Raw genomic sequence first — 68007 nt, 5'->3', positions numbered from 1 at the left:
TACTGAATTCATGTTTTCATTATATAGTATTCAAACTAAGAACAAATCAGAAGGTCATGTATCATTGGTTGGCACAGTATGAAAGCTTCTTTCAGTCACATCAGCAATATTTAAGAAAAGTATATTATCAGGAACAGGTGTTAGACATAAAGCATCCTTAGAAGAGGAAATCTTGTCCTTGGGAACGTAAACCTCAGACAAGTGGTTTCATCTTATGAATAGAAAGTTTCTGTCTCATTATCGCTATCATGGCCCTTCCTCTTCCTAACCCTTTATTTCATCTAGTGACCAAATATACCTAATCAGTTCTCTGCACCTGTTGAAATATACTTTTTAGTACCTTCTTATGCAGCAGACACTATGGGGGTTGGGATCTAGCAAGCCTAATCATAAAGTTTAGAGTATAATATAACAGTCTTTGTCCATCAACATTAACCCATCTAGTCCCTTGCTCATCATACACCCTGTGTATGACAAAGGTTCTGTTGTAGTCTTATACATTCCCATAGTGTGCTTCCCTATCTCAAAGCTGTTTCTGAAGAGAATGATCCTTGTCTTGTATATATAAAGACTACCATTATTATGAAAGAAATTGTGCAAAACTCATATCCCACATAGCCAGCTACTCGAGAATCCTGTCTGTGCCCCAAGGGCAGCTAATACCAGGCTATCTGCCATTGACCTCCAGGAAGCATAGTCCCATGGGACATGTAGCTCTCGTCCAGCATAATGACATATGTCATGTCACACAGACGACATTGGAGTTGGTGTGGCACCAGGTCAAGAAACGTCAGGGGTAAACACACCAAGATACTCTCTGAGATGAGTCATGACACGGGAACAGAGTTCTGTCTTGCCAGGACTGGCCAGGCAGCATCACTGGTAGCAGAAGCTAGTACTCTCACGTATGCTATGTAAGGACCTAAGCAATTGGCAGTGGAATCCTGGGGACCATTCTGTCCCCGGCTCCCACTCTGCCCTCCTGAGTCGCTGCCGAAGCTCAGTGCATTGGCATCCCTCAGCTTCAGGTACGGGGCTGTCTTGCTGGGCCTCTTGCCCGCCAGAGCTTCATGTGGGCCCTCACATCTCTTTCTCACGGGGCTTGGGTCACTTCCTGCTGACCTGGAGGCACCACTTCCTAACAACAGATCCAGAGGACTAGCCAGGCACGTACATTGGCTGGAGGCCAGGATCAAGTTCAGTGCCTTTAGTCTTCAGGGCCCAGAGGGTCTCAAGATGGCTGGGATCCAGGCTGTTCAGAACATACAGTTCCAGCTCTGGTGGGAAGTGCACTGGAATGGCAAGTGCAGAGAATTGTCTGGCTTTAAGACAGCCCGGGCGGTGGTGGCACACACCTTTAACCCCAGCCTTCACAAGGCAAAGGCAAGTGGACCTCTGTGAGTTCAAGGCTAGCCTGGTCTACAGAGTGAGTTCCAGGGCTACACAGAGAAAGAAACCACGACTCAAAAAACCAAGTGGGGAGTGGGGACAGCAATGTCATGGCCCCTCCCTCTGCCATAGTGCATGTCACCTGGGGCAGAAGAATCCTGAATCACAAAAGGGGTATGGCAGAAGAGGACAATGTCTAGTGACCCTGAGTTCACTGGGACCTGGGGCCACACAACAGGGGCCTTGAGGTGATGCCAGGGAGTATAGGGCTCAGGTATAGAGTTGCCATTGAAGGGATGAGAGCTTCTCTTTGGACCCCTACTTTTCAGCTATAAAGTCTGGGTGTCTGAGCCACAGTGGCACAGGGCTGGTAGATATGAGCTGGCAGATTCTGGGGGTGGAATGTCTCGAGACTCCAACTCTTTTGACAAAAGCACTGTGGCTCACATCTCCCAGCGCCTGTAAAACAGAGATACATCCAAGGCAGGGCTGCTCCACTCTACCTGAGTCCTGGTACAGGAGTCTGCCCACAGATTTCCCACCCCTAGGTCTCCGCTGAGGCCACTGTTACTGCCAGCCTCGGTATCACCCAGGCTCACCTCGTCTTGCTCCCCTGCCCTCCTCATGTTGCCTGCCCAACACCAGCCCTCCAGCCCTGGCCGCAGCTCCACCTGCAGCTTGGAGAGCAAATCTCGACAGGGATGGAGGCCAGGCTGAGATGGGGGCGGGACCGAGGATTTGTGGGCAGTGCCAGGTGGAGGATGCCACTAGTAATAGAGCTGAAGCCCAGACCTCAAGGCCACAGTGTTCATGCCAGACTGACTGCGCAGGGAGGGTGACAGAAAATCACGGAGATAAGTGGCAGAAGGTCCCAGAAAAGCAAGGGCACAGAAACCAGAGAGACCTCTTGGGGTTACTCTGCCTGACAGACACTCCTTGATTGACTCCAGAGAAGCCAGGGGGAGGGACAGGTGTTGTCTCCTTCCCAAGGACACTGTTTGCTTTCAGAGAATTTGCTCCAGCCACACATCTCCTCCCCTAGTACTTCTAGGAGTCTGCCTGGCCCTGGAAGCCCCAGCCGAAGACCTGTACCCTCACCCAAGACGGTCTTCAAAGACCAGCTGTCCCGCCTCTCATTTTACACTGGGGAAACTGAGTCCCCCATCAGCAGTGGCATCTCCTGTCTGCCTTTCTGTATGCTTGGAGACTAGCTGCACCCAGAGGACAAGGGGTGGGGAAGGGAGCAGGGAGGACCAGGACCAGGGCCATTGCCCTCAGTGTGCTGCTGTTGACCCTGGGTCCCTAGCCAGTGATGCACCCACGTGGTCACTTGGGTAGGTAAAGCTATGTACTCCTGCTGTCTAGAAGGGCTGACTCCCAGGTTGCTGTAAATCCTTCCTCACAGGGATCGACAGTCGGTAGCTGCAAATACGTGACCAGCAGACAACTACCATTGACCGATGTCTTCTGACAGCTCACACTCGCCCTCTTCCCACGGGCTTTGCTTGGAAGGGGCTGCCCTGGAGAATGCCTTTCTGTGTGGTGTACTTCTGGTCCCAGCGCCGCTGTTCTCATGTGAAGCCCCTTGTGGGAGGCATTGCATCCCTCCTCGTGCCTGTAACTGAGCGCTCTTTGCAAGGGGGTACGGGGGAAGGGCGCTCTCTGTACCTCACCTTATTCTCATTCCTCCCCTCCCCCGTGCCTGTACAGTCTGAATTCTGGACCTAGAAATGGCTGTGTTCAGGCACCCCTGTGGCTGGCGACAGCAGGCCGGTCTAAACAAACGCTCCTCCCCAAGAGCCTCTGTAGAGGCTCCTGAGGATGAGAGGCCTGGACAAGGAGGACGAACCAATAGGAGACCAGGGAATTCCCACAGAAAGGTGCTGACTCCCTTGGGGCGGAGTGCAGCAACCCGTACCTGGGGGTGCATCAGCAGTCGTCAAATTCAAGAAGGTCGGGTCACTGAGTGCCTCTAGGCGGATGCTTCCCCAGGTGCGCTCACATCAATAAGAGGCATGCGGACCAGCTGTGAGGCAGAATGAGTCAGAAACCGCAATCGCCTTTCTTCTCTCTGCCCCGAAACTCTTAGCATTTTTTTTTTCTCTCAAGATTGTGTGTGTGTGTGTGTGTGTATGCGCGCGCGCATGTTGAGGGGGCAACAACAAATCCGATAGTTGTGGTTCAGACGCCTGTCCGCGCGCGCCCCCTGCCGATCACACCTTTACCAGCGTCAGGCCGAGACCTGAAAGGCTGTCAAGGGTCTAATTCTAAGTCTCTTGTACATCTTTGGTGGTGGTGGTGGTGGTGGGGCACTCATTTCATCGCTGGATCTGAAAAGCCTCCTCACCCTGAAAGTCAGAAAGGAGACCCTTTACAGATAGAAACCCTAATCATGCCTCAGGGAGGGCTATGTGCCCTTACTCGGGTGACTCTGGCTTACGTGGGACACAGGGAAGGAAAAGGCCCTCTGCATTTAAAGTAGGCAAGCACCCATTTGCACCGCGCTGCTCCTGTGTCCTGCCAGCTTTCCCCTTCTTCCTCCTCTTCCAACAGTGCTCAGGTGGGTGGAGGCCTGCACTGAGAGCTCCAGTGCCCAGGAACCTGCTAGGCCGAGGTGCTGTCTAGACACCAGCCCTCAGTCACATGGGCACCTTTCAGCAAGTGGTGGGGTGGGTGTGGTGCCATGTTCAGATGCTATAGTTTAGTGATGCAGGACCACACTCTGATAGGTGGGGTATTGAGGAGACATCTTGAAACCTTGAATATGGGCCTTCTGGGTCCCAGGAGGCTTTGCTGCCAGTGTTTTAAATAGCCGTCATCAAACCCACCATGAGGAGGGGAGCAGGGGAGACAAAACACAATACCTAGAAGATTGGTAGGGGTTACACTGACTTCCATTCATGCTTTTGTCCAGACCCGGGGGCCCAGGTCAGTATACTTGAGGGTTCCCAGGATGCTGGCCGCTGACCTTACACCCTTCAAGTCTCTCCAAAGGATCTGTCTTAGTCAGTGTTCTATTGCTGTGAAGAGACACCATGGCCTAGAGAGAAAGAGAAAGCATTTAACTGGAGCTTGCTTACTGTTAAAGAGGTCTAATCCATGGCCCTGGGCTTCCAGTGCAAAGATAAGCCCCTGGCTCCTGATCCACACCTCCCCCACAATTGGGAACTTACTTTAGTCCAGTACTGTGCCTCCCCACCAAGGTGACCCGAGCTCATGAGCCCATGTCAGCAGCACCGCTGACTCCCTCTCCATCCTGCAGCCCTGGCTGGGCCAACCAAGCATGAAGAGAGGGACGAGACTGTTCCTCCTACTGCTCCAAGAATCACCTTTCTCCAGCGGATCCCCACTCCCATCACCCAGGACTCCAACGGGAAGCAGAGGTAAGAGGTTCTGCTATGTGGCATGGTCCTTTCCATTCTTTGCAGGCCACCGGGAAAGGTTCAGCGATCTGCACCAACCATCCCCAGGAGAACTCCCGCTGGAATGCCCGCACGGCTAACACCCATCTGTCAGTACTACACATCCCTTCAGGTCTCTCTCCACTTTCCCACTCCACCCCACCACGCCCGTCTCCAGTCATCCAATATTTGCTGAGGGCTCTTGCTGGCTAGGATGGAGCTTTTGAGGACGACTCCGCATGGGGGTCTCCAAACCTTGGTACTGGCTGAGACCGAGAAGAATGGTGGCTCACGTGTCTGGCTGAGGGATCAAGACCCGGGGCTCATGTGGCTTAAATGACAGCATCTCTGACATTTGCTGGTAAGTAGAGCCAGTCACGTTAGGTAGCGGGTGAGTCAGGAGAGGGCAGACACTGCTTGGCTCTGGTGATCCTGTAGCGTCGGGGATAACTGAGCACTTGGGAAGAACACCTTCTAGAAGAACAGTCTGGGAGGGCAAGCCTAGACACCCTATAGACTTCCTAAGACTGGGCAGGATCCTATAGGTGTCACCTACACAGTGGACCAGCCTCCCTCTCCCAACTAAATTGTGAGGTTCTTGAGGGTGGGGCTGGACTCCAAAGAGTCCTGGACGCAATGCCAAAGAGCTGTAGGCACAGAGTCACCTCGGGTGGGAAGGAACCAACGCTTGGCAAAAGTGCAAGAGAAGGCCTGGGCACCTGGCAGGCCACGCCCCTAGTAATTTGCTAGAGACCTGATGGGTGGAACCATTTTGCTACTTTCTAGCAAAGTGGCTAGAACCCGGGCTGTAAGCCCTCACGTGGACTGCAGTCAGGTCACGTGGCCTGAAGGCCAGCACGTGAAGCAGCCAGCCAAACACGAGGAGGGGCGGAGCAAGCCCAGCACGAGGTGGGCAGGCGTGAGGGGTGGGCGTGGCGAGGTGCTTGCGTGAGAGTGGGCCTCTGGGTGCTGGTTGGATGCAGCGCTCCCGGGGGTAGGCAGAGTGTGGGTGAGGACAGGCTGGCGAGCAGAGCTGGGGGCTATCCGTGGCTTCCGGTTGTTGCTTTTTCCCTCCAGCTTCGTGCCCATGGCGTCCAGAGGCCACGAGCGGACCGAGCGGACCACTGAAGCTTATGGAGTCTCCGGCTTCACCGGATGCAGGTAAACCGTGGATTGACGGGGTTTGAGAGAGTCGGGTCCCCAGGCTTTTCTTTGCCCAGGGTCTAATTTTTGTCTTCGCCTTGCCTGGCACAGCCGGGCAGAGCGCCCCATCTTGGCGTGGAGAGGTGGGGGAGGGGTTACGAGCTGGACAGGTGGTCTGCCTGGATGACCCAGGCCTGTCCGCCACTGCCTTCCAGACGTCCACTCCAAATGCCTTGGTTCTCCAGGTGGGGCGCTGGTGGCTTTTCTGGTGTTCACAAGTGGTCTTGGCTTTGTTCTCTGTAGTAAGACTCCTCAGCCTGAGACTCGGGACAACTTACAGACTCCCTCACAGGGCTCAGGCCCCCGTGCAGTTCCTGCGGCTGCCGCAAATTGTGGCTCCTGCCTTCGGAGAAACGTGGTCAGCGAGAGAGAACGCAGGTGAGAGCAGCTTCAGGATGGACAGTGCGTCAGAGAAATGGGGGTGGAGGAGTCTGTGGCTTAGCCAGGTTCTACCAATTTGGACCAATCAGAATTAACACCAGATCCCCAAGTAAACTCAGCCTTGTAAAAGGAGGGCAGGGGCCCTGGTGGTCCACAGACTAGTGTGTTAGGTTCCTCTAGCGGCTAGACGCCTGACTTGGATTCATTCTTACACATACCAGAACAGAGCTGCCTCAGGGCTGTACCTTCAGTCTCGAGTTACTGTGTGCCACAGCCCCAGAGGTTCAGGCTGCTGGTGGGCTGACTTTGCTGCTCAGGAGGTCTTGGGGGCTGCTTGGTGATGGGTTCTGGAGACTCTTTTCCCTTCTCTTGTCTGGAAGCAGGAGGCGGATCTCCTTGAGCTGTGAACGCCTGCGGGGTCTGCTGCCTCACTTTGATGGCCGGCGGGAGGACATGGCATCGGTCCTGGAGATGGCTGTGCACTTCCTCCAGCTTGCCCACAGTATGGCTCCTGGCTGGGAGCAGCTCTCTGTGAGTTGTAAGCATGTGAGCCCTGTCAAGCCTCTGTAGTGGATCTGCTGTGTAATAGCCTTGTTTAGGGGCAGCATCCTCGGGCCCCATCCTTCAGCGCAAATTGGCCACATCTTCTGCACCCTCATGATGCATTCAAACCTACCGGTTGGTGTTCTCTGGAGGGGGCACGCATCCACTGTCTCTCCCCAATACTGTAGCTTGATTAGTTGCCCGTATGTGATGCCACTGTTGGGGGTGTCAGGGTCTCCATGTGCCCAATTCTGGCCAAGAACATTTATGCTTAGACTTCCCCTACCCGCTGATTCCAAGACACCTGCCTGATTCTCAGTCCCATGTGTGTTTGTCATGCCTGTGCTTGAGGAGAACTCTGTTCTGATGACTTGAGGCCCTGTGGTCAAGCCCCTGGGTGGATACAGGCTGACTCAAGAACAGGGAGGTGTTGGAGGGGTGAAATGTCAGTGCTTACACATCCTTTCCCTGTTCTGGGCCCACGCCAACTCAAGGGACTCCCTGGGTGTCCTTGGGTGTCTGATGGGGAGGCTGGGCGGAGGGCAACAGCCTGATGACTGCTTTCCCCACCCTGAGCTGCTGCCGCCTGGTATGTGTGCCTTTAAACTGCAGGTTGCTCAGCCTTCCCAGGAGATGTGGCACATGTGGCAGGGGGATGTTGTGCAGGTAACCCTGGCGGATCAGATGGAGGACAGCAAGCCGGAGCCCGGGATCGCGAAAGCATCTGGTGCAGCTCGGTCAGTGTCCCCGCGGCCCATCCCTGGGCCCTGGGCTCTGTCTGAGCGATAGTATTCAGAGGCATAGTCGTACTTGACCCCTCACACACCTTAAACAACACTGCTCATGCTCTCGGGCTTTGCCATAGTCCTTTGAGAGCCTGCTGTGACAGTCTCGCCCAGATGTTGTCAGCAGGCTCACTTGACTCTTCTGCTCTGTGGGTCTCTTGAGTTCCTTTTTAATGTCTTATACTCTCTCAGGGCGCAGGACCCCCCGTGCTGCGGGACGCTGGGTATGGACCAGAAACCTGACACAGAGAGAATGTCAGAGCTGCTGGAGAGATCCTCCTCCCCTGATGGTAAACCCCAGAGCACACTGTCATTCAGTGCCTGGGCTGGGTGACCTCTGACCCTGAAATGGTTGGCACTATTGCTTTAGTGCTACCTTTCCTGTGCCCAGAGTCTAGCAACAGCCGGCTGTCTCACCTCTGCCTGTGCTGAAATTGGGGTGACTCTGAGGCCTGAAGCCTTTCTAGCTTTAGCTCCAGGCCATGGGGTATTGTTCCCGATGCCAAGCCCTGGTCAATAGGTGCCTGATGGCAGCTTACACTTGCCCTTTCTGGCTGTTTCGTCTCCCATCGACTGTATTTTCCTTGTCTAGACGTCTCAGCTGGCTGGACAGGACTTCTAAGCAGCCACGTGTATGGGGATCATGGGGATAGGCAGCTGTTCTGAGGGAGGAGCTCAGGGTCACAGGAGCAGTGCTGATGGGCACTCCTGATTTGAGCCCATGGGGTTGGACACCTGGTTTTGGACACTCCTCTGCTTGGGTCCCTGTTAAATACTTCTGGGGTTCACATGTGCATAGCGTAGGACAGTAGCTAACCTTTCTGCTTTCCACTCAGAGCCTTCCAGCTTGAGCCCAGAGCCTTCCAGCTTGAGTCCTGGGCTCTCACCCTGGCTTCCTCACTCATGGCAATTAGCCAGCCCCCAGACAAGTGACATCATTTCTGGTGGGCTGCACCCCGTGGGATCCTTGGCCAGGGACACTGAATCTCCAGGCATACTGGCTGAGGAGACCAACTTGGTCCTGACATCTGTGCCTGATGCCAGGTGCATACTTGTGTGTGTGTGTCTTTCTGTCCATCCATCCATCCGTCTGTCTGTCTGTCAGTGGCAGCATCACTTGCCTGCCTTCAGTCCAGCGCTAGCCTGTGCCTTTCTCCACTTCTGGATGCTTCCAGTCCTGACTTTTATCCACCCCACATTGAGAGGAGGCCCAGGCAACAGGCCCAAGCCAGACTCACCATGTGGCTTTCTGATATGTGTTTCTAAAACATTTTTGTCTCCTAATTGTCTTTTGTTTGGGCTGATGATGAAATAAATTTGTGTTTGGGGAGCACACACCAGCTGGAGTGTGGGAGGCAGAGGGGAGGGATGGGGATGAAGCCGTGGCTGGAGAAGCCAGCATAGATCTCTGTTCAGCAGAGCCCTGTGGCTAGGGCCTGCACCCTGGGACTTGGACTTCCATACTTGGTGCTGGCGATCTGAGCCTCTGTGGAGCCTTTGTATGATTGGGATTGGTTTCTGCTGAGTTTCTGTTGCCTAGATGCACTTGTCCACTAAGGGATCTTCTCATCTCCAGGTACGCCACAGGAGCAGGGTCTGACGTGATGGATGGAACACCCTTTCTGCTGGCCACCAACCCTGATTGGTGGTTGGGTGAGTGGGGCTGTGAGCCCAGGCTCCCTTTCCCCACACTGACCCTGGCTCGAGGGCATGTGTCCAACCTGACAGGACCAGGGAGACTGCCCAGGCCCAGCTTGCTCTCTGACCCAGAGTCCCCAGGTCGTCTCCCCCTCCTTGTCTGGTGATGGTAAAATGTGACCGTGTGTGGCTGCATGAGCGTGTGTGGAAATGGCTGTGTGGAGTCCTGGATGTTTTCAGTAATGCTCCCAGGTCAGCTCCATGGGGCCACCAGGACGTGTGGTAGACAAAGCATATGCTGTATGTCTTCACTGCCTCTCGGGTCCAGTGTTGAAGGAACACTGCTGTGGTTCTTCCACGAGTAGATCTCCTATGTAGGGTCAGCAGAGCTGGGCTCATCCCACTTACAGGGAGGAGTCAGGTTCACATTCCCTTCTCAGACAGAGGGACAAAGGGCTTGCAGAATGGCCAGGGTGGTAGCAGCGTGGGAAGCCCCTTATGCCGTGACCAGCCTATGGCTGGTGTCGGGGTATGTGCCTGCCATACTGATGTTCCCTTTTCTTCCAGGGTCGGTGGAGGGCAGAGGAGGCCCAACCCTGAGCATGAGCAGCCCTATGGAGAGGGCAGAGGCAAGCTTTGTGGGAGATCCTGAGCCCAGCTCCCAGGAGCTCCATGCTGGCCCGGTAGAGCTGTGGGGCTTGGATTTTGGCAGCCCTGGCCTGGCCCTGAAGGATGAAGCAGACAGCATCTTCCCTGACTTTTTCCCCTGCTAGTTGGGTTATGTCAGCTTGGGGGCAGGGCAGCACGGAGCATGTGGTTAGACTGTGCCCCTGACCCTTGCCTGGGCGTTGTATTTGGGGTTTGGTTTGCAGCTGTGGTCTAATTTGAGGGGGACTGGCAGAGCTGCTAGTGGAGTTTGTATTAAAGAGGAAAGTGGTTTTCCTGGCAGAAGCACAATTTCTCTGACTTTTGAGTAATTAATCCAATTCATTGGGCATATTGCCCCAACTCCATTCAGAGCACAGGCAGCTGTCTGGATGCTTTCTGAGAGGCTCTCAGCTTGGTGGGATCCCTAAATAACCCAGTTCTGTGCCTTTCTCCCAGAGAGGTGCTAGAGACCAGGTGCCGTTCTCCTCCTTGGGGTCAGGTATTTGAGATGGGTGGGGCCTTTCAAGGGGGTCCTGTGTCTTTTCTCCCAGTACACTATGTCCTGGGGGAAGGGATGGTTCCCCTTTTACTGCCAGTCACCTCTGTACTTGCTGTACATGGGCTCCTGGCGACCCTCCGTGTCTGCCCACACATTCCACGCTGGGCTGCTGTGGGCAGACTGAAGATTGGCATTGGTCGTCTGTTCTGGGCAGGCTGCAGGCTTGTCCTGTTCTCTGCATTTGGAGACAGCTCCAGGTCCCTGGGACTTCCTCCCCCATATCAGTCCCTGTTCTGGGGCCAGAGCAGCCCAGCCCAATTCTTCCAAGAACCTTGAATGTGAGATCAGAGCTCCCACAAGGCTGCCCCCACAGCCAGTGGAATGTTCCATTCATTCCCATGAGTCACTGCAGACAAAAGCTCGGAGCAGGTGGTGTGGGATGAAGCACTTGGGGGCTGTGAGCGCTGAGATCATCACACATCCCAGGAGCTGAGAGGGCCACGTGATGGTCCAGGAGGGTCTGAGCGCTCGTACCACTGTGGTCCAGGTGGGCGCTGAGCTGAGCTGTCCACCCCCAGGACCTCACCATCACCAGCTCCCATGATTTACAGGGCTGAAGACTGGTCAGAAGAGGGAGTGGCTTCCAGGTTCCTGGCTGCTAGTGTGCCAGAACCACATCAGATCTCTTGAGCACAGGGATTGGGGCCTCACTTTGCTTGTCGGCTGTTTGAGCCTATTAACTCCGGTTGTCTGAATTCGCTTGTCTTCTAGAAGACTCCATGGGTGTGCTTGTGTGCATATTATGTATGCTAAGGCCAACAGCAAGTGTGTTTGTGTACCCATATAGATGTGTATGTATTTTTGTCTGTCTGGCATTTGTGTATCTGTGTGCGCATGAATGTTGTATTTATGTTAGGGTATGCATGTATGCTTATGCCCATATGTTGGGCATAATGTGTGCACGTCACAGCCACAGGAGGGTGAGCATCCATACCTGCCCTGCTGTGTGACTGCTCCCCTGTCCTTGGACATGGCCCACCATTCACAAGCACGTGGCCTTAGGCGGAGCCAGGGTCCCGGCCTGCTGCTCTTTCTGGTTTTGTAGCCCTAAGGCAGGACATGGAAGGTTAGCTGTCTGAGTCCTACTCGACCCTCCCTGCAGATAGACTGGATGTGCTCAACCATCTCTGCAGCCAACCCTCTTTTGGACCTTTTAAACCTTGGGTACCACTGTGGTTGGTGTGCAGCCTTACCTGTGGCACCTGAGAGAGGCGGGGAGCCTGGGTTGATATGTTCAGAGTCATGGCTTAGGTCTGAGGGGAGGGAAGAAATTTCCACAGGAGTAGACCCCACTGCAGGAGGCAGGTGGTCTCTCCTTCCTGAACCAGAGACAAGAATGAACCTGAGGCCCAGCTAGGTTCTTGTGGGTAAGAGCAGTAATGGGTCACAGACCCTGCTCAGGTAGTGGGGGACCACAGCCTCAGGGTCCTGGGACTGAGGGCAGACTTTGAGTAGTACTTGATTCCAGGAGAGTTGGGGACTTCAGACCCTACCCCACAGAGGAGCATAGGAAAGGGGCTTCCTGGATCAGGGGCCTGGCCATGGTGTCTACGCCTGTAAGGCTCTGTGGACACAGGTGTGGTTCCTTGTGCAACCATACCTCACCTTTTTTAAAAAATATTATTGATACAGCTAGCTGAGATTGCAGAATGTTCTCGTCCGGCTGGGTTTAGGAGGCTGCGAGCAGCCACCCTGGTTAGTCTTGCTGGCGGTTCTGTACCCCGGTCCACATGGACTGCTCCAACACTGCTCCATTTCCCTCTGCAGAACCCTGCCGCTCCTACGCAGCTCATCCTAGGCCCCAGTGCATGGATCTGACCATCCTCCCTGAGAATCAGCTCCGCCCATCCTCAATCCCCGGCCCTGTGCAGTGATCACCCTGCTTGGGGAAAAGCGCCCACTGAAAGCTGGATTCCGGGGTGTCACAGCCCTGTTTTCATTTCTACCAACATCCTCTCCCAATGCCCTGCGTCTGCAGGTCGCCCAAAGCTTGGGGCATGCAGTCTGGTGGCATAACAGGCACACAGCAGTGCTGCCTGCTCTGTGGGCTTTCCTCAGAGCAGGAATCCCAGTGGGGTAGGCAAGGGGCTCGCATTAGAATCATACTTCATAGGGGAGCCACGTGTCGTCAGCAGGTGCTGCTATGATCTCCCTTCAGACTGCTGTGAGACTATTTCTGGAACCCTTCAGACTGCTGGGTTCCTCTGGAACCCCCAGTGCTCGGGCTGTGGTTTGGACAACAGGGCCTATGTGTGTCCTCAGCCTATTTGGGGGACTTACTGCCTAGAGACTCCGTGACAGAGACCTGCGGGGGGAGGAGGTGTTGGCATTTCTCTGTCCATGGGGCCTCAGAACCTTTGAAGAGAGCCCGTGTGCTTTGTGTTAGGTGAGGGGAGCTGGGTCACGTGCCAGCATTCGGAGTATCAGAGGCCCTTCTGCAGGGTCTTGGCAAGTCATGGCCTTCAAGGATGGCTGCGGGAAGGGGATTTGGGGCAGTTAGAAGTGTGTCTCACCCCACTTCTTACCTCTCCAGCAAGCACACAGTTCTGTGAAACTATACACCCCTGCTTTCACGAGGCCCATATTCTCCTTGTGCATAAGAGCTGAGTTCTTATCTGGAGCTCAGAAAGGGTGAGGTAGGACCCAGGTTTGCCTATGTTCCTTACACAACAGGGAGATCCCCACAGGAACAGACAGCTGAACCTTTAGAAGATTGGGGTGTTTCCTTTGACAGAGGAGTGAATGTGTAGAAATGTGTGGGGCGTGTGGAGGCATGTGTACGAGTTTGTTGCGGGGCACACCATGGATGCATGCATGTGTGTACATGTGTGTACATGTGTGTGCGTGTGGGCCTTGCTTTCCCTTCGTGTAGGTTCTCTTGTCTTGGCTGCTGCATTGGGATGCAGGCATCTGATAACCACAGATGGAGTAAATGCCACATCCTGGTTCCTGGGCCCCAGTTGTTTCTGACTTCAGACCATCCCCCACCCCCATCCCCCATCCTCCCCATCCCCTCCTGGTCATCCTCCTGTGTCCATGCCCCAGTGCTCCCCCCCACTCTGTTTGCAGATCCTCTCACAGCCTTCAGCCAGCCAGGTGGGCCCCGGGGGTTGCTTGAAAAATAATCTCTGGGTTTGTGGCATTCGCAGCAATTTTCAGGGGGCTCAAGTGACACTCCTGATTGAAGGATGATCTCCAGTAGACAGTGGTCACACCTGCTCCTGAAGCAGTGGTCAGCCAGGGGCACCTGCTCCTGAGGCCGTGATCAGCCAGGGGTACCTGTCCCTGAGGCCGTGGTCAGCCAGGGGTACCCACTCCTGAGGCAGGTGGTCAACTGGGGTCCAATCCACATCCTCATTAGCTCCTACTCAAGACAGGTGATTGTTCCAGTGGCCTACAGTCTCCCCTCAAAGCTCTTGTCTCCAAGCAAGCTCCAACCTGGGCTCTTCCGGACATGACCTCAGCTCGCGCCAGCCTGCAGCACTGTGCTCAGAAGTAGGTGTGTCAGTCTTGTGCTACCTGTGAGGCTGTGTCTCAGGCTGACTGGGGCCTGCAGATGGCTCTTGTGAAAAACTCCAGAAGTGTTCTCCCTCTCCCCACCCTCCTGTGTGTGTGTGTGTGTGTATGTGCGTGTGTGTGTGATGTGCACTAGTGACTGTGGACGCATGTTCTAGGCAGCTGCTCAACTGGGAGAGCAGTGTGCGAGCTGCAGCTGAGCACCTGCTGGTGGCAGCCACACTCACTGACACTGCAGTATCTACACCCAGGACAGACCCCAGACCTGCCTAGGGCCTCAGCATCACTCGGTGCTTGCTGAAGTCATCTGCTGCCAAGTGCAGCCCAGTGGTTTCTGCCCCCCTCTAGGTCTCACCCCTCCTCCCCAGTGGGACCCCAGTAGATGCCACCTCGCTGCTCCTTACAATTTTACATAATTTGCGTTCCTGAGCACTTTTGTTCTGTTTTTTGAATTTATATAAACATCATGCAGGGCACTTTCTCCTGATACTTGGTTTCCAGGGCATTTTCTTGTTTGTCAGACTCCCCCCTTTCTCCTTCCCAAATGCCTTTTTCTTTTTGAGAGTATGTTATTATCCTGGGGTGGCCTCAGACTCATTCTGCAGCCAAGGACAACTTTTGCTGGCCTTTCGCACCCCCTTCTCCAGTGCTGAGTTACAGGCACTCTGCACCACATCCAGTCCACGCAATATTGGGGTTCAAACCCAGGGTCTTGAGAACGCTAATCAAGCAGTTTGTCAACTGAGCCATCTCCCCGACTAACCCACACTTTTTGTTTTGTTTTGATTTTTGAGACAGGTTTTCTCTGTGTTCTGGTTGTCCTGGAACTTGCTCTGTAGACCAGGCTAGCCTCAGATTCACAGAGATCCACCTTCTTCTTCCTCTGGACTGCTGAGATTAAAGGTGTGTTTCACCATGGCCTGGTCCAACCCACACTTTTAACTTTTACTTTTTCTGAATTTGTGTTCTGTGATTAGTATAGTAATGTCGTCAGGCTTCATTCGTGTTAAAGCATGTGTCAGAATTTTGTTGTTTTTTAGATTTATTTTATTTTATTTTATTTTATTTTATTTTATTTTATTTTATGTGTATGAGTGTTTTGCATGCATGTGTGTCTGTGCGCCACATGCATGCAGTGGCCACAGAGGCCAGAAGGCCTGGATCTAGGACTGTAGTTAGGGATGTTTGGTTTGTGAGTGGCCATGTGGGTGAGTCTGGATGGCAATGCTTATCAGACACGATTCAAAAATAGTCTTTTCCATGATCTCCAGAGTAGATTGGGAGCGTGGGGACCATGGGAGAGGGTAGGAGAGGAGAGGAAGGGAGGGGAGCGGAGAAAAATATACAGCTTAATAAAAACGATTTAAATAAAAGAAAATAGTCTTTCCTCTTCTGTGGGTTGTCTTTTTAATTAATTAATGTGTGTGTGTGTGTGTGTGTGTGTGTGTGTGTGATACCACATGTGTGGAGGTCAGAAGAACTCACAGAAGTTGGTTCTCTCCTTTCACCCATGGGTCCCAGGGATGGAATTCAAGTTGTCAGGCTTGGCAGCAAAGCTCCCTTACCCAGTGAGTCATCGTGTGGTCCCAGGCTGTGGCCTCTTTGCTCTGCCTTCAGGATCTTTGAGGCCTCACGCTTCCAGTTGTGTGACTTCTGATGTCTTTCCTATTGCCTGTGCTTCTGCTGTCCATTTGAAACCTCTTACAGACTCAGCACCTCAAATCTCCCTCCCTTGTTGTCCTAGCATTTGATAGCTGATTTGATAGGGTGTAGTGGGAAAAACTGTTTCCTTCATTCCTGTGTAGTGTGTTTTGTGTCACCCCCCCCACCGTGTTTGTAGATTTTCCCCTGACTTACCACTTTTGTTGGCTTATGCTGGGCTCCCTGCTCTGCCCCTAAGATCCAGGCATCTGTCCATCAGTGTGGTCCAGCATCACACTGCTTTGATCACTGTAGCTTTGTAATATGTTCTTTTTGTTTATATGGCTTTGGTTTTGGTTTTGAGACAGGGTCTCTATATCGGGCCGGCTTAGAACTCAGAGATATGCCTGCGCAGCACCACGCCCAGCTTGCAGTATACTTTGAAGTCAGGGTGTTTTCCTTTTTCAAATTTTTATTTTTTTAAGGAATTTTATGATCAGGGCCCCTTGGGATTTCATGGGAATACTGAGATGAAATGATAAAACCCTCCATTTGAATTTTGACAAGGACTGCAGTAAAGCTGCCTGTCACTGTGGTGTCAGTTGTCAACAGCACCGAGTCCCCAGTCAGTAAAGGGACTTCTGTTTAGTTCCACCTTTCTGTTCTGTTCACAGAATTTTGTGGCTTCAGTGTCTAAAACTGCCTTCTTGGTTAAGTTTGCTCCTCACCACTTCCGCTGCCGTTGTCTCTAACGTTGAATTCTAATTTCCGTTCGGGGTATTCTCTGTTAATACTCAGTGAGCTCCGAATGCTGGCTATGTGTCTGCAGGAGTCCTCGCCTAGCCAGCTTCAGCAGTTCCCGTGACAAAGACCAGAGTTAGCTGAGGGAGTCACGGGGGATGGCCTCAATCAGGATGGACTGTTGGAGGTCTGTGGGCCGTTTTCTTGATTGCCCATTGATGTAGGAGGGCACAGCCTACTGTGGACCGTGACATTTCTGGATAGGTGAACATAGGTTGTATACGGATGCTGGCTAAGCAGGAGCCATCATGGCCAAGCCAGTGTGCACTGTCCCTCCATGGTTTCTGCTTCAAGCTCATGCCTCAAATTCCTGACTTCTCTCAGTGATGCACTATAATGCTGCATGTGCTGCTGTGTGCTGGAGAGATGACTTCCCTCTGTGATGGACTTTGATGTTGCATGTGCTGCGTTGTGCTGGAGAGATGACTTCCCTCGGTGATGGACAGCGATGTTGCAGGTGCTGCGGTGTGCTGGAGAGATGACTTCCCTCGGCAATCGACTGCGATGCTGCGGGTGCTGCAGTATGCTGGAGAGATGCATGCTCACTCTCAGCTGGCCCCAGATCTGGTCTGAAGAGGATAATGGGAGCTGCTCAGGGTGTGTATTCTCTCTCAGCTGAACAGGCTTAGATGTGTGGAGCACCTGCACCTTGTGTTCCATGTACTTGTTCATATTTCATCTATGGATGTTTTATCTGATTATTCTACCATTGTCTAAATAATGGAGCCAAGTCATGGTGGATAGCACTCTGAAAATGTGACTTTGTGTGCAAAAATGTTGATCAAAACAGAACCTTGAGATGACCCCCAGATGGCCTACATAGGTCCTAGATCTAAGGTGTGCTTGCAGGAAGAGGCAGGAAGGGTGTGTGTGTGTGTGTGTGTGTGTGTGTGTGTGTGTGTGTGTGAGCATTAATTCCCAGCAGCATGTACAGAGAGCCACATTGGCAGCTCACCTGTTATCAACACCCCACTAGGATGGCCCATTTCTTAAAGTCTCTGAGCCTACATTGGCATGTCATTGTCACCCACAGTTGCGGTCTGTCTTGCACTCCCTGTAGGTTTCCACAGATATGTAACAATGACATGCCTGCCATTTTGGTATGGGGGGGGCAGTGTTACTGCTGCCACGGTCACCTGTGCTCCATTTGTTTGTCCTTCCCTCTCCCCAGCCCACGGGAGCCACATCTTTTCCTTGTCTCCACAGTTGGGGGCAGGAGAGATTTGGCAGCCAGAGAAGCAGTTGCTCGGGACATGAACCCGGAAAGTTTGATATCTTAACAGCTGGGAGAATGATGCACCTACCACCGGATGGACGCCTAGGCCAGGGAAACTGGCAGAGGAGGGTGGCCCTGCCTGCACCTGAGTTTCCCCAGGTGACTGACCAGGACGCCTCCCCCCGCCCCCCCAGAGCTGTGCAAAACCACATTCCCATTGTTTTCAGAAGCCAGTGTGTGGTCAAGGCCAAGGTGCTTACAAGAGAGAAGCGTTAGGGTTGGAGTGACCATGAATCGCTCTGGTCCTCTCTGGGGACCTTTGATTTCTTCTTCCGCCCGACACTCATTTAAAGCCACAAATGATGGAAACCTCCCTGACTTCTCTCAGGCCTGCCCACCTTGATGACCCCTGTCTGAGAGCCTGTTTCCATGGCTGCCCCACTTCTTATCACCTGTCTGTTGTGGCCAACTGGCAGCGACCCCAAAGATACCCATATCTTAGACTCTGGAGCCCGTGAAATCGTTCATGTGGTAGAGGCGTGTGCCGACATGACGCTGTAGGATCTTGAGGTGAGGAGGGTAGTGAAGCTGTGCACCTCTGTTCCTGGACGTCTCTAGCAGACCCCTTGGGTGGAGAAAATGGCTAGCCTTCTCCATAACCTGTCCAGCAGCACCCCTCAACCCTGAGACTTTTCAGGGTCTCCACAATTTCAGGTCAGGTCCAGCATGCTGCAGGTTCCCCGGTACTACCAGCAAGTGGTTTCCAACCGATTCTCTCCAGGGATTCACGGCTAGTGCTCCAGTCCCTGTACTGGCTCACTAGGCTGGGCTTCTCAAAGCTACCAGATCAGCCATCTCTGCCCTCTGAGGGCCAAGAACACCACTGCAGTCACTGTGATACTCATGCTGGCAGCCTTGGCCCGGGCCTGCTAGCTGTGCTGGGAACAGAGGTGGAGCTCTTCTGCATCTCCCACTTGCCCCATGGAACATTATTGGGGTCTTGGGTGGGTGGTGGGCTGCAAGGGCTAGAAAAGGTCCTCAGAGGACCATGGTATTGGCATCAGAGAAGGGAGGGGGCCAAGCTCATTGCAGACAGGCAGCAGACAGAAAGCTCAGTGAGACCTGAGAGTGCTTGGGCCTGGGCCAGACATCTATCCATCCTGAACCTTGGGTCAACTGTCTTTTCAATGCCATCTGCCAGGTCCTCTTAATGGGCTCACAGGAGCCCCTTCCGCCCAGTTAATTACTTTGAAGCTGGGCATATCATACTGGCTCTAACTGGGTAAACTTCTCTGAGCCTGTCTTTGTATGCGATTCTGCGCCTGCTGGAGTGGTCTGCCTATTGTGCTGACACTTTTTGCCCACCTCTGAGTTCTTGTGCATCTGGATGGCCCCTCCTGACTTCTGTCTTTCGTCCATTGCAAGGAGGAGAGTCACATAGAGGTGCTCCCAGCTGGATCTGTCCTCATGTCCCTGCTGTTTTAAAATGTTCTTGGAATTTGGAATTTGAGTTTAGTTGATTACTGGTTATTCAGATCTCTTTCTGGCCTGGGTTTGGTCTTGACCCATTGGGAAAAAAGTTCCTAGAACTCAAAGTCAAGATAGACCCCACCAGTGCTGAATTCATAGCTTGTTATGGCCTTACCTCCTGGATGTAGCTCCTCAGCCCAGTGGGTCTGGCTATAGTAACTGCACAGGGCACGGGTGTGGCTGAGAGATGGTGAGGCATGGGTTGGGATTCCGAGCTTCTTACTAACCTTACACTGCTCCTTACACTGGACTCATGCTACAAGGAAGCTGGTTACCAGTCTTCCCACTCATGGACTCGGTAAAACTCAAGTGTCCACCGGGCCTGGTTAGGCTAAGTGAGCTGCTGGAGGCCAATGCCACCTTGTGGCAATTCCCTGAGCTGCAGGTGTCTAAAGGGATCCTGGCCTTTTGGCAGGCCCTGCTCCACATCTCCTCCTATACCCGTTTGCTGCCTAGGTTGTGACCAGGGGCATCCAAGGTGCTGGCAGACTGGTGGTTCCTGGATTTCAGGCTGGGCTCTTCACTGGCTAAAACTCTGGTTGGCCATCCTTGGCCCCTTGGGTGGCAGTGTGAGTACATAGGAGAGGAAGGGGTCTGGGTCCCAAGCTCTTCTGATGCCATTGTACAGACCACCAAACTCTGTGACTGATCCTTAGGGAGGTGCAGCTTTTTCTAAGAACACAACAAATGCTGCACTCCATGTCTGCTGGCTGCATTTGGAGTTCTTCCTTCAGCCTTTGCGAAGGCTGTATTCTAGGCTTACGCCCCATGGCCTGGCCTGGGGTGCCTGAAGTCTGGCTCTAGTCTGCCAGAGCTGGGGTGTCTATGATGACCTAACATGTCCAACCAGAGATCATGCTAATACCTAAGAGACTCATCTCCGCTTGCTGGACAGAAAACAGATAAGTGTCCAGAGCTGTCCACAGCCCCTGGCCAAGACAGCTCTGCCCCAGGGGTCCTGCCGGCTGAGATACTGAAATGTCCTGCATCCTTCCTTCCACACTTTCATAATCATCTCACTGGGATCGTGGGCCTGCCCTTCCAGTCCTGTTCCTGGCTCTGCATCCTTCTGACCCTGGGAGCCCTGCTAAAAGCCTCTGCCTTCTCACCTCCAACAGCTGTATCTCCAGTTCCTCGGAGGGCTTTTCCTCTGCCCAGAGGCCACAGAACACTGCCAGGCCCACCAGCAGCAGAAGGGGCAGCATTATCAGTGTTTCTGGTTCCATGGACAGTTGGGGTTCACTGGCCCAGAGCTGCCTGGGATGGTTTTTCTTGATTGTCCACCTGACTACATCTGGAATTAACTAAAAACCTATGAGGAATTTTTTTCCTAATTAAATCATTAGAAGTAGAAGACCCACTTTTTTCACCCTCTCTGTTTCTCTGTGTAGCCCTGGCTTTCCCGGAACAGGCTGGCCTCAAATTCACAGAGACTTGCCTGTCTTCGCCTCCTGAGTGCTGGGATTAAAGGCATGAACCACCATCACCTGGTGGCTAAACCCACTTTTAGATCAGATCTTTTGAAGTGGGAAGATCTACCTTTAATCTGGGCCCCACCTTCTGCAGGCAGCCTATATAAAGGACACGGAAGAAGGAAGTTTCTGCTCTCTTTGCTTGCTCTTGCTCTCACTAGCAAGTCCATTCTTTCAAAAACTGGAGCCTACTCCTTTGGGGTCTCAGCACATGCTGAAGACCAGCTGAGATATCCAGCCTCGTGGACTGAGTGACTACTGGATACTTGGACCCTCCATTGGTAGACGGCCATTACTGAACTAGCTGGACCACAGCCTGTAAGCCATTCTAGTAAATTCCATATATGCATTCCTCTAGAGAACCCTGACTAACACAGATTTTGATACTAGGAGTGGTTCTATAGCAAGAGAAGTATAAGAATGTATTTTTAAAGCGTCTGGAATAGGCTTCCAATTTGACACCTGCAGTTATGGAAGCCTCTCCTAGAAGCTGGGAGAGTACTGAAAGCCCATGATGTGGACTATTTCACAAACCTAAGGAGATAAATGCATTTGCTTTTCCTGACTTACCAACTGTGAGGGCAATGGATAGTTTTCTTTTTATTAATTCTTTTTATTAATTAAATGTTTTCATTTACTTTACAGTCCCCCCCCCCCTCCTTCTGTTCCCTTACCTCCTCTTTTTTTTGTTCAGAAAGGGACAGGCCTCCCATGGGTATCAAGTTGAGGTAGGTCTAAGCTCCTCCCCTTGTATTGAGGCTGAGCAAGGCAGCCCAGTATGAGGAATAGGTTCCCCAAAAGCCAGCCCAAGCATTAGGGACAGCCCCTGATCCTCTGCTAGGTCAACAAATAGTCCAAGCTACATAACTGTCACACGTATGTATGCAGAGGGCCTAGGTCGGTCCCATGCAGCTCTTGGTCCAGAGTCTGTGAGCTCCTATGAGCCTAGGTGAGTTGTTAGTTGTTTCTGTGGGTTCCCTTGTGATGACCTTGACCCCCCCCCCCCACTCGTACAGTCCTCTTTCCCTCCTCAACAGGATTCCTGGAGCTCGAAGGGGCAATGGATCTGATGACTCTGTGTATAAAACTTCTGACAGTTTGTGGGAAATAAGGAAAATGATGCTGCTGGCTGGTTGCTCCGAGCATCTCTGGATAAGTTGACAACAAAAAGAACGAGCTCCATGATCAAATGAACCAACGTTAGCCTCTCGGAAGATGGTGGAGGACAACGATGAACTCATTGATAAAACTGAGCAGCTCTAGATGCACATATTACAGTCTAGAGGTTTCTGAGTGTGTCCTGGAAGAGAATCTTCTCTCCAGCAGCCACAGAGCTCAAGTTGTGGGAAATCAAACAGGTGTCCTTATTATAAGGTTGACTGAATTACAGGGAAAATTTAAGTCCGAGGCTCAGAGGGTGTCAGTGGTTAAAGTAAGGGTAAAGTAAAGTTGGTAAAGAATGAGATCCTGTACCTTGGGAAGGAGATGTGTGAGAGGGCCCTCCTAAAGCTGAAAACTTTGAACCCTTGGATTCTCAAGGGTTTATCTCACCTGAGGAAGTAGTCTCTCACCCCCACCCTCACCTTTTTCTGCCTTTGACTGAGAGAATTAATCCTTCCTAGTCTGCCTGGAGACTTAGAACCAGATTTGAGGCAAAGCAGACTCCTGGAGGAAACGCGGTCCATGAGGAGGTGCGCTACATCACTAAGGAGCTCAATGTGTTTGCTAACTCCACCAAGTAGAAGTCTGGGGGAATATATGTGAGAAGGATTTTAAGAGTGTGGGATGCTGGTGATGTTGTGGGGCTCCAAGGGAAGACCATGCGGAAATGAGCCAATAGAAAGTCTTTATTCCAGCTAGCTGGTGCCTGCATCTCGGTACTCAGGACCTGAAAACAGGATCCATATTTAAGCAAGAAAAGTCATATACTAGCTGGAAAGTCCCCAAGGTTCCCTTCCCACAGCTGCAAGCTAAGCAAAGAGTACAAAAGTAAAAATATGAGATTAGCAAAAAATAATTAGGTCAGGACGACGGTTGCAAAGAGCCCATGTCCTTGAGATGTTTTTCTTCCCGGAATTGTTTTTCTTAGTCTCCCTTACAGTTACCGGCACTTTACTCAGTAAGACAAAGTTCATCCAAAATGCCAAAATGGAGTCACCACAGACAGCTTGCAGCCTGTGTCATAGGGGAAAGAACATAAACTGGATCAGGCTGAGTTTGTTGATGTAAAGATTCTGAGTAAAGATTCTAGGTTTAATATGGAGGGTCGCACAGTTTAAAAAAAAACATGTGTCAAAGTTTTGTTTTGATAAATACTGAAGCAGTTATCAAAAGATAGTCTACTTGAAAGGATTTGGAGATGCCTGATATCCCTTTGGTTTAGTGGCGATGAAGGGGTTTTAGAAAGGATTCTGATCATCTGTCTCTTCCATAAAGTATGTACTACTTAACTACTTCCTACTGTTCTTCAGGACAGCCATTATTCTGATCCCCAGTTGTAATGGTCAATATTGTCAATTTGACAGGATCTATACCCTTCTGAGAAAGAACCCCTGAGCATGCTTGTGGGGGAGTTTCTGGACCGAGTTCCTTGAGATGGAAGACTCACCCTATGTACCCATGGCACCATTCCGTGGGCTGGGTCTGAGACCCAGTTAAAAGGGCAAGGACAATGAACATCATAGTTTACGTCTCTCTGCTTCCTGAGTGCGGGTGCAGTGTGACAGTGGCCTCATGTCCCCACTGTCCCTCCGTCCCCACCACAAGGAACCATGCCCTTGTGAGCCCAAACAAACTCTTCCTTCGGCTGATTTTGCAGCAGGTACAAAAAAACACCAACGTGCCAATGCCGTCTCTCCTCCCCAGCAGGCCCTGATCATGTGGGTGGTCCCTGCATGTCTGTCTCGCTGTGGTTCAGCACACTGCTGTACCAAGGGATCCAGAAGCTGGGCGGCCTGGGAGTGCCAGGAACCTTCCATCCTCCCAACAGAGTCATTCTGCCTGCTGGCAAGCCCTTCAGAAGGCTACTAACCTCTGCCTGCCCCCACTCCCACCCCTCAGCTGGACTGCTCCAGGACAGACTGCCTCCCAAGCTATAACCTGAAGTAGCCTGCTGGGCTCCTATCCCAGCAATCGCTATGGTTGAGGACTCAGCAGTGTGGCTACCGGGCAATCCTATGCCCAACACAGCACACTGGCAGAGCGAACACTGGCCAGGTCTGTGTACCCACCACCTCTGTCGTTCTGTGACAGTACTGCTCAGCACAGCTGGGATCATCTTGCCACCTATTTAGAACCACATTTGCGTCTCTTTCCTGACTCTGTGTCCTCTTATCTGTCCCCTTTCCTACAGTTTGGCCATTGTTCTTTTTTATATATGACCCAGGACCCTGGCTTGCTGCAGTCTGTCAGCTGTTGCAGGCTGTGGTCATGGATGGAGCTGCTGTGAGCATCTTTGCAGAGCCACCTGTGTGGGTGCAGCTTTCACAGCTCCCCGCCATACGCCCAGTACCGTGACTTTTATCTGTTGTGTGTTCACCAACACACGGAACACACCCTTCTCCCAGTGGGGCTGCTATCACTAATCTGCCAGGGAGGCTAGACCAGAGCAGGGCAGACAGGGGTTCGACCCATCGGAACCCCGTGGGTCTGTGCGCAGGGTCCTTTAAGAGGTGACTCTGGTGCCAGTCTTTGGGGTGTTCTGAGGGTGGTCTTTGCTGTCACGGATGCCCATTACCAAGAAAGGACCTCTAAGTGTCAAATGCGACATCCCCGAACACATGTCTGTCTTCATGTTGAGACCAAAGGAGAGACTTTATTTGCCAAGAGTCTTCAGAAATCAGGTGAGGTCAGTTGGGATGCCTGGGTGTCTTACACCAATGGAGGAGGAGATGCAGAACAGAAGGCTACGTGAAGACAGAGGCAGAGAGTAGGGAGCTGCGACCACAGACGAACAGCAGGAAAATGATGGTGATGCCCAGTGCTGGCTTCGCAATACCTGGACTTCAGGTCTCTGGGATGTAAAGCTGCAGGACAGTAAATACCAAGTGCTACACTTTCCTAAGCACAGCATCCGCAGTAGTTTCTCAGGGCCAGGTTTCCTGCTCTACTCAGACACATCACGTAAGGCCCATTATAACCCTGATTCTGGGAATCTATCACACACAATCTTCTACAAAGAACTGTGTGCTGCTTGGCTTCTGTAGGACAACCCAGCAGCAGGCAGAGTGTGAGCTCTGAGACGCGCTGCTCAGGGCCACTCTGGGCTGAACCTCCCCCAGCCTCTGACAGTGACTCTGTGCTGCCCTGTCCGGCTACCAACACCTTGGGCTGCCGTGTCTTACACTCAGATCAAAATTCACGTACCGGAAGCTGACTAGCTCCTCTTTGGGACGTCGTAGCAGTCATCTGGGGAGACAAGGGGATGTCAGATGGCTTGCTGAGCCTCCCCTTGACTCCCCATCCCAATCCTCAGGTCGTCTGTGCCAGGCACACCAAGCTGCAATTCTGCCTTCTCTGGACCCTTTCTGGGCCAAAGCAGGGAGCCTACCTTGGTCTATCAAGTTGATGATATTTTGTGAATCCAGCCCATATTTTTTGCAGATGTTTTCAAATCTTTTCAGGCAAGTCTTCTCATAATTTGGGATGCGTCCTGGGGACAAATTTGGGACTTTGTTGGGGAGGGGTCCCAAGGCACCATTCCATCATGTGTCTAGGGCCCAAGGGAGACCCCCTACCAGTGGCTGGGATTCCCGAACAGACGGGGGTTGGGTTACCGTAGAGCGCCAGCACGTGGGTCTTGGTTCCATTCTTGATGTTCTCCATGTAGAAGATGACGTATATTCTGTAGTCAGTCTCTGAGAGCCGCACCCTGTTTTTCCCCTCATCTGCAGAGACAGAAGTCCTCACCCCCTTTTCCCCTGGCACTGGGGCAGCCCACCCCCACTTCTGGAGTGAGTGTCATGTGTATGTGTCTTCTGCTAAGCAGAAGTTTGGATGCCCAGTACTGGCGCAGGAGGAGGCTGTGGTATGGGAGTATGGGTGGCTGGGTATCATGGCTCCCATCTGTCTGTCTGAGGATGGGCCTTTGCGTGCCGTCTCCACAGGCCTCAGCATGGCCTTTGCCTCTCTGGGAGTTCCAGGCTGGTGATATCCAGAGAGAGGGCCAGGCTGGGGGCCCTTCAGTTCCCCTAGGCTGGGGTGCTCTTGCTTTAGGGTTTGGGGTGAGTGTTTAGCAGAGTGGGCAAGGCCTCAGCAGAAAAGCTTCCTGGCTGCCAGAGAAGGAGGAGCAGGGATTCCACTCACAATCAACGGTGAATTCCCCGTTGGTCTCTGTCTTTTCACAGACCATGGTCACAGCTACACATTCTCCTTGTACCCTGGGGGACAGAGAGGGGAGAGGCTCAGAGCAAGCACTGGTCCCTTCTCCCTGCCTGCATCATGGCAGGAGGCCACTGAGCCCCCAAGCCTAGTACTTTTGGCTTCCATAACCAGAAGGCGCAGAACATAGAAATAGGCCAGGGCACCCCTACCCCATCATGATGATCCCCAGGGAAGGGCTGGCGACCATTCACACACTGGCCCAGGCATACAGGTGTGTGAGTGTATGAAGTTCCCGTGCGGCACGGGAACACAGTCTCCCCTAGTTTCAGCTTGCGGGGAGGGGCGGTGGGCAACACGCACATAAAATGGAAGTCGAACTGCAGGCTGCCTTTCTTTAAGATACTGATGTTTCGGATGAAGAGCCTCAGGTCTCCGTTTTCTCTAATCCGCGTCATGTTATCTGAGGCCATGAAAAAAGAGTTCCAGGTCCCGGAAATCTGGAAGGAAAGATTGAGTGACGGGAGGCCTATCACAGCCCTGGGGCTGCTTGACCCCCATGGCCACCACGCTTCTGGGTGAGTCCCCGAACACTAGCTCCAAGCTGAGACCTCTTTTTGCCTTCCCAGCCCCGCCTCTGCCCTCATTCCTCTCAGGGTTCCTTCTGTACCCTCTGGCTGCCATCATGGCTGGGCTGGGAAGGGCTCCCATGGCACAGACACCCTGTTTCAAGGTCGAGCATCCCACCCAGTCAAGGGAAGGCAGGTACTCTTCATGAAGCCTAACCTAGCCCCATAGGGCTTGGCCCACCCTGGCCATGTTGTGGTTCCTCTGCACCGTGAAATCCTGGCTGAATTGCGCATTGGCAAGGCTGAGCACCAGGCCCAGCAGCAGCAGTAGGACCATGCTCTCCAGTGGACACCTTGGCCTGCACCTCACTCCCTTATGTCCCGTTCTGTTCTGTGGTTGACAGCGTCTGTGGACAGCCTGTCCACACACATCCTGTGTCCTGTTGGAAGGCCGCCAAAGACAGTCTCCCCCCTTCCCGCTCCCCAGTTAACTGTTCACACCCAAGAGCTAGCTGCAGAACCCACTTGAGGTGATGTGTGGTTGTTTCAGAAAGCGACAGGGGAAGCTAGGACGGGCAGCGTTTGGCCATCAGGTCCCTGGACCCAGGCCAGCCTGCTGAGACCATGGGAGACTCTGAGCCCTTGCTCTGTCTCTCTAAACTGGGGGAAGGAGCTCAGAACCTAAGTGTTTGAGTCCTGTCTCCACACCCTGTCTGACCTCATTCTTTACGTTTGAGTGAGTTTGGCTCCTCCCAAGCCATCTGCACGTCTTGCAGTACAGTCTACAGCAGAGCCGGCCACCTGGCCCCCATAGGATGCCATTGAATGCAGCCTGTGGTTCCAAAACTGCAAGAAAGAACATGAGTGAGGGAGTGCTGGTGAAGTCAGCCCCCGAGTGATTGTGGAGGGGTTCTGAGAGAGGACAATGTCCTGGACTTTGAGGGTACAGTGATTGAAGCACACACATCAAGGGTCAGACGCGCGATCCCGTCCTGGCTGGAGACTGGCCGTGGGAGGTGGTGGTGAGACACATCCTGAAATGTCTGCACAGCTCCCACAGCTGTGTCGCAGGACTCTGGAGCCCACTGCCTCCGGACACAGGTGCGTTGGTGGCAGCTGAGGGGAGGCTTTATTCCTTTGAAGAAATAAGGCTAAGCTTGGCTGCCAGGGCCGGAAGAGCTCAGCCCCCTTCAGGCCATCCAAAGGGCTGACACCCACCGACGGCCACTTCCCTACTTATGCGGTTCTGCCATCTATGTGCCTTTGGCTGATGTGGTTCTGAGATAAAGGGAGCCCACCTGTCCCCTGGTACCTGGCAGGTGTCAAGCATTAGAAACCATCATTGAAACCATACACAGTTAATGCCAATGCTAAGTTCTTTGACTTCTAATCTCCTTTTCTGTTGATCATTTTCCCTTAAATAGGGATGGGGCAACATAACACCAGTGCTGTTGACTTTTCCTTGCCCCCCCCCAGCTGTTCTGAACAAAAGAGCTGTGAGTCCAATAACCTTATATATTCCATATCATTGAGCCCTTCTTGCTTGAGCTCCCGAGCTTCAGCCTGACCCAGGACTGTCCCAAACTATTCGTGCAGGGCTTTTTCCTGTCATAAGCCTTGGGGGAACTCCGGGTGACTGCATGATCATTTCTACCCAGGTCAGAGATGCCCACATGCCCTGCTGGCCTCGCAGGACTGCTCGTGAGAGGTAGAGAAGAAGCAACGCTGTGATTGGTGCAAACACGAACTTTATTTGCATAACAAGTTTGCTTAGACCAGAAGGAAATGCCTGGTTTATATCTGGTTTGATGAACTAGACAGCACACAACCTAGCTAGACTCTGTAAAAGGAGCTGCGGGCTGTGTTCCTGCCGCCCCAGCTCCCGGCCGCCTGGCTAGCTTATGCCCCGAAATAATTACATGGAAACTATATTCTTTTAAACATTACCTGGCCCATTAGTTCCAATCTCTTATTGTCTAATTCTCACATCTTGATTAACCCATTTTTAATAATCTGTGTAGCCCCACAAGGTGTGGCTTATCAGAAAAGATCTTAACCTGCTTCTATGTCGGGTGGGAGAATCATGGTGACTGCCTGACTCGGCTTCTTTCTCCCAGCATTCTGTTCTGTTTACTCTACTTACCTAATTTTCTGTCCTATTAAAGGGCCAAGGCAGTTTCTTTATTAACCAATAAATTCAACACAAAACAAAAGACTGTCACATCAGCAAGACACACAACCTCCTTTGCTAGCTACCCTGGTATTGCAGCACTGGGCCCAATGTAAATTTTTCCTTGACTGTGATTTTTGTTGTGGTTTGTAAGCTTGTTTGAGCTAAGGTTTTGTGTAGCCAAAGATGACCACGAGTTCTTGATCATCTTGCCTCCATTTCCCCAAGTGATTTCAGGCATGTTCGGTTTGACTGGCCTTGACTATATTTGGTGTGGGCTGAGCTGGTCACACACACACACACACACACACACACACACGCACGCACGCACACACGCGCACACACAGAAGAAGCAGGAGAGACAATGGAGCGTCAGTGGCAGCGAGGGCGGCTGAGCAGTGGGCAGGCCCAGCTGCAGAACATCAGAGCCTCTGGCCGCATAGACACCTGCACAGCAGCCACGTGCATGAGGGAGAGCCAGCAGCCGCTGCTGCCCCCTTACTCAACAGCTGTGACAGTGGCCATAGTAACAGGAGGTCCCCAACTATTTGAGGGATCGGGCTGGTCAGAAATAAGAGAAGTAGAGGCAAAAAGAGGCTGGAGAGCAGAAGCTGGAGACAGAACGCTGTAAAAAGTCGGAGAGGAATTACCACAGGCCATGGGCACTTGAAGCGTTCCCAAGAGCTGTCAAGACTCCAGAGCCAAGGGCCTCAGACAGCCCATTGCTGAGAACTGAGGTATCCTTACTTTACAGGCTGAACAAAGCTATAATGCTAGGATAGAAGGGTCTGGCTACTTAAAGCCACCCAAGAGCCGTGACACTAGGGGGCGCCACCTGCTACTGCTCATATCTGACACTTGCGGTCTCTCACTGCTATTTAACAAGAAGAGAAACCAAAAACTGCCACGATTAGCCATTGAGGTATATGGGCAGAGTAAAAGGACCCCGGCCAGATGATTAACAAACAGGGCCAGAAGTTCTAGAAAAGGTGCCTCCTATGGCCCATCTTGAGGGAAAGAAGGCGAGTGAGACTGGGCCATGGTTTGTGGGCACCACTCTTCCCCATTTGCATAGCCATAGATGCTCAATGAGCACACAAAGCCCACATCCCACTCTGCAAGGCTCCCTGCCAAGCAAGCCCTGGTTTTCTGTCTGGAGGTGGAGCCGGGCACATTTCCTAGTCACGCAAGTTCCAGGGGGTCTTTCAGCAAAGGGCAAGAACTGTGCTTCAGGTGAGCAATATGGAAACATCTCAAGCTTCCTGGAAGAAATGTTCAAGCTTCCCTTCTAGGTCTCTGCAGCTGGGTCATGGAGCTCCCAGCTGTTGGTGGGCATAGGGAAGGTGTTTTGTGGTAGGGGAGCATCTAGGTGAGCCACTCCCTTTGTGTGGCCATGGAGGTTCCTCCATGGCCTCTGCCAGATGCTCTAGAGCACCCCCACTCATCTAACCCCACGGAGCACAGGCGTCCTGTGTCTGCTTTAGGCTGAAAGCACATAGGGGACAGGCAAAAAGTTGCATGCAGTAACAAGTATAGGCCCTGAAGGTGCCAGGGTGGTGTTGACATTTGCCAGGCAATGGATGACCCATGTTAGACATTCTAGAACTTTTTCTTGCTCTGTTCTATGCAGGCACAGCTATGGTCCTTATCCCCAAACCCTTTGGAGAAACTCTCAAGACTTAGAGTCGTCACGGCTCCATGTCAGCACAGGTAAAGTGCTGTTAAAAGATAATAAAATAGCGCATGGCAGAGCCAAGGGGCTTTTGTCTAGGCAGGGGAGATTGTCGTGTGTGTGTGTGTGTGTGTGTGTGTGTGTGTGTGTGTGTGTGATCACCGGCAGCTGGAAGTTACAGGTGGTTGTGAACTGCCTGGCATGTGTGCTGGGAATCACACACACGCTCTGGATGGGCAGCCAGCCAGTGCTCGTAGCCGTGGAGATGCTCTCAATCCCCATATGATGCATTCATTAATTCTTTCTCTAGCTGTTGAAGGAGAGCTAGAACCTTCCTAAGAAAACAAAATGACATGAATATAACTCGCCCAGCACCCTAAGAAATAGTTGGCATTGCTATTCGTGTTAGGAAGGCTTGAAGTGAAGGACCCACCTCCCAGGGGTCACAGGTAGTGCCCCCAAATCAACGACACAAGGAGGACATAATGCTGCTTTAAGAATCAGGAAGAAAGACAGACTGGGAGAGGTGGGGACAGAAATGTCTAGAAATTTTTCTCCAAATGACTCTAGACCCTGTTAAGTTGCCAGCATTGAACTCCACGAGCCCCGAGAACTGTGTAGAGGGGGAGATGTGCCCATGCTCTTGGGCAGGAGTGGCTCAAGGGCCTCTATAAGCAAATCTGCTCTCCAGACATAGGTCAAATGTCTTCTAGTTAGCATCCTTTGAGACCATGGCTCCCTGATGTTCTCTGAGAAATGGGGCAAACTTCTCAGTTTTGTTACTATAATGAAATACTTCAGGTAGGCTTGTTTCTTGCTAGCTTTTCTCAAATTATCCCAACTACCTTTTGCCTCTGGGTTTTTTCCTTTTCTTCTGTATATTTTACTTTCACTCTTACTCCATGGCTGGCTGGGTGGCTGGGTGGCTGGGTGACTGGGTGGCTGGGTGGCTGGGTGACTGGGTGGCTGGGTGACTGGGTGGCTGGGTGACTGGGTGGCTGGGTGACTGGGTGGGTGGCTGACCCCTGACATCCTCCTCCCTTTGTTCTCTTGTTGCTCCTCTTCTTACTTGTTTCTCTTTCTATTTATTCTCTCTGCCTGACAGCCCCATCTATCCTTGCTCCTGCCTCACAACTGACCATTCAGCTCTTTATTAGACCATCAGGTGTTTTAGATAGGCAAAGAATCACAGCTTCACAGAGTTAAACAAATGCAGCATAAACAAAAGCAACACACCTTAAAACAATAGTCTCCAACATGGTTCTGAAGGAGCAAGATCAAAGGGTCCTACCTGGGGATGGAGCTTCTGCTGGCAGAGTCCCGAGAGACAGGAGGGAAGAGTGTGTGTGCTGCTGAGTGACTACCAGGTCAAGACATAAATGAAGAAATTTAAAGACTTTCCTAGAATTCAATGAAAATGAATGTACAATATACCCAGACTTATGGGACACAAGGAAGGCATGCTAAGAGGAAAGAAAGTTGATAGCAGTGAGTGTCTACATAAATAAAAGTGAAGAGGTCTCATACTAGCAACCTAACACACACCTGAAAGCTCTAGATCAAAAAGAAGCAAGCACATCTGAGGGAGAGATCCAGATGGCAGGAAGTAACCTGAGGGCTGAAATCAATAAAATAGAAACAAAGAGAACAATATAAAGAATCAAAGAAATGAAGAGTTGATTCTTTGAGAAAATCAATAAGGCAAACCCTCGTCCAAACTAACTAGAAGATGGAGAGAGAATATCCAAATTAACAAAATCAGAAACAAAAAGGGGGGACACTGAGGAAATCCAAGGAATCATCAGGTCATATTTTAAAAACGTGTACGCCACAGAATTGGAAAATCTACAAGAAATGGATAGTTTTATTGATAGGTACCACTTACCTAAGTTAAATCAAGATCACATAAACAACTTAAACAGACCTATAACACTAAGAAAAATAAATAGTAGAAGTCATTAAAAGTCTCCCAACCAAAAAAAAAGGCCAGGGCTAGAGAGTTTTAGTGCAAAATTCAACTGAACTTTTAAAGAATTATTACTAATACTCCTCAAATTAATTTCCAAAACAGAAATAGAAGGAACATTGCCAAATTTATTTTAATGGGTCACAGTCACCCTGATACTCAAATCACACAAAGATTCAAAAAGAAAGAGAATTATAGACCAATGTCCCTTATGAACATAAATACAAAATTACTCAACAAAATACTGCAAACTGAATCTAAGAATACATCAAAACTATCATCCACCATGATCAAGTAGGGTTCATCCTGGAGATGCAGGGATGGTTCAAAATATTAAAATCCGTCAATGTAACCCATCATAAAACTAACTGAAAGAAAAAAAAACACATGATCAACTCATTAGATGCTGAAAAAGCCTTTGATAAAATCCAGCACCCCTTTATGGTAAAAGTCTTGGAGGGATTAGGGATATTAAGTGTCATACTTAAGCATAATAAAACAATATACAGCAAGCCTTTAGCCCACATCAAATTAAATGGAGAGAAACTCGCAATCCCACTAAAACCAGGAACAAGACAAGACTGTCCACTCTCTCCATATCTATTCAGTATAGTACTTGAAGTTCTAGCTAGAGCAATAGGACAACTACAGGAGATCAAAGAATTACAAATTTGGAAAGAAAGAATTTCTTTCCAAAGTATTGTTATTTGCAGATGAATAATAGTATACATAATCAACCCCCAAAATTCTCCCAGGGAATGAATCCCTACAGCTGATAAACACCTTGAGTCAAGTGGTTGGATACAAGATTAACTAAAAAAAAAAAAGTAATCCTCCTATATGTAAATGACAAAGGGACCAAGAGAGAAATCAAGGAAACAACACCTCATAACAGCACAAATAATACAAAGTATCTTTGGGTAACTCTAACCAAGACTTGTATGACAAAAACTTCAAGCCTTTGAAGAAAGAAATTGAAGAAGATATCAGAAAATGGATAGAACTAGAAAAAAAGCATCCTGAGTGAGGCAACTCAGACCCAGGAAGATAAATATGGTATGTACCCACTTATAAGTGGATATTGTCTGTTAAGTAAAGAATAATCACGCTACCATCCACAGACCCAGAGAGGCTAAGTAACCAGGAGGGCTCTGGGGGAGGGGGACGCAGGGAACCCTCTGGGAAGGGGAAAGAGATTATGTGGGTGGACTTGGGATAGGTGGGAACAAGAGGGATCAGGCAAGGGAGGGAGAGAGTAAGGGAGAGATGACTGGAATAGGGGGGTTTGGGGGTGATGTGGGAACCTAGTGCAGTGGAAACTCCCTGGAACCTGAGGGTCACCCTAGCGAGGACTCCTAGTAATGAAGGAGGAAATGAAGCCTGGAGAAGCCACTTTCTGTAATCAGGCAGGACTTGCAGCATTGGGATCAGCACATCAACCCAGACACAAAGCTTTCAACCTACAACCTATCCTGCCAGCAAGATGAGCAGGTGCAATGGTGGCTCAGAACTTGTGGCAGTGGCCATCCAATGACTCGTCTAACTTGAGGCCCATGCCACATGAGGAAGCCCCATGCCCAACACCACCTGGAAAGCCAGGAACCAGAAGCTGGATGACTCAGAGACCTAGGGCAAAACAAACCAACGAAGTGATTCCTAATGATACTCTGCTACGCTCATAGATTAGTGCCCAGCCCAATTGTCATTGGAGAGGCTTTCTCCAGAAGCTGATGGGAGCAGATGCAGAGACCCATAGCCAAACATTAGGTAAAAGGTCAGGAATCCTGGAGAAGAGGGGAAGGAAGGATTATAGTAGCCAGAAAGGTTGAAGACACTAAGAGATCACAACCCACAAAATCAACTAAGCAGGGCTCATAGGGGCTCACAGAGACTGAAGCGGCTACCACGAAGTCTGTGCTAGGTCCTCTGCGTATACATTCTGGTTGTTTAGCTTGTGTTTTCTTGTGGGACTCCTGCCAGTGGGAGTGGGGATGTCTCTGACTCTTTGGCCTGGAACTAAAGGCAGGCACTACCACCATCCAGCTTTTCTTCTCATCTTTTTCTTTTGGATGCTGACTGGAGCTTAAGGATGTCTTTAAACTCCTTAAGTCACACTTTGGGTGTCTTAGGATTTCCATTGCTGTGAAGAAACACTGTGACCATGGCAACTCTTATAAAGAAAGCATTTAATTGGGATGGCTTGCTTACAATTTCAGAGGTTCAGTCTATTGTCATCATGGTGGGGAACATGGTAGCATGCAGGCAAACATGGTACTGGCTACATCTTGATCAGAAGGCTACAGGAACTAGTCTGACACTGGGCAGTATCTGGAACATAGGAAACTTTAAAGCCCCCCCCCCCCCCCTTGGTGACACACTTTCTCCAGCAAGGCCATACCTACTCTAACAAAGCCATACCTCCGAATAGCGCCACTCCCTGTGAGCTTGTGGAGGCCAATTACATTCAGACTACTGCACTGGTTTTCCTTATTCTTCAAGGGTAGAACGAACAAACAAATAAATACACGGTTATGTTATAATCACACAGAGCTGTCTGGTGATAGTGGGTTTGTAGGGTGTCTAAAATGAAACCCTGTGCTTCTCTCAGCAGGTAAAGAACACACAAACAAGTGTCTGAGAAAGTATGAGAAGGGCTTTATTCTTTATATTCATTGATAGTGTCTCCAGCAGGACAGGGAGGGCACCTCCCTGTCATTCAAGACACACAGCACACATGCCACCCTGAACCTCTCTACCAGGAGGTATCTGTCCTTAGAAGAAATGTCACAACAGAAGAAGCAAAAGCCGCAGAATATTCCAAGAAATCCTTTCATGTTTTCACCGGGACCAAGTCATGTCGTCTGGTCATAAAGAGAACCAGCCAGGTGCCATTGTGATGCCAATGACATCACCATCAACAGAAGATCCACACACCACAAAAGCAGTGGATGTAACCAGGTACTCCACGCGGCCAAGTCCTAGAGATATACTCTAGGAAACACTGGTCCTCAAAGGACGTTTCGGCTGTCATCTAACACCACCCTGATCCAAGGTAAGGGGCCTTTGAAGGAGTGGTGTTGGGACTTTGGATAGTTGTGCCTGGGAGCCGGACTTGATGGTGCACATCCCAGCATTTGGGAGGCTGAGACAAGAAGATTGTTGTGAGTTCAAGGCCAGTCTGGGCAACAGAATGAGATCCTGTTTCAGTAAACAAAACATTGTGTGTAGGCAGCCTCCTCTGACCCTGGCCTCTGAGCTTGTTGCTGATGCCTCAAGAGATCACTGGGAAGCAGCTGGGGACAGAGCGGCTAGCTGGATGGACCACAGCTCACTGTCCATGTAGTCCCAATAGTAGTGAACTTAAAGATGTCAATTTTCAAACCACAAGGGTATTTCTGAGCAAGGTAATGCCTCACGAAGAATCACCCAGTAGAGTCAGGATGTGAGCCACCTGTGATGTCCCATTTCCCAGCAGCCATGTGACAAAGGGCAAGAGCGATAGGTGAATTTATTTTTATACGTTTGTTTCTTGAGTTTCTGTGTCTGGACTACAAACCCAGACTGTCATCACTTAGTGAACAAGCAATGGAGGATGACAAAGGAGACCCTTGGCCTTCTGTGTTCTCATGCTGTGCTTGCCTCACAAAGCTGCTGTGTTCTGTGCACGCAGAGCCCAGTTAACTCAGGGCCAGACCCACCCTCCTCCAACCCCTGCCTCAGGAGCTTACTGACTGAGTCTACCACATGCTGGCACACTGCCATACAGCATGCTGAACACAGTGTTCAAACAGACCCAGGGGAAACCTCCAACCGAGGTGCCATGCCAACCGGAGCTCAGATTCAGATCCTGCCCATCATGTGGCCACTGACCCTCTTTATGGTCTCTCTGGAAATGGCCCCAGGTCGTCTGTCTCACCATGCCTGCTAGGGAAGAAATGACAAAGCCAACTTTGAGGGCCAAATTTGTTGGTTTCGGATGACCTCATTGTCACGATCCCACCTCGTTGTCACAAACACATGATAGGGATTCATGGCAGTCATTTCACGGGAACAAGATGGACTTGTAGGCTGGAGAGAAGTGGTTGCTGCACAAGCAGGAGAACCTGAGTTCGATTCCTGGTACTCGTGTAAAAGCAGGCTGTGGCACACGGCCAAAGTCCCAGCACTCAGGGGCCCGGAACAGGTGGATTCCAGAGCTTTATGGCTAGCTGGTTTAGGTGAAATGAGAAGCTCAGGTTCAGAGAAATCCTGCCTCAAAAAGTAAGGTGGAGAGCAATTAAAGACACTCAGCATAGTCTCTGTGCACAGCAACAACACACACACATATGTGTGCACACACACGCATGTAATCCATACATACATGTGCATGCACACACATGTGCATGCACACACATGTGCACACACGCACACACATACATGTGCACAACACATACATGTACACACACACATGCACAGATCGACTGCCTTCTCCAGGGAACACAAGGCAAATCAGCACGTTCCAGATCTTTGAGGATCACTCCAAAGGCTCGTCAAGCAGAATAGAGATGACGTCGATCCCCTTCACTGGATATTCTAGGAGGAGCTGTTGAGTTAGTGTCCAAATGTGTGCAGACACTAACCCACCGTTGGGGGTGCTGGAATGCAGTGGTCTGTTTAACCTGCACTTAGAACCTTCTTTTCCTCCCCTCCCCCAGGACGGAATGAAAGCCAAGAAGAGACTGCTAATGTTGCTTTTCTGCCTCTTCCTGCTGCTGACCGCTAAGGTCTTATTCAGGTAAATACCGATGAACCACAGCCTGCAGGAAGGCCAAGGGGGTTACTCTCATCCCTTAAAGATGCCATCAACACACGAGTGAACCAGAAGCTACTTCCTCTCTGGGGGACACCGTGGACTTTTTAATTCTTTCATTTTCAGACGCCAGATGGACATTTGTTGAGTTTCTTGTCCCAGGCTCCATTCCGGATGCTGGCAAGTAGCAGACCTGCCCACAGGGGTTTTTCATACACTGTGGAATTTCATGTGTTGCGTGGCAATGTCATGAAAACGGGGTTGGGTGGAGGAGAGTGCTCAGTTATTACTGGTTTTGTGCTGCTGGGGATAGAACCAGGACCTGGAGCGTCACCAGGCAAGTGCTCAGCCACTGGGCCAGACCTGAGCTATAATTGCATCAATTACAAACCACCTCTAAGTTCCAAATTTGTGTCTTTGGGGGAGCTTGGTTTTTGTTTTATTTTGTTTTTGAGACAGTGTTTCTTTATGGAACAGCTCTGACTGTCCCGGAACTCATTTTGTAGACCAGAGACTGGCCTCAAACTCTCGGAGATCCTCCTGCCTCTACATTCTCTCTAATCCTGCGATTAAAGTTGGTAAATTTGTGTCTTATATAAACAAGGCAAAAATCGACCTGCTAGAGTAATATCTGTTAATCTGCCTACATCTCTCCCCAGCAACTTTAACTCCTCTCTCCTCTATGCCTCTTCCTGGATCTATAAGTTTCTGAGCGCCACAGGAAAAGCAGTCATAGTTAAGAACAGAGGAGCACACCTTTAGTCCCAGAACTCTGGCGGCAAAGTTCCAGGCTAGTCAGGGATGCATAGTGAGTCTCTCTCTGTCTCTCTCTCTCTCTCTCTTTCTCTCTCTCTTTCTCTCTCTCTCTCTCTCTCTCCCTCCCTCCCTCCCTCCCTCCCCATCTCCCTCTTACTCTCAACCCCCTCGCCCCGTGTTGAGACAGGATGTCTTCATGTAGCCTTAACTGTCCTAGAAGTAGCTCTGTAGACCAGGCTGCCCTCATAGAGATCTGCTTGCTTCTGCTGAAACTAAAGGTGAGTGCCACCACCACCTGACAAGAGCCTGTCTCAAAAAAAAAAAAAAAGAAAAGAAAAGAAAAGAAAGAAAGGAAGGAAGACATCATAAAAGAATACTTTAAAAAAAAAATTAAATCTGCTCCCTGCCCCCAAGTATGTCTGTACATCTTTTATGATGAAATGGGCACTAAACTCAGGTCTAGAAGACCAAGCACTCTTAACCACTGAGCCATTGCTCCAGCAACACCAACTTGATGGTTTTTGGTAAATTCCCCGCTTGTCATCTTGTGCCATAGAATTTTGACAGTCTGTCCTGGGAGGCCGTTGATTTGGTGATGGGGTATCTGTGCAAGGCCATGTCAGAACACATCATAGCTCGGGTCAGCTCGGACATAGAACACCGCAGGTGGTACACTGGAAGCCACCAGGCAGGTGATTAAACTAATAAGAGTGCAGTGGTTTGCATGCAAATAGCCCCACAGGCCCATAGGGAGTGGTATTATTGAAGCTGTGGCTTTTTTGGAGGAGGTGCACCACTAGGGGGCAGCTTTGAGGTCTCAGATCCTCAAGCCAGGCCACTGGCTCAGTCACTTCCTGCTGCCTGTGGATCCCAATATAGAACTCTCAGCTACCTCTCCGGCGCCATGCCCGCCTGGATGGCACCATACTCCCTGCCTTGACAATAATGGACTAAACCTCTGAACTGTAAGCCAGTCCCACTTAAATATTCTCCTTCATAAGAGTTGCGGTGGTCATGGTGTCTCTCCAGACTAGTAAAACCCCAACTAAAACAAAGAGTTTTGCCCCCGACTTTTCACCTTTTTCCCACTGTTGGTCCATATGCAGGAACCCCCTGAATCCTTTCTTACTTTCTAACATGGCAGGCTGAGCGTGGGTGACTTTGCTTAGTTGTAGGCAACTGGCTGTCTTGAGGTCATTGAAGGTGAGCTGGGTTAAGCCACTGGCATAAGGTTACACTGCTTTTTAAACAGCTGGTATCTCCACTGCAGTGTGCTTGTCTGGGAGTCACCTCATAGAAAGTTAAAACACCTGCACTTCAAAGCATCAAGGTAGCTGGGGATAGTAGACATGCCTTTAATCCCAGCACTCTGGAAGCAGAGGCAGGTGGGTCTCTGTGAGCTCAAGGCCAGCCTGGTTTGCAGCGTGAGTTCTAGGCCAGCCAGGGCTGCACGGTAAGACCCTGTCTCACAGAATCAAACGTGAATACATCGATTCCTCCTGACCTCTTTACATCATGGAAATAACTTTTTTGAGTTTGTAATCTCTAGTAATGTTTTCCTCCTCCCAGCAAGGTAACCTTTTCTTTATCCTGCTGCTGTTTGTGACCTCTCCCCCAATTCCCGCGATCTGTTCCCTAGGCCAGCTTGTCCCCTTCCAGACCAGGAGATACCTCGTCTCCCAGCTGCTTCCTTGGCCCCAAACTGTGTCCCTAGAGCTTTAACACTGCCCTGTCCCTGTCCCGAAGCCCCTGAAAGCCGAGGCTAGGCAGTGAGAGTGAGCAGCACAGCCTGGTGTGGGTTCTGCTGATGAGGGCTGGGCAAACAGATGCCGCAGTAACCTGCCGCTCTTTGTGCCAGGAACCTCCAGAAGGATGAACTTCAGCTCTCAGACTGGTTTGACCCCAGGTAAGAGCAAAGACACGCGTCGCTCAGAGGCAACAGTTTCAGCACTAGCACAGTTCTGCCAGGGCACCTGGAACTAGGAGTTTGTTTCCACCATTCTGACATGAGGCCAGGGGAGCTCCCACAACACAGGAAGTCCCAATGCCATGGAGGAAGCTGGTGCCTTGGCCTGCATTCACGGTTAACCTTCCTGTTTCTTCAGGAAGAAGAGGTATGAGGCTGCTTCTTGCTCCTGCTCCTCGGGCACAGCCGTGCCTGAGAGGACTGTTTCGAAGAGCAAGGGTGTGTTCACTAGATTCTGGTGTGAGAAGATGGAGAGCCAGTCTGAAATCTTCCTCTTTTGCCTGGGGTTCCTGGGTGCTTGTAGCTGATGGTGGGGAAGGGGTGGTAAGGCCATGAGGCGGCTGGTGTTTGAACACACGCGAGCTACCGTATCACCTTGACAACGAGTCTACAACTTCATCCCTAGTGGCTTAACCTCAGCAAACAAGAGTTGATGGTGAGAAGCAGGCAGGTCTGAGGCTTGCCCAGGTTTCCCTCAGGTTCATCTGGAAGCAACAGAAAAAGGCAACTACTTCTGTTCTGCTGCTTCTTCTGCTTGCTCTTCTTCGGACTCGAAAGGATACAACACACAACAAAACCCATGTGGAGCGCAAGCTTTATTGCACCGTGCAGGAGAGAAGGGGAAAAGAGAGCGAACAGACAGCTTTCCAGCCTTTTAAAGGGTTCCCCCATGCACATGTGTCAGACACCACATTCTGTGCCTGCGCAGCCTAGCCTTTGCGTGGAACGCTAGGGGCTCCTGGGAAATGTAGTTCCCCAGGCGAGCTACGCTCAGGGGCCTTCTGGGGAATAACATTTCCACCCTTTTTAATTTATTAAAAATCTGGGGGGTTGAGAGTCTTAATGGGTAGGGAATAGGGGCGTAGCCCAGTCTCTCATGACTGCTTCCTGCTGACTTTGGGCGTCGAGGGGTCCAGGGAGTGTCTGGTTATTTTGACGGTGTCCTGTTGGTCACGTCTTGTCCGCTGGCGTTCTGAGATGGCTGATTGTCCGATGATCTTGATGATGTCCTGTTGGTTATGTCCTGTCCGCTGGTGTTCTGAGGTGGCTGATTGGAGAGATCACATCTGTCTGGCTTTTGGGTAGCTGGGTCATCATTAAGGTGTTATTCCGTTAATGATCCCTTTGGGCCTGCTTTGTTCAGGTGGGTTGGGCTGGCTTCTTGGAGCCTAAAGGAAATGTCTTAAAAGAAATAAATTCTTAACCATTACCTTAACATTCAGGAGACACTGCTGCAGTCAGTGGCGAACCTGTTGTGTCAAGGAACTTTGTTAAGAATTTGCTTACCACCTGAACCTTTGGCTCCATGTCTGATGATGAATCCTGTAATGACAGCTGAGTGGTTATTCAGAAATTTAGAAAAAGAGGAAAAAGGAAAATATGTTGGCACAAGAGGGTTGAATGAAGGACAGGACCTCTACTTTCCTTGGACTGGAGTCCTCTGGAACTTAAGAGAACAAGGTCCTGTCTGAGTTACCGTGTATGAGGGATTGTCTTGAGCTGGAGGAGTAAACGGTTTAAGATGTGATAGGTGAATCCAGTGAGGAATTCCCTTGAGCTTAGCAGCTGTGGGAGTCAAAAGAATTACTCTGAGGGGACCCTGCCATTTAAGGGAAAAGGGTGAGGGACGTTGACCTGGGGGGGTATAATATCTGATCTCCTATTTTAATTGGCGGTGGACATGGATTAGCACATGGTTGAAGTAATGAGTGGTCGGTAAAATCCCACAGTAGCCAGCGTAGATGGGTTAGTAGTGGCGTGAGCAGGTGATCAGGAAGGGGGGAGGTTTTAGGTGGGAGGCCGGGGGTTAGAATGGGCTGCCCATACACGTGCGTCAGACGCCACGTTCTGCACCTGCGCAGCCTTTGCATGGAACGCTAGGGGCTCCTGGGAAATGTAGTTCCCCAGACGAGCTACGCTCAGGGGCCTTCTGGGGAATAACACTACTGACCTTCCTAGCACCCTCTGCCCTGGCAGAAGCGGGAAGTTTAGCCACGAACTCGGGCCCAGGATTGGTGTGGGCACCTCCCATGGTGAACTGGCTGCTTCTCCACCTGTGTGTGTCTCTCTGTTCCTTTCTCCTTTGTGTTTGTAGAGGCCAGAGTTCAGGTGTCTTCCTTGACTGTCCTCCACCTCAATGAGATGGGGTGCTCATTGAGCCTTGAGTTCACTGATTGACTAGAGGAGCTTGGCCAGTAAGCTTGAGGGACCCACCTGTTGGCTTGCCTCCCAGGGGCTAGGATTTATAGGCCATTGACACCTTACCTATCGCTGGTGGAGGTGGGTCTTGTATCTATCTGTTGCTTTCATTGGTTAATTAATAAAGAAACTGCTTGGCCTTTGATAGGACAGAAAATTAGGTAGGCAGAGTAGACAGAACAGAATGCTGGGAGAAAGAAGCAGATTCAGGCAGTCGCCATAGCTCTCCTCTCCAAGATGGATGCAGGTTAAGATCTTTCCTGGTAAGCAACAGCTCGTGGTGTTACACAGATTATTAAATATGGGTTAAAGCAAGATGTGAGAATTAGCCAATAAGAGGCTGGAACTAATGGGCCAAGCAGTGTTTAAAAGAATACAGTTTCTGTGTAATTATTTTGGGTAAAGCTAGCTGTGCAGGAGCCCGGCGGTTGGAAGCGGCCCACAGCTCCACACTACAGAGTGGCGCCCAACGTGATAATGAACTCCATGTAAAACCTGAGAGGGCTTAAAAAGGAGAGAGAGAGAATTTAAGACAGCTTTTTGCTGTTTGTGGGTTGGTGGTGGGATGCAGCCCCGCTCCTCCTCACTACATATTGCTGTTGTTTATCTCTGTGTGTGTTTGTGCACATGTGCATATGTGCTATGGTGTGCATGTGGAGATTGGGGGACAGCTTGCAGTAGCCAGGTCGCTTCTTTCACCATGTAGCTCCTGGGGATCAAACTCAGGTCATCAGGTTTTACAGCAAGCACCTTTACCCTTTAAGGCCTCCTGCTGGTCTCACATCTATTGATTTTTTTCCCTTTTTAATGTGGATGTCGGGAATTGAACTCAGGTCATGCTCCGTGGTTGGCAAGCATGTTATTAACAGTTCTCTGAGATTACGTGTGTGTGTACCACACACTCTGTGTTACAGAGTTTGTTAGCCAGCTCCCCATGGGTACTGCTTCTCGGCTGACCATTCATAAGCAAGGTGAAGGACCCTGGATGGAATTTGTACACCGATACGTGTTTATCCACAGGACAAATTTCTAAAGCAGAGTCTTTGGATTGGACGCCACGGCATTTAAAATGTGGTGTAAAATTGCTGGTTCCCTTTAATAACTGTACAACTTTGTTTTATTATTTACAAAACATAACGTCTTATTGACTCTTTTGTTCTTGGTGAAACAGCTTGCTAAACTCTCTCAATTCAGTCTATAAATGCAGATGTATAGTCCAAAGAGGAAGCTGGATACCCTGGAGCTGGAGTTGCAGGAGGTTGTGAGCAGCCTTATGTGGATGCTGGGAACTGAACTTGGATCTCAGCAAGCACGTTTTGTGTTTCTGCATCATTAGTGTGTAGACACGGACTTAATGTTTGGAACCAATCTGGTAAAATCTACTCTCTCTAATTTACTTATGAATTCTAGGTGATTTTTCTTCTTAGAATTTTGCAGGAAGGTGATTAAGTATTGCAGATGTATTATGGTCGGTATCATTTTTCTCGTTTCAAATTTATGCCTTAATTTCCTTTTCTTTTTTAATATTTATTCATTTATTTATTATGTATACAATGTTCTGTCTGCATGTCTGCCTGCAGGCCAGAATAGGACACCAGATCTCATTACAGATGGTTGTGAGCCACCATGTGGTTGCTGGGAATTGAACTCAGGACCTTTGGAAGAGTAGGCAATGCTCTTAACCACTGAGCCATCTCTTCAGCCCTAATCAATGGCCATGGTTTCTGTCATTGTGTTGGAGTGCAGTGTGAGGAACATCCTTGTCATGTTCTTGATCTTAGTGAGGAAGAAGCCAGTCTTTCACTATTTAATGTTAGCTGTAGGACATTTTTAGATTTTTTTTTTAGGCAGGGTACTACTCACTTTGTAGTCTTGACTAGCCTGGAAGCATGCCATACTGTAGACAAAGCTGCCCTCAAACTCATATAGATCCACTTTTCCCTGCCTCCCAAAATTAAAAATGTACACCACCACATTCATGGGACAAGTAGATTTTTAAAAATTTCATATTGGGCAGTTCTCCCCATTCCCATCCTTTTGTGGAAGTTTCTTTTTAAGATCATGAATAAGTGTTAGACTCCGTAATGTTTTTCCTGTGTTGAGGGATTTGGACATGTGACTTTTCTTTAGCTTCTGATATGGTGACTTACATTAATTTTGAAATGCCTCACCTTCTTGGCATGTCCTAATCTTTCTATTTCCTCCATACTGAATGCAAGTCTAATCTATCTCACTCTTGTTGGATGACACAGATGGCTTGAACCATGTGTTTAGAACACCACAGGGTACACAGAATAAGAAAAGGAACAAGGAAGTCAGGCTCTGAAGCAGGGATCCTGCCTACAGTGCTGCCTTCAGGCAAAACCAAGACTATGGAAGGGCTCTGGGTTGTCTACTATGTTTTAATTGGTTAAATTGGAACTAGCTCTCAAGATAAATAATCCCAGGCTTCAGAGGAGAATGCCAAGTCTGAGGCCAGACTGTCTGGGGGCGCTGTGGCTCTGCCAGCTCAGCCACTTGCTAGCTGTGTGCCCACATGAAGAACAAGAAGAAAACTTGCACTCACCCGAGGAAAGGCATTGCCAGGGTCACATGAGCAAACCAGAGGTCACTACATCTGATTGGCGCCTCGTCGGTGCCATCTCAGGGTTAGCTAACATCCGGCATTGGGTGTCCATCACTGTCGCTGTGCCATGACACCCAACATGCGCCTCTTCTTTGGCTTTGACATGGTGACTTGTGTCAGTTTTTGACTGTTGAACCACACTGTCAAATTTTATTTCTGCTTTTGTGTGTGTCCCATAGGATGCGTGTGGACGTCATCACCACCACGGACTGGCTGGCTCCAGTCATATGGGAAGGCACCTTCGACAGAGAGGCCCTTGAGAAATATTACAGAAAGCAGAACATCACCGTGGGCTTGGTTGTGTTTGCAGTTGGCAGGTAGATGCTATGGAGCACTGCCCCTTTATCGTGGGGAATGTGGTTCAGTATCCATAGATGTTTTGCCCCTAAGGAGCTATAAGTCCTCTTTTGAGATCACTACTGCTGAGCATACCAAAGAGAATGGGCTATGATGAGTGCTTCTACCAAGGCTAGGTCCATAAGGCCACTCAAGAGTTCTTAAGCAATGCCCCACTTAGCTCGGACTCAGTAGTTCTAAAATTCTATGGCCGTTGTCAGAACTATGGGCTTACTAACTAGCTTGGTTGATCTTCAGACTCAACATCTCTACCCTGACCTACTGGAGTTTTTCAGTATCAAGGCCACGTCTCTTTTTAGTGGTGTGCACATTCTTGTTAGTGGGTGCACATTCAAGGGCACCCATTCCGTTTAGAAACATAATTTCTTGTTCCATGTGTTCCCAGTCTCACTGACCAGTACCTGGACCCATTCTTGCGATCAGCCAGTAAGTTCTTCATGCCTGGCTATAAGGTGATCTTCTACGTCATGGTGGATAGGTTCCTGCAGCTACCTGAAATGAACTACGGCCCTCGGCAGTCCTTTCAAATCCACCTCATAGGTGAGGAGAGATGGTGGACTGACTTTGACCTCATGCGCATGAAACTCCTGGGTGAGCACATCCAAGACCACATCAGATACGAGGTGGACTTCCTCTTCAGCATGAGCGCTAACCTGGTCTTCCAGAGTGAGTTTGGAGTGGAGACCTTGAGCATGTCTGTAGCCCAGCTCCATGCTTGGTGGTATTTCCGGAAGACAGGGGATCTTCCTTATGAGAGGAGACCTGAGTCCGCAGCCTACATTCCCTTCGGGCTGGGGGACTTCTACTACGCCGGCACCATTGTAGGCGGAGTGCCCCTCAAGGTTCTGGACTTGACTCAGGAATACATGAAAGGAGTTGTTTTGGATGCCGAAAACGGACTCAACAGCACCTATGAGAAATACCTCAACAAATATTTCTTCCTCAACAAGCCCACCAAGCTTCTCTCCCCAGAGTACAGCTGGGACCCCACCTTCCACACCCTTCGGCAAGTGCGGTCCATGAAGATTGCTCAGTATCCCATAGACAGTTTGTGATGCACCAGCGGCTATGGGCTAAAAAGAACAAACCCCAGTAGTTCCTTAAAGACACAGGATGCCTTTTTAAAGACTCACACTTCAGAAGCCTGATAATGTACACTCTTTCCAAATCCACGGTTTTTTTCTTGCGATTTTGAATCAGCTAATTTGATTGAAACTGAATGAAAAAAAGGTGATATTTTATGTCCGTACACATCATGCCGTGAGCTCTGCGGTGTAGGCAACGTGAAGTTATCAAGACATGGAGCCGAGTATATTTTATTTCAATGGAGGAAGACTTTAGTTTACAAATAAAAATCTTTTCACACAGTGAAAAAATGCTTTAACATTAATCTATAGAAGAAAAAAACAATAAAAGTCCATTGGCTTGGTTGTCAAGTATGTAGTGTGTGGTCAAGATGCTTGAGACCGGCTCCTTCTCCCATGGTCTCAGTCTGCACAGCACATGGTGGGATCCAGATGAACTGGAAGCATGCCCAATACATGCAGTTACAGAGAAGGGGATTAAGCTAATTTGTGTGTGCATGTATGTGCATGCATGTTTGTGGGTATGTGCAGGTATGCACACACACATGTGAGGGCCAGAGAACAACCTTTGCTGTCATTATTCAGGGTCCACCCACTTTGTGTTTTGAGACAGGGTCTCTGAGTTCACCCTGGGACTTGCCAAGTGGGTTAGGCTGGCTGGCCAGTAAGTCCCAGGAATTCTCCTGCCCCCCCCATGCTGGGTTTGTAAGTGTGCACCGCCATGCCCAGCTGTTTCACGTGGGTTTTAGGGATCAAACTCAAAGCCTCATAACTGTGCGGCAACTACTTTATCAAGTGAGACACTTTAAATCCATGCTGCATTTTGCTTTTTTAAACTATTTTACTTTGTTTTTGATTAAATATGTGGAGGGGGTAACGTGCATGTGGGTGAAGGTGCCAGCAGAGGTAAGAGATATTGGGTACCCCAGGAGCTAGAGTTCCAGAGAGTTGTCGGCCACCTGGTTTGGGTGCTGGGAATTGAGCTCAGTTACTCTGGAAGAGCAGGCAAGTGTTCTTAACCACTTAGCCATCTCTCCAATCCCTCTTTTGTTATTTTTGAAACAAGTTCTCATCACTTGCCAACTCTGGCCCTAAACTTGCCCTTCTCCTGCCTCAGCCTCCTACGAGCAGGAGTACCACACTATGCCTGACATTTTCTGTTTACTGAGCTCCTCTGTAAGGGTGCTAAGCCAGGATGACAGGAAACGACAGCAGGGCCCTCAGCAGCCTGTGGTCAGCCACTGGTGTGTGTGTGTGTGTGTGTGTGTGTGTGTGTGTGTGTGTGTGTGTGTGAATACTGCCTGTGGAACTGTTGTGCATACTCAAGAGTGCTTAGGTAGAGCAAGGGAGACAGGGTTAGCCAGGTCCTGAGAAGCCAGGGAGCCACTGCTTCCAGGATGGGTGGTGTGGTGAACCCAGACTTGCAGACCTGGTCCCAGACTTCAGCCTCTAGGACAGAAAGCAAATTACTGTAGCCTACACCCCAGCTCCTTACAAGTCAGGTCTCATAACTAAGTGCCCGAGTCTGCAAAAATGGAAACAGTGAAAGACTTCTGAAGATGTTAAGGACCAGAAAATCAAATTTAAGCAAGTCATGATTGATATAAGGGGCTTCCAGCCGCTCTCACCATGCTGAGTCATGTGACTCCACTGCAGCCTTGGTACTGGACACACATGCACTTTTGCACAGTGCTTGCTCTTCCACCATACCACACCAGTAAACTCTGCCTGAAATGCCTCAGCTCAGATTCCAAGCCATTGTATGTTATGAACCGCAGTGGGGGTGGGTGGGGCTGGAGTACATACAAAGTTTTCTGCTCTTAAAGAAGCATAATAGTTTTCATTTCAGAAAACAAAGACTTTCTGTATTTTTTTATATTTTTAACATGAAGTATTCAAATGGTATATCTTTTGAGAAATGTACCTTAAAATTGCTCTGTGAATTACTAACTTGAATTTCTTTTAAAAATTGGGTTAAGTAAATTTTGGGTTGTTAAATGTTTTTCCACCAATTTCTGAAATGGTCCCAAACACACTTTTGCTTTTGTATACTATACAAAACGGCATTCTCAGAGCCGTTTATAAATTAAAATCCTGACTCTTAAAAACGCTGAAGATTCTGTTTTTGCAGTAGCAAATATTCAGACCAGATTTAAACTTTATGTAAAAATTAGCAAGCATCTATCTCATTAGTATGTAAATTTGCTCTAATATTTAGTAGTAAATTTTAAAAATAGTAAAAGTATTATTTAAGCCAAATGATTACTTTAACATATTTTCTTTATGATTTGTTTTCAACAAATGTTTGGTTTGTGAGCTTAACTTATCTATCTATATATATTTATACATACGTATTCATCTATCTATCTATCTATCTATCTATCTATCCATCTACCTATCTTTCTATGTATACCTGAATTAGTGGAAAAAATATCTCTGGTAGTCAAGTATAGTGGCACATGCTTTTGATCAGGAGACAGAGGTCAGATGGATCTCAGTGAGTTGAAGACCAAGTTGGTCTACATAGCAAGTTGTAGGTCAGCCAGAGCTACAAGGTGAAATCTTGTCTACAAATTCATAAATAAAATCCCAAGTAAAAATGGTCATAAGCAGAAAATTTTAAGAAGCCCTGGTCTAGACCACCCTGTACTTGGTTCCTCGTTACCAAAATTCTGATGAACAAATCCTAGTTCAATTTTGTCAGCAATGCCCTTTTTTGATGTACCAGGGTCAAAAATTCTGATAGTACCCCTCTTATCCTTTGAGTTTTATATCCTGGATTCACCACATTTCCCCAAAGTTTAATATTCATGTTATAGACATTTCTGGATTCTTTTAAGAAAGTAATTTTAAGATAATATGTCCTTTGAGATCACCAGTTTTCTCTCCCATGTGTGCACTTGTTCCCCCGGCTCTGTCTGCTGAACACATTTTGCTCTGTTGGCTGCTTCAGTCCCATGGTGAACCATCCTTGTGTGCTCATGGCTTGGTATCCCACCATCCCTGTGTGCTCATGGTTTGGTCTCCCATCATCCCTGTGTGCGCATGGCTTGGTCACCCATCAGCCCTGTGTGCTCATGGCCTGGACTCCCATCATCCCTATGTGATCATGGTTTGATCTCACATCATCCCTCTCTGCTCATGGTTTGGTCTCCCATCATCCCCTGTGTGCTCATGGCCCGGTCTCCCATCATCCCCTGTGTGCTCATGACCTGGTCTCCCATCATCCCTTTGGGCTCATGGCTTGGTCTCCCATCATCGCTGTGTTGGGCTCATGGCCTGGTCTCCCATCATCCCTGTGTGCTCATGGCCTGGTCTCCCATCATCCCTATGTGCTCATGGCCTGGTCTCCCATCATCCCTGTGTTGGGCTCATGGCTTGGTATCTCATCCGGTTCTGTTGGCCTTTCTTCTGTCCTGAGCTGATGCCACGTGATTCTCAGCTTCCTCTCTCTACACTAGGGTGGAATGCTGGAGCTCTATGCACTGCTTTTATTTTTAAAACTTCTCAAAATTTTTTATGCCTTCATGTAGATTTCAGATTCATTTTGTATTTTAGGAAAAATTTCTTCCTGGACCTGCTGTAGAACAAGGTCCTCTGAGCAAAACAGCTGCCATCTTCATCAGATCAGCTGTTACTACTGGCAAGGGTCCAACACGATTGGGCTTGTTGACTATTGACATTCCCTCACAGAAGGAAGGGGGGTGAGGCTGTCATTGGATCCACATTTGAGGAGTCAGTTGGCCCTTCTAAGAATTTATATCCAATTCTGTCCTAACTGTATGAGGAGGCCTCAGGTCTTAGAGGCGCTAGAGTATTTGGAAGAGATAGTTAACCAAGAGGAGCCCCCATCCACACTGGGTAAAGACTTTCCCAGGCAGATGCATAGGCCACCCGCTTCTGTAAGTGAGCCAAACAAATGCATAGGTTCTCCAGGCTAAATTTAGGTTTGCCACTGGTACCTTCTGAGGAGCGGGTAGATCTTCACTTCTCCCTCAGGGAGGAGTGCTTGTAACCAGACATTGAGCTGTTTAGTGTGTAGAGTAACCGAGGGTTATTAAATCTGCATCATATTGTGAGAAATAAATCCATATGGCCCATTTTCAGTACGCTTAGAGTGCCTGAGAGGTACAGATCAAAGGAAGCTCTTGGCCCCTCCCCCTTCCAGCTGGGGGCTGGTGCTTGTCTTAGAGAGCTGTGAAGTTGTAGGCTGTTGGCTGTGTGACTGAGTCCATAATCAGCAAAGGGGGCAGTCTCGACCCCTAGGATAGTCATTAGATAAGATTTTGTGTCCTGAACAATAGGACGGGGAATTTGGGAAGGTGTGGGCTCTGCCAGAAGAATGTGATGGGGGTGCTGGTCTATGGGTGAAGACAGCAGGGCTTCTTGGGATGAGAGACTTTAAAAACCATTCTCCCAGGCTTGAGAGATGGGTCACTGGTTAAGACCACTTGCTGCCCCTTGTAGAGCTCTCTCTCTCCTCTGTCTCTGTCTCTCTCCTCACCCCCTCTCTCTCTTTCAGACACACACACATTAAAAGCAAACAAGCAAAACCCAGAAGTAAAACTAAAACAAACCGCTGTCTCATGCCGAGTCAGCACGGCAGCCTTGGTGGATGGAGGGAGAGTGGCCCCATTGGCTTGTATAGGAAAATGCTTTGTCACTAGGGAGGACTGGTTGGAAGAATTTGGAGGATTAGGAGGTGTGTCCTTGTTGGAGGAAGTGTGTCACTGGGGATGGGCTTTGAGGTTTCAAAAGCCCACACCAGGCCCAGCTTCTCCCTGCCTCTCTCTCCTTGTGGATGAATTAGGATGTAGTTCTCAGCTACTGTACCAGGTGTCATGCCCATCTGATTCCCATCATGATGATAATGGACCACGCCTCTGAGACTGTATGTCAGCCTCAATTAAATGGTTTCTTTTATAATAGCTGCCTTGGTCATGGTGTCTTTTCAACAGCAATAGGACAATGACTAACACACCAGCTATGCCATTTGGCCCCTTTCTTCACGATAGAGTCCCTTTTTATAGAATAGTATATTAAGATAACTGCTCCCTTTCGCCAGTCTCTTTTATTTATTACAGAGTGAGGGTCATGTTTCCCAAAACACTGAAGGTTACACAGGAATGTCACATCTCTGTGTAGTCGAGTTACTTTTTTTTTTTTTTTTTGGCTGCTATCAAATGTGGATGGATGTAAGGTCTTTTTTTTTTTTTTTTTTTGGCTGCTATCAAATGTGGATGGATGTAAGGTCTTAAGTGTGCTGGGTAAGAGCCCTGCCCTTGGGCCACTCCTCAGCCCCCAAGTAAATTTTCTGTGCACAATGGGGCGTTTTCTATAAGAACACCTAAATTTGCTCGCCTTCTTTCAAGTCGGTATCTCTTAAGCCTCCTGGACATTTCTTTAGTCACAGACCAGGCGGGGAGTCTTGGGGATCCCTTTGTGGTGTTCGATGGGACTCGGTTACCACAGAGAAAAAGGGGAAGGGGAAGACCAGACAGGCAGGGGTAGCTCTGGGCTTCAGGGCCCTAGGAACTGCTGAAGGAAACCCCTTTTCCTCTGCTGTTGGCTGTGATGAGGAGGAGGAAGGGAGATTGAAACAGCAGAAGATGAAGGGGCCCAAGTGGGTAGCAACATCTAGGCCCTATCTGGGGGACACCAGTCTGTGGAGATGAAGAAAAAGGGTGGGATTAAGTTTTTTACTTGATTGCTTTCAAATCAGTCAGTGCTCTGGTAGAGGCTCACTCCCCCCCCCATATCCTTAGCATGTCCTCTCTTCCAGGGAGCCTCAGGTTTCTCTGAGGACACTCTTCCTGACCTCTGCACATGCAAGGAGTCCCCTGCAGCCCCTGCTCCTGACAAATGGCTCCATTGCAGCCTTGCTCCTCCTCTGCTGCTGTCTGCTTAGGTGTGATCTGAGCCTGTCTTGTTCCACAGACACGGCTGTGTGCTTGTTGATTGACTAAATGACATCCCGAGTGGTGGTGCAAAAGGGCTGTGTGCTGGGGTCAGGAGACCCTGAGATCTGGGTCACACCCAGGTCCTCTTCCTAGTTGTGCCCCTCTCCCTTACTCTGGATTGTGTCTGAGCCATACCCGTGGCATGGAGTCAGTAAGTGCCCTCATCACTGTGACTCAAGGTACCACATAAAGCCTGGCAGGGGAAGCATCCAACACAGGTCTGGCCAGAACAGCAACATCATGAAGGCCGTTCTTGTGTTGTTATTGCATCATGAGATGGATGAGAAAGAGAGGACCTCCTTAAACAGCTGAGGAGCAGCTGGAGGGCAGCTCTTACCAGCGATGTTGAAGATGGGGGCCTTTTGAAGGTGGAATTTCTCTACAAACACCAGGTATTTCCCTAGCCAGGTAGGGTCCTCAAGCATTCTTCTGGCTGGAATTAGATAACAATGAGGGAGAAGATCTTCGAGCTCTCAGTTTTCCTGGATAAACAGAGCCCCGGGGCAGGGTACAGAGACCACGAACCTCAGTCGCCTGACGCTGACTCCTGAATTTGCAGGGCGTATGTTGGGGTTGGTTGGGGAGCAGTACCATCTCCCCAGTTCCCTCCCAGACCCAGCACCTCCCTCTCCCAGTGACCACAACAGTCTCTTCACTGTCTCTTCTCAAAGCATGTCGGAGACAGCCAGTGTGACCAACAGGAGGAGCGTGTGCCTGGTATGCAGAAGCCATGAGTTCTATGCCCAACATGGGAAAAGAGAGCCCCAGCTTCCTACCTGCACTCACACCCGTGTCGTACTCCCCCCGCCACCCCGCCACCCAGGCACCCCTGATCCTTCTCAGAGCTCAAGGCTCTTGGCTACCTTCAGTGTCACCAGGACCCTGGTTGTGGCCCACCCCACCTGCCTCCAATCTTCAAGATATAACAGCTGCCTAACAACCCCTCATGTCCTTCTTCCCTGATGCTTCCTTTCGGGAATCCTGGAAGGACCCAGCTACTGCTAATCCCAGGACAGAGCATCCAACACCTGATGCTCATGAGTAGGATGTGAATGAGTAATGAATTGAGTGAATTGGTGCGGGAGAATTGTCTGTATTCTGTCAATCATGTTATAAATAAATGCTGACTGGCCAGGCAGGAAATATAGGTGGGAAAACCAGACAGGAAGTAGAAATGATGTAATGAGAACAGGAGAATTCTGGGAAGGAGGAAGTTGATTCCTCCCACTCCTGCCCAGACCACTGAAGCAGCAGGATGTGATCTGCCTCACTAAAAAAAAGATACTGAGCCACATGGCTAACATAGATGAGAAAAATGGGTTAATCAAGATGTGAGAGTTAGCCAGTGAGAGGCCAGAGCTAATAGGCCAATCAGCTTATAATTTATGGAGATCTATGTGTGATTTTCTTTGGGGCTAAACAATTGTGGGGTATTGGGCGGGACAAAAATTCCCAAAACAAACAGGACCCTCCATGTTACAGTGAATGAGCTGCCTGAAAGAATGCAGTTTCCTGTTTGGTCGGAGCCTGGGTGTCGCTTTGAGCTGCCCACACTTCCCTAACAGCCGTCATGAAACTCTGCTTCTGGACAGAAAGTATCTGGTCAGACTAGGGAATGACCAACACCTCCCAGAGGACCTAGACACAGCAGCCAGGGCAGGGGAGAACCATTACCTACCTAGGAGTGTCCACAGGTTTGTGACCTCGTTGTCCTCAAAGCGTACGTAAAGAATGAGGTTGTTGTAGTCGGTGCTGACGAAATGGACATGCATGCTGCCTCCCTCAACTGTGGAAAACCGGGTGACATGAAATACCTCTGCCCTTTGTCCCCAGTACCCCACCTTCCCACAGAGACCGTGACACAGCTGGGAGGATTGTGTAGCCTGCCCAAAGCTGGTAGCTCCTGTGGGTGCTGGGCTCTGTGAAGGGCATCTGTAACCCCCCAGTTGGACCTCCCTATTCAGCATAGCACCCCGGTTCCCCAGGAAGTACTCACATGTTCCTTGGTACTGGCCCGGGAGCCCCGCTGGATTGACAGTGACATTGATCCCTGAGCATATCCCCTCTCCTCTAGAGAGAAGAGGACTTTATATGTAGTTTTGCTTGACAGGGTGGCTGGCTCCAGGCGCAGAGGAACACTGGAGGGAACCCTGGCTGAGAGCCCTGAAATTGTCCCCAGTTCTCAGCTCCCAGTGTTTGGGAGCAGCCTTCATTAGGGTTAGATGAGAGAGAGGATGGTAGCCACAGGTGCTGGTCACTGTAAGGACAGAAACGGGTCCTACTCACAGGGGATGGATGATGGCCCTGGTCATCGTGGATGAAACCAGGCTTCCAGAAGAGGCGGAGACTAGACTGTCCTCAGAGCTGGGTCCTGGGCTCACAGTCCTGACCTGTTTGTCTCTAACAGTTCTTGTTCTATACAGACAAAGCTCCTGTTTCGTGGGGTCCACTCTGGTCTTGGCCTCGTTATATAGCTAAGGATGACCTTACACCCCTGGTCATCCTGCTTCTACTTCACAAGCACTGGGATTAAAGATACGTGCCACTAAGCTCAGGTGACTCCTGCACTTTTAAATAACAATAATTGAGCATTAAAGAACCAGACTTGGGATTTCCTCCATGGCTGGAGGCTAGACCACATGGTATGTGTCTTGGAGGGCATGTCAGTCAGGCCTGGCAGCTATGTGCCTCTTCTGCCATCTCTTTCTCATAAGCCTTGGGGCATGTACTTGCAAGCCATAGCCTTCAGTCTGGCACGGTATCACGGTCCTTCTGGCCACCCATGCTAACCCCTCAGGGCTCTGGGCAGGAGATAAGAGTTACCGCAGGCACTCACTTCTCAAACAGCACAAAGTCCACATCCCCGCTGTCTCTTGTCTGAATGGAGTGGAGGGAAAGTCTCAGGGGGTCAGTGGGCAAGACCAGGTCCCTGTGGCTAGTGGCCAGCTGGATGGTAAACCAACGTCCTTCCACCTGCGGGAGTGTGGGCATGGGGACCAGAGAGATGACGAGTTCTGAGCTTCCCGTCTCAGTGTACAGAAAATAAGCCTGGTCAGTAGATGGGCACCCATGCCCAGGGTGTACACTGGCCTACCCACCCCCCCAGTATAGTGAGCTTCTAGGGGTCCCAGGTCAGACTGCAAGCTGTGACTTTTGCTTAGAAATATTCGCCTCCATTCTCTTCCGGTGTTCCTTCCTTCTCTGTCCCCTTGCTCAGTGCCCCCTCTTCCTTAGTGCCCCTCTTCCTCAGTGCCCCCTCTTTCTCAGTGTCCCCTTTTTCTCAATGCCCCCCTCTTCCTCAGTGCCCCTCTTCCTCAGTGCCCCCTCTTTCTCAGTGCATCCCTCCCCCCGCCTCTCCCATCCCTCCTATCACTGGCCTGAGCTCTGTTCCCCAGAGTCATGACTTGGAACTGCTCTCACTAATCCTCCCAGCCTGCGCAGTCCCCACATCTGATTCTGGGCACCAAGACCCAGAGATAGACAGGCAGAAGCAGACAGGAGCCGGGCACACTTTGAGCAACATGTCCTTGTGGGGACCTGTCATCTCAGCTCTGGCTCTGCTTCCACAGCCAGGGCTCTACAGCCTCCGAGTCTCCTCTTGGACCACCAGCTTCAGTTATCACTGTTAATTAATGATTGCTGTGTCTCCCAGAGCTCCTGGAAAGTCGGGGTACTTAAGCACACCCATGCTGCGACACTGCACCCAGTCCTTACCCCAGCACGGAGCTTGGACCCGGCTGTGACACTCACCTTATGTGCATCAAATTCGGGCTGCACTGGCACCTCTTCCAGATTCTTCTGGGCCAGATCTATGTTGAAGGCCATGAACAGCAGCCATGCCCTCATGAGTGTCATGGCACCTGAGACCAAGTGCAGCAGGCCCCAGCAGCTCCCTGTCTCTGAGAATATCCTAAGCATCCCACTTCTAAGCATCTGCTGGCCCGCCTTTCTCTCCTCCCAACCGTGCACATTCCAGCCCTCCCTAGGCCTGAAACAGAGCTGAGTACCACTCAAGCCAGTGAGACAAAAACGTGGTGAGCCTGTCGGGGCAGCTTAACCACATTGCAGTCTGTCCTGGGAGCCCAGGGAGAGGCTGCTGGTTAGGAGAAGACCATAGGCGAGTCTGCTACTCCCTCAGGGTGTAGCCCCTTGTCCCCAGGTCTGCCATCTTCCTAGTGCGCTATCCACTGGCCACAGGAGCAGAAGTGGAAGGACTCTCCTCCATCCTTGCTCACCTCACACCAGCTAGCTCCTTCCTGGGGTGTGAAGGGGAGCACAGTTCCACACAGACCATCTCTCTGGACAGCACTTGAGGAATGTGAGGGCCCTGCCGGTGTGGGCTGCTACCGTACCTGTTTATTATGAATGTCTCTCACCACCCCTCTGACAGCCTCAGGGCCACTCTGCCCCATGGGTCCAGGACAGCATGGGGTGGCCACTTTTCTAGTGTCCTCCTTTGCTTTAGGGTCAGACCCCAGGCTTACTCATTCCTTCCAGACACCACACTGAACAGCTCAGGCCAATTGTGACACCTTGCTCTGCACCATCTCCTTCTCTGGCCTTTTTTCAGGCATTTTGTTCTGTTTTTTTGTTTGTTTGTTTGTTTGTTTGTTTTGATTTTGTTGTGTTTTTTTTTCTCTTTTGTTCTGCAGGGACCTGGCTCAGGGACACTCTAGAGAACTGCACACAGGGGCCAGCTCCGTCTTTGGGTGTGATGGAGGAATAGCTTGTTGCTGGGTAACCAGAGTCCAGCTTCCCACTAGGGTTGAGCTGACAGTAGCCAGGCACTTGCCCACTCCTTAACTTCATGATTAAGTTCACTTACAGCCAATGACTTCTAAGGCAGGAAACGGTCACTTTTGGGGGAAGGTCAGAAACCCAGGCAAGGAGAACCTGGCCTGACCTGCAAGATCTTTCTGTCTATGCATAGCTTTCTTGGGTAAGGTCCTAGCCTCCACTCCTGGCCACAGATACAATGACTCAGGCTTTGAGAGACTTCATGATATGTCCTTCATATCCTAGAGGACAGAAAATCCCTGCCCATGGCTAACCTGACCTTAGCTGTTCCTATGATAAGAGTGGGTTCAGGTTCTGGGGAGGGTGGGCAAGGACTCTATAAAGGTGGCAATGATGCTCCTCCCTCTCCTTGGGCCATTCAGGTTTGCCTGCCCAGACATACAGAGATGGGTCCTCCCAGGTTTGGTCTGGATAGCTCAGTCTCAGGAATCCAGAAGTCCCTGAAGCCCCTCAGAGCTCAGCTGCTGCCCTGGGCATGAGATTTCTACCTGGGGACACCATCCCTACCCCACCTTGTCAGAAACTAGGTGGATGCCACCCCTTCCTAGGGGAGATCCCCGTGGCCTTTGAGTACAGACAAAAAGGCACTGGATGCCATGAGCGGATGCTGGGTTTATTTGCTACACAGGGAAGGGTGGTTCGGAGTTGATGAATGGATAGGAGATGATGATCAAGAATGTCAGGAGACGGAGGCCATGGACAGCGCTGACTCTTGGGTTGCACAGGCCTGGACTTGAGGGCGGCAGATGTCCGGCGGTCTGATCTCAGGCACTGTTACAAGCTAAGGAAGAATAGGCTTCAGATCAGTGTCCTGACGTTCCTCTCTGTCCCTTCCTCCCCGTGCCCTCCCTCCCGTCACCCTGCTGTCCCTGTCTCCTGGGCCTTGATCTCCAAGCTCTCCATGAGGGCCATATTCCCCCAGATTCACCAAGCCCTGAGCCCTTGTCCCCACCTTGTGGTGTGGTTCCCAGAGCAAGGGTTTTAAAGAACCTATGGCGTCCCTCCAAGCTTTGTACTTCTATGATGGACATGGGCTGATAGGCTCATACTGCTTTCTTGGGGATCTGAAGGGGCAGTCTGGGAAGCCAGGAGACAGAATTGAGGGGAAAGCCTGGATCCAGGGAGCCCTTGGGAATGGGAGTGCCATGCAAGGGTGTGTGCAGAGTGGGGTTCTGAGCAAAGCACAGAGTGAGCACGAGAGGCGCAGAATTGTCCAGAAATAAAGTGTGTACTGGGGCGCATGTACACACACCCCAGAACCCTGGAGAGAGCCTGAGTCTCCCTGGGCCCACCTGATGTTCTAATTCAGGCTGGGCCCCGGTGCAGCATCCTTCACAAACCCTGACGGCTACACTCTGGGGCCAGGCTTTGCAGGATGTTGCCTGGAAAAGTCTATCTGCCCGAATATGGATGATTAAGGAGTCTAATCACCTACAGACCTCAGGAGCTACATCTTGCTGCGGACCGAAAAGGAAGCAGAGGTCAGAGTTCATCACGTGTGTCCCCTTCTCCCTCCAGTGTCCCATCTTCCTACCAGCCCTAGCTCTGCTAAGCCTCCCACCCTGTCATGTCCTTGATTTGCAAAGGAGTCACAGTCTTCATAGCCACTGTGGCTGGGGACCCACAGAGAAGAAGCTGTAGGAAAGGAGGCTTACGATCCAAGGACACATCCACAATGTTGCCTGCTCCAATGCCTCTTCTGGCTGTGTGCTTCAAATAGGCCACCAATCCCAGTTTACCTGAAAGCAGAGTCCTGCCTACAGCCAGCAGGGCGGAGAGCACAGTTGAGCAGAGAACTGTAGGCAGGGTACTTGGGGTAGGGAGAACAGATCCAGACCCTAGTTTCCCCCAGCCTCCCCACCCGCCTCTCCAGCTCTCCTGTCATCCACTGCAGTTTTGAGGCTGTGGGTGGGAACGGCACCCACCATGGAGCTCAGCCACAATGAGGATATTTCCTTCATAATGGTTTTCGTAGTCCATGATGAGGAAGTCCTTAGTGACGGCCACGAAAGTCAGATAGTTTTTGCCTTGGTCTATAACAAGAAACCAACGGTCATGAAGCTTGCTAGGACCCTTGTGTCTCCCGGTAGGTACCCTGTGCCTCCCCAGTTGGCGCAGCCTGACTCCTTCTTCGCACGGTCAGCCACAGGAGTCAGCAGAGCCCAGAGCACAAAGCCCACCAGCTAGTCACTCCTCCTGCCTCTGCCTCTCTATCCGTCTTCCTCTTGTTCTGCTTCCCCCCAATTCCCTCCCCTGTCTCTTGATCTGGGTCTCCTTCTGGGCAAGAAAGTGGGGAGGTCATGCCAAGGAAGGGGAAGGGCTCGAGTCTCCCCCTCTGTCTTCTGTTATCTGCATGGACTCTTGAGCCTCACTGCCCCAACACTGCTTTGTGTTCCTTTAGCCTGATCAGCATCTTTTCCAGAGGGAAAACCTTACACAGTACTCCAGAGCCACAGCTGGGTGCGGTTTCCTGAGTGCCTCCCCCTTCCAGCCTCCCTCCCACTGCCTGCCATTTGAAGAAGGTCAGCTCTGGGCTGGGTCTCTAGGGAGGGCTTTCAGGAAGATTGTGGGGGAGCCCTGGGAACTCAAGGGGACACAGTTTGGGTTGCCCTTCTTGGATTTTTGATTTCGGAAGACATCGCTGCTAGGTCTGGATCATTACCATCCCCGTCCTTCCTGACCCCAGCAGCCTCTCACACCCCACCTGAGCCACCATGCCCCTCAGGGAGGGAGGAGCGGCCGTCCTCACTCACACTCAAAGGTGTAGCGTCCAGGGATGTCCGTTTTCTCTGCCACGAGAAATTCCTTCACGCACTTTCCATCTTTCCTAAGAGGAAGATAGCCTTCCTGAGCCCTGCCCTGAGGGACGGGGCCCTGTCAGGTCACCTGGATCACCCAGAGGGAGCTCTGGAAGATGCCCAGCCTCCACGGAGCAGCCCAGAGGATCAGTATCGGCGGGGCCCTCTAGGAATCTGAACCCTAAAGAGCTGGGCATCTGGGAGGTGGTGGAGAGAACGTGGCCCTGCAACACGCCAGAATACCTGTGAAAGTAGGTAACATTCAGGTTGCCGTTGGCCAGGCGGACAATACCAGTCATGAAGCACTGGTAAGCACCTCCTTCTTCAATGACAGACCGGTTAGTGGAAGCCAGATTGAGGGTCTTCCAGGCCCCTGTCACCTGCAGAGCAAGGTTCTATCCTGACCACAGAGTCCTGGGGAGCCATCTCCCTGGACAGTGGGTCACGGCAGGCAATGTCCTGCCGAGGTATAGAGTATGGACCTCACCTTACCTCTCTTACTGTGTGCTGAGAAGATGCCTTAGGGTCTGACTCTCCTCCTCCACCACCACCCCCCAATCTGACAGGCCAGCACAGTATAGCCACTGCCCATGGACAGTGCTGGTAGAATATATTGACTCTCTATTGAAGAGAGGTGGTGTCGTCTACCATATGAAGGTCTCAGGGTCTCTGTGCAATAGCACACACAGTAGAAAACCTGGTTACCCTGTCTCTCCTATTTGATCCCTAGGTTCAGGCTCCTCCTGGGGCCTGGCCAACGGCAGTTGGGCTTTTCTGTGATTCATACTCTGGGGGACCTGGCAGTGTCCCCTGAGCTCCTGGCCTCAAGTAGAATGTCAGTCCTTTGGTGCCCATTGTAGGGAGTTGCAGTCAAGACATTTCAAGGTGACAGAGACCTGGAAAAGATATGGGGTGACTCCCTGCCTTATTCAGAGATCCCACCTGATCAGAGCTGAAGCCCTGTTGCACGGGAACCTGGCTTTGGTCCTGCTGGGCCCAGGCCAGGTCCAGCCCCACAGCCAGCAGCAATAGAAGCTTCATCGCTCTGCTGTGTCTTCCTGGGATGAGTCCTCAGGATATGGGTGCTCAGAGGCCCCAGTTGGCTGCATATATACTGTTCGGAGGCAGGAAGTTCTTCTACCCCTCCCCCACCCAGAGGAGCCAACAAGTTTAGGAGTTCAGGGGAGGATGCTGCCAGCCCTGGGGCTACAAGATGCTTCCATTAAAAGGTCAGAGTGCGGGCCAGGACTGGGACACTGTGTGGTTTGGCTTCTGGACTGCGATGATTTTGTGGGTGGGCCTGGGACACTCTGGATGTGGCACCTCATTGGCCTGGAGAGATAGCCAACGCCAAGCCTTCGCATCTCAGCAGGTGAAGGCTGGGCAGGATATACAGTGTTGAGCCATTGGGGAGGACACCCCTCAGGGTACCCTCTGTGCCCTTCCCATATGCCCATGGAACCCCCTTGTGGCAGAGGCTTCCCTGCTTTCCCAGCCCCAGCCTCAGCCGCAGCCCCAACCCTAGCCCCAGTATTGGTCTGGAAGCCAGGTTATTCAGTCAGTGAGACTAAAAGGATTATCGCTCTGAAGGTCAGAGCCATAATTGATCACACGTGCGTGCGTGCGTGCGTGCAGAAGTGCTCAAGGCCATTCACTTGGGGGTTGGCAAGGAGATCTGAGTTCCTAGTCTCCAGATGGCCAGGCCTTTCCCCTCCTTTGATGACAGAAAGGCCAGGGTAGTCCAGGGCCACTCCAGCGGTCTCGGTGGAAGGCCCACTGTGCTCCATGGTGAAGCCCGAGGGCGCAATTGTTGCTATGACTTGGTCTTTCTGTCATTCAGCTGCAGCTGCTCCGATCAGGTGGGGTATGTGTGCACACATACATGTGTGCATGCGCCATGAGCTCATGGTTGTATACATCATGAGCGAGTGTACATGCATGTATGTGTGCAGTACGATTGTGGGCCTCTGATCCTATGTGCCTTGCCTGTAAGTGTGCTTGCACGTGAGAGTAGACATGCATCTGAGTACACACATGTGCACACGACAACACTTTTCTGCTGTCAGAAAATTCACAATTCTTGGAACGTTGTGGAAATTCCCACTATCACCTTGGGACACCATGGACTTGTTCGCAGATATGGCCTCTCTAGTATCCACCAACGTATGCTGGGGGCTGGGCAGAGCTGAGCAGAGCCTGGGGCCAGTGTTGGCTCTAGAAATACAGTGGAAATTTCCAGACTGATCCCATGGAGACAGGAGCCAGCAAAAGAGGCATGGAGTAGGGTGAAGCTATAATATTCTGAAGGACCTGGGTGAGGACAGATGTCACTCTTCAAACCCTAGACACCATGAGGGGCTTCCAGGCAGGAGTGCTGCCGGAGGAACCATGTTCATCCAGATGTTGAATGCAGGATGCTGAAGTCTCTGCATGAGGAAGTTCCCCAATGGGTAGTGCCAGCACCACCTGGTCCTGGGCACAGACCTGTGGGATGGTGGCTGGTGAGGGTTGTGGCGCCTTCAGAAATGTATAGCTCTTTTGGGGGTTCTCACACAGCCTCATGGACAGGATCTGGGTCTGTATTCACCTCCTGCTTCTGTGTGTGGCGAGGTGAGGTGAAGGGGTCAGAAGAACAGTTTCCTAGGGAATGGGCCAGCACAGGTAAGGATCCAGGTCCTGCGAGCACTGCCAGGAGGGTCCCCAAGGTAGAAAGTGAAGCTTGAAGAAGGTGCGCATCACCCTTCATAGAGGCAAGCTGGGCCAGGTCCTTGTGTCCATTTTAACAGGACAGTGAGAAGTTCTGGGCCTGCTCAGACCACACCCTGAGCCACTGTTCTCCTGTGGCTACCAGTGGCTGTCCAGGTCCATCTCCCAGCCATAGGTCATTAATTGCCCTCCTCTCAAGTGTCCGAGCATGAAGTTACTTTTAATCAAGTAACTTCATCATCAAGAAGACTGAAAGATCAACTTATGGGACATCCATCCCTTGGGCCTAGCCCACAGGGTACCATCAAAAACCCCTCCCACTGCCTGCCCTCCAGGAACAGAGTGGACCTTCCCATGGCCAGGGGTGGGCCCTGAGGCCCAAATGGAATTCCCATTCTTGTAACTTGGGGCTTCTTTGGTCTGAGGGCTCTAGGGTTGGACGTTTGTCCTAGGGCAGGTTTGGTGGACAGGAAGCTGCAGAACTCTGGGAACACCTGTGATGGCTGGCTCTTAGTCTTTTAGCTACGAGCTGGCCTTTTATGTCGTTCACTATGCCTATGACAGTGGGCGACTTTGTGGACCAGGGACTCCAGGCTCAAATAGCCAAGACAAGCTGAGAGGCATCTGGCTTAGTTCCTGGGGCTTGTGGACATCACTTGCTAGGTGCCCTTGGATGATGTTTTAGGCCTTGGAAAGCTCTGTGTGTGTGTGTGTGTGTGTGTGTGTGTGTGTGTGTGTGTGTGTGTGTCTGCCCATGGCGTTCTGGGTCTGGCCTACTTCCTGATGTTGAGTCATCTCCCATGGTTCTCCTGGTTATAATCCACACAGAGAAATGCAAAATAAGCTAAGGACCTACTGGGAGGCTTTATTTATTTATTTATTTTCCTACTGGGAGGCTTAAACCAACTTTTCATATAAGAGGACTCGGCCTCTATCTGTCAAATGGTCATCTGGGGACTTGAGGGACTAACCTGGAGGCTGTCGTGTTAGAATCTAGCTTAGGCCATGACACCTTGCAGTTGCCTGTCCCCTTTACAGATACCATGAGATGCTCTACAAAGACACCCTCTACGAGTCTTTTGCTAACAAGCTTTCTGGTGCCGAGATCTCTCACTGGGGTATCGGTGACCACACGTCCTGGGTCCCCACCCCATTTCTTGCCAATTTAGAACCCATTGCTGGTGGCTGCAGCTGAGCCAGCTGGAGGAGGCTGTTGGGGATACCTCAGTTCAGAACAAGTGGCCCAAATTCTGGTACCTGTTGTCTGATTCCATATCTGGCTCACTTGAGAGCCCTAGGTCTCCTGTTCCTTAGGTTATGGGGCCGGGCTTATAAGGTATGAAGTAGTAAGAAGACTCCAGTGTTTTCCCAGTGCCTGCACCTCACCTTCAGGTGCAAAATGGTGACATGTCTCTTGCCCTCATTGTCACCAATGAGAGTGCTTGGGTCTGCTAGGTGAACAGGCACATGAAGCTTCAAGACACAGAATCTGCCTCAAGGGGCTGTGCCAACCTCTGAAAAGGGGCCAATCGGGGAATCGGGGGCAGAGCTTGGGATATGGGCACTCACAGAGAGAGTATTTGGAACTATGGCTTTCCTTTGTAGCTTGTCAGGAAGCTGGAGGGGAGGGAAGTGTTCATGCTGAAGAAAGGAGCGGTTCCGGGCCAGTGGCTAGACACCACTTTTCCAGAAACCTACAGAGGAAATGAGCGTGATTAGTACTCCGAAGGGGAGAAAGGAAGAAAGAAAGACAGGAAAGACAGGAGGGGAAAGGAAAGAAAGGGGAGAGGAGGGAGCTGTATAGGGGTGTGGCGAAATTAGCCAACAACCAAGATGATCATAGCTAAGAAAATTCATCTACGACCAGAGATGGTGGGATTTATGGGAAGAGACTATGACCAATGTGGGAGAAAGAGCCTGTGAGGAAAGCAGAAAGATTCTGAAAGGATTTTGTTTTAAGATCAAAGACAGGTGCAGCAAGATTCCCTACCCTTGCCGCTCTCTCCCACCATCAGCAGAGGCGGCCAGCACTGACTGGAAGTGTCTGTGAAATCGTTACTTTCTAACAAGGGTGGACGTGGCCCCATCACAGTAAGGAGTGGATTAATGACTCCGCTGAGAGAAGACAAGAAGGTCTGAAACCTGATCAGCATTCGTTGAGCCCAAAACAGGAATGGGGGGGGGGGGAGAAAGCTGCAAGAAAGCTGGAAGAGCCGGGCAGTGGTGGTGCACGCCTTTAATCCCAGTACTCGGGAGGCAGAGGCAGGCGGATCTCTGTGAGTTCGAGGCCAGCCTGGTCTACAACATCTATTCCAGGACAGGAACCAAAAAAAGCTACGGAGAAACCCTGTCTAGAAAATAAGAAAGAAAGAAAGAAAGAAAGAAAGAAAGAAAGAAAGAAAGAAAGAAAGGAAGAAAGAAAGAAAGAAAGAAAGAAAGAAAACTGGAAGAAAACCGCTCACAAAGAAGGGCCTGAAGGGCACTGGGTTGAAGCGTCCAAGTCTGTCTGATCAGTACTGGTCGCCTGTCCACCAGCCTTCCAGTTTGCCTCCCCATCCATTCATGCATCTGCCTAACTCTCCACCCCTTTGTCTTGTCGTGCATCCGCTCACCCTCCTACGCATCCATTCACCATGGCTACGCTCCACCACGGGTCAGTCTCTCATCCACCCCTCCCCCGCCCACCTTCCCCCAGCCACCCACCCATCCACTAAATGACCAACAACGTGGGATGGAGATGCTTATGACTCCGCAGTCACGCTGGCATTTTCCCGAATGACATTGAGAGTCCAGTGTTTTACCCATCACTGTTCATAGAGGAGCTCAAGATAGCAACGTTCCTTCCAAACAGTGGCTTTGACCTCCGGGGATGTTAGAAAGAATATATATCCTGTCATCATGCTACCGTGAATTTGGGTTTGGGGGACCCTAATCAACACTAATGGAAATCTGCATCGTGTCTTACTGAGACCCCCACACACTGGGCATGAATGTGCCACACTGCCCCATGCGGAGTGCCTGCCTGGGCACCGTGTGGGCCTCCTTCTCTACCTGGCAGAAGTCTGTAAACCACAAGAGAGGAGCCGTGCTGCCCTCCGCCTCCAGCTCTGGTCAGGAGCCCTGAGTTCAGACCAGGGTCTGACCCCAGCGAGTCCCACTTCAGATTCTCGCCTCTCTTTGGGTAGCCTGGTCATCTGTTGCTCTTCGTCCTGTTGCCGTCCTTAGAATGTGCTGCACCGAGACCAGACTCGGCACGGGATCCCACTTCTTGGTCTGCCCTCTGGCCTTCTGAGTCTGTCTAATTCGTGAGGGAGGCCTTGAGGCGGCAGCCGACCCTCCCTCAGCCACACAGAGGCTCTAACCATCTGCACTGGAGACCTGACCACAGTTTTGCTTGGGCCTCCCCCTCAGACAGAGGTAACCTGGAGGGTTCTTTCAGTGTGGGAAACGCTTCCTTGGGATCTGGAGCCAATAGCTGCTGTGCTCCTGCCCACGTCATGCCCAGGCCTTGTTCCCACAAGAAACAGAGTTCCTGTGCCAGCCATCTGCCCGGACCCTCCAGCTCTAGGCACAGCGTTCCGGCCCTGTCTAGATCCTTTCCTTGATTGCTGGGCAGCATCCAGATCTATCCACACTTGTGGTCATATGTGTGTATATGTGTGTCTGTGTACCTGTGTTTTCACATCTATGCATCAGTATGCTCACATGTGCGTGTATGTATGTATGTCTATGTTCCCGTGTTTATGTATGCATATGTGTGTGTGTGCCTCCGTATGTGCACTTGTGTCTGTGTACACAACCCATGTGTAATGTCAGTTTTCTGAAAACTGCCATAAAGCTGGTGTTTTGAAACAACAAGTTGACTATCCAACACTGCAGTGGGGACTCCCTACCAATGGGGGGGACACTGAGCACGTCCTCCTCATGGAAGCCACATGACTGTATGAACCCCAGTGGTTTGTATTAGAGGCCTGCTGTGTTGTGTAGAGGTCTTGGGATGCTGGTCATTCCCATCAGTGACAATGTACTGGGGACTAGGGATGTTTGAGCAGGAGGGTACATAGATTACAAAAAAAATTAGTGAGTTCACATATCCTCACGGGAGGAGAGAGAGAGAGAGAGAGAGAGAGAGAGAGAGAGAGAGAGAGGAGAGAGAGAGAGAATTGGGTCTTAGCTGGCCTCTCATGATGCTCAGAGCATAGTCTCAGAATGATCGAAGAAATAGCATTGGTGGCATCAGAATGTTCTAGCAAGGCTGCTCCTGGAGCTGGGTCTTTTCCCACAACAGCTCCTATATTTGTTCAGCCTGCAGGGAGAGACCACAACACTGTCCCCTACCCGTGGAAACAAATTCTCAATGTCCTACAGTCTGTCCTGCTGTGCCTGGGAACCTAGCCCCAGGCCTGTGCCCTGGTTACATCCCTACCTCAGTTCCCAAGTGGTCCCCATCTGCACACAGACTCTTTTGGTCCTCACCTTTGCCTTGGAGCCTTACCCTGTCATTGTCTTGGGCCTCTTGTTCATCACACTCATTGCCCAAAACCTGGGCTTTGGGGTGATACACCTACAGAAGGGTCCCAGGGGGGCCGGAACGCTCTTAAGCTTCGAAGCCTACACCAAACAAGGCTAGGGGATTCCTTCTCTCCTACAGTTAGTTCTCAGCCATCAACAGACCACCAAGGGAGAATAAATACATTCATCCAGGGGCCACATACCCAGAGTCACCAGGGACTACTGAAGCTTTTTATTGATGAGCAGAGGAGGAGGAGGAGGAGGAGGAGGAGGAGGAGGAGGAGGAGGAGGAGGAGGAGGAGGAGGAGGAGGAGGAGGAGGAGGAGGAGGAGGAGGAGGAGGAGGAGGAGAGAATAGGGAAGAGAGAGGAGAAGTCAGATGGCCCAGCAGGGTACACTTTCCACATCACGCAGGACAGAGGTTCTGGCGGTACTGTCTTGGGCGGCTTTGGAGCTTGGTTCACCATGATCTAGAAAGGAGACAGAGTGTGAGTCTCTGTAGCAAGGAGAGTAGAGTCAGTCAGTGCAGGGTTATGGTGGGGGAGGGACGATGGGTGCTTTGGAGCAGCACCACAGGCTCTCAGAGATGCAGGGCTAGCCTGTGATGGACAAGGAATTCCTTTCTTCTGACTTCCCTCAGGGAAGCTGTCTATGCAGTGGTCACCAGGCAAGGGTGTGGCCGACAAGCGGGGGCCATAAAGGATACAGACATCATGATTCCACCTGTACCTGGTGTGCCTAGGACTTTCTGCTCCATTATCAAAGTGTCCTCATGTCACCCAGAGTCGGCTCATGAACGTGTGTGTGTGTGTGTGTGTGTGTGTGTGTGTGAGTGTGTACACTGGCAGGTAGGAAATCCCCAGAAGGACCAGGGCAAGGCTAAGAAGGACAGGCACTTCCTGGCTGGGTGGCAACTGGGCAGTTTCACCTGACTGCTGCAGGTCACACCACCAGCACAAGACCACTGATGAGATGACAAGTAGGAAACCTTAAACGACCCAGGAACGAAGCTAAAGAAACCCAGGGTGTGGGACGCAG

The 68007-nt window shown here is 50.6% G+C and overlaps 6 protein-coding genes and 1 long non-coding RNA gene across 9 annotated transcripts in view; 2 read left to right on the top strand and 5 right to left on the bottom strand.

Moving 5' to 3' along the window:
- The window catches only part of LOC126509383 (uncharacterized), a 7501-nt gene extending 3052 nt beyond the window's left edge, over nucleotides 1-4449 (bottom strand). Inside the window, exons 1-2 of the long non-coding RNA XR_007594140.1 lie at nucleotides 4254-4449; nucleotides 3308-3737 (exon numbers count right to left, since the gene is read on the bottom strand). This is a non-coding gene — a long non-coding RNA (uncharacterized lncRNA). The remainder of the gene's footprint in view (nucleotides 1-3307; nucleotides 3738-4253) is intronic.
- A 160-nt stretch (nucleotides 4450-4609) lies between these two features.
- Nucleotides 4610-10297, top strand: Sohlh1 (spermatogenesis and oogenesis specific basic helix-loop-helix 1). Of its 3 annotated transcripts, XM_050155257.1 has the most exons (11): nucleotides 4610-4923; nucleotides 5004-5151; nucleotides 5577-5699; nucleotides 5868-5951; nucleotides 6237-6371; nucleotides 6758-6905; nucleotides 7530-7654; nucleotides 7895-7992; nucleotides 8539-8746; nucleotides 9279-9355; nucleotides 9908-10297. In XM_050155257.1, the coding sequence occupies exons 4-11, from the start codon at nucleotides 5878-5880 to the stop codon at nucleotides 10111-10113; spliced, it is 1071 nt and encodes a 356-aa protein (XP_050011214.1). In that variant the 5' UTR covers nucleotides 4610-4923; nucleotides 5004-5151; nucleotides 5577-5699; nucleotides 5868-5877; the 3' UTR covers nucleotides 10114-10297. The 3 variants fall into 3 exon arrangements, with proteins under 3 accessions (XP_050011214.1, XP_050011215.1, XP_050011213.1); XM_050155258.1 differs by having other exon boundaries at nucleotides 4610-5151; nucleotides 8560-8746; XM_050155256.1 differs by lacking the exon at nucleotides 5577-5699 and having other exon boundaries at nucleotides 4610-5151.
- Nucleotides 10298-17678: 7381 nt separating this feature from the next.
- On the bottom strand, nucleotides 17679-26948 carry Lcn9 (lipocalin 9). The gene is made up of 7 exons (XM_050155172.1): nucleotides 26853-26948; nucleotides 26406-26542; nucleotides 26028-26101; nucleotides 25499-25609; nucleotides 25273-25374; nucleotides 25089-25130; nucleotides 17679-24748 (listed from the first exon to the last, which is right to left on the bottom strand). The coding sequence occupies exons 1-6, from the start codon at nucleotides 26946-26948 to the stop codon at nucleotides 25099-25101; spliced, it is 552 nt and encodes a 183-aa protein (XP_050011129.1). The 3' UTR covers nucleotides 17679-24748; nucleotides 25089-25098.
- Nucleotides 26949-44803: 17855 nt separating this feature from the next.
- Glt6d1 (glycosyltransferase 6 domain containing 1) lies at nucleotides 44804-46432 on the top strand. Its single transcript, XM_050155244.1, has 2 exons — nucleotides 44804-45072; nucleotides 45498-46432. Exons 1-2 carry the CDS (start codon nucleotides 44936-44938, stop codon nucleotides 46165-46167), a joined length of 807 nt encoding a protein of 268 aa, XP_050011201.1. The 5' UTR covers nucleotides 44804-44935; the 3' UTR covers nucleotides 46168-46432.
- Nucleotides 46433-52426: 5994 nt separating this feature from the next.
- Nucleotides 52427-56012, bottom strand: LOC126509327 (lipocalin 1-like). Its single transcript, XM_050155171.1, has 5 exons — nucleotides 55908-56012; nucleotides 54994-55130; nucleotides 54154-54227; nucleotides 53836-53943; nucleotides 52427-52590 (listed from the first exon to the last, which is right to left on the bottom strand). Exons 1-5 carry the CDS (start codon nucleotides 56010-56012, stop codon nucleotides 52427-52429), a joined length of 588 nt encoding a protein of 195 aa, XP_050011128.1.
- A 1537-nt stretch (nucleotides 56013-57549) lies between these two features.
- Nucleotides 57550-60816, bottom strand: LOC126509476 (trichosurin-like). Its single transcript, XM_050155422.1, has 6 exons — nucleotides 60695-60816; nucleotides 59996-60132; nucleotides 59708-59781; nucleotides 58880-58987; nucleotides 58610-58711; nucleotides 57550-57735 (listed from the first exon to the last, which is right to left on the bottom strand). The coding sequence occupies exons 1-6, from the start codon at nucleotides 60791-60793 to the stop codon at nucleotides 57719-57721; spliced, it is 537 nt and encodes a 178-aa protein (XP_050011379.1). The 5' UTR covers nucleotides 60794-60816; the 3' UTR covers nucleotides 57550-57718.
- A 6475-nt stretch (nucleotides 60817-67291) lies between these two features.
- LOC126509374 (vomeronasal secretory protein 1-like) overlaps nucleotides 67292-68007 on the bottom strand; it is a 5434-nt gene continuing 4718 nt past the window's right edge. Inside the window, exon 7 of the mRNA XM_050155243.1 lies at nucleotides 67292-67439. The gene's annotated coding sequence lies outside the window, so the exon portion shown is untranslated. The remainder of the gene's footprint in view (nucleotides 67440-68007) is intronic.

Source organism: Alexandromys fortis, unplaced genomic scaffold (assembly GCF_014885135.2).
Source record: "Alexandromys fortis isolate MF-2015 unplaced genomic scaffold, M_Fortis_MF-2015_v1.1 scaffold_72, whole genome shotgun sequence".
Lineage (NCBI taxonomy): Eukaryota > Metazoa > Chordata > Mammalia > Rodentia > Cricetidae > Alexandromys > Alexandromys fortis.
Note: the sequence above shows the minus strand (reverse complement) of the source record. Positions and strands in the feature narration are given on the sequence as shown.

Coding starts and splice junctions, on each gene's coding strand:
- Lcn9 (XM_050155172.1), bottom strand. CDS start 26,948: ATGGTCCTACTGCTGCTGCTGGGCCTGGTGCTCAGCCTTGCCAATGCG. Junction 26,543..26,852: donor GGAACCACAACATGGCCAGG/GTGGGCCAAGCC, acceptor CTTTCCTTCCAG/ATTTCCGGGACCTGGAACTC. Junction 26,102..26,405: donor CAGTTCGACTTCCATTTTAT/GTGCGTGTTGCC, acceptor TCTGTCCCCCAG/GGTACAAGGAGAATGTGTAG.
- LOC126509476 (XM_050155422.1), bottom strand. CDS start 60,793: ATGAAGCTTCTATTGCTGCTGGCTGTGGGGCTGGACCTGGCCTGGGCC. Junction 60,133..60,694: donor AGGGCTTCAGCTCTGATCAG/GTGGGATCTCTG, acceptor CTTGCTCTGCAG/GTGACAGGGGCCTGGAAGAC. Junction 58,988..59,707: donor TGGACGCTACACCTTTGAGT/GTGAGTGAGGAC, acceptor TTCTTGTTATAG/ACCAAGGCAAAAACTATCTG.
- Glt6d1 (XM_050155244.1), top strand. CDS start 44,936: ATGCGTGTGGACGTCATCACCACCACGGACTGGCTGGCTCCAGTCATA. Junction 45,073..45,497: donor GTTGTGTTTGCAGTTGGCAG/GTAGATGCTATG, acceptor ATGTGTTCCCAG/TCTCACTGACCAGTACCTGG.
- Sohlh1 (XM_050155257.1), top strand. CDS start 5,878: ATGGCGTCCAGAGGCCACGAGCGGACCGAGCGGACCACTGAAGCTTAT. Junction 5,952..6,236: donor TCCGGCTTCACCGGATGCAG/GTAAACCGTGGA, acceptor TGTTCTCTGTAG/TAAGACTCCTCAGCCTGAGA. Junction 6,372..6,757: donor GTCAGCGAGAGAGAACGCAG/GTGAGAGCAGCT, acceptor GTCTGGAAGCAG/GAGGCGGATCTCCTTGAGCT.
- LOC126509327 (XM_050155171.1), bottom strand. CDS start 56,012: ATGACACTCATGAGGGCATGGCTGCTGTTCATGGCCTTCAACATAGAT. Junction 54,228..54,993: donor GACTTTGTGCTGTTTGAGAA/GTGAGTGCCTGC, acceptor TCTTCTCTCTAG/AGGAGAGGGGATATGCTCAG. Junction 53,944..54,153: donor GGGCCAGTACCAAGGAACAT/GTGAGTACTTCC, acceptor GGTTTTCCACAG/TTGAGGGAGGCAGCATGCAT.